The sequence below is a fragment of the Phragmites australis genome, chromosome 4, assembly GCF_958298935.1.
Source record: "Phragmites australis chromosome 4, lpPhrAust1.1, whole genome shotgun sequence".
Classification (NCBI taxonomy): domain Eukaryota; kingdom Viridiplantae; phylum Streptophyta; class Magnoliopsida; order Poales; family Poaceae; genus Phragmites; species Phragmites australis.
Window position 1 is genome coordinate 16158469 of NC_084924.1, and position 71635 is coordinate 16230103.

General features: G+C 42.8%; 4 protein-coding genes across 8 annotated transcripts; 1 reads left to right on the top strand and 3 right to left on the bottom strand.

Annotated features, from left to right (window-relative positions):
* Positions 1-7307: 7307 nt before the first annotated feature.
* Positions 7308-14657, bottom strand: LOC133915819 (histone-binding protein MSI1 homolog). The gene is made up of 6 exons (XM_062359150.1): positions 14164-14657; positions 9536-9862; positions 8924-9076; positions 8353-8477; positions 8055-8150; positions 7308-7745 (listed from the first exon to the last, which is right to left on the bottom strand). The coding sequence occupies exons 1-6, from the start codon at positions 14524-14526 to the stop codon at positions 7514-7516; spliced, it is 1296 nt and encodes a 431-aa protein (XP_062215134.1). The 5' UTR covers positions 14527-14657; the 3' UTR covers positions 7308-7513.
* A 7926-nt stretch (positions 14658-22583) lies between these two features.
* LOC133914241 (kxDL motif-containing protein LO9-177-like) lies at positions 22584-34816 on the bottom strand. Of its 2 annotated transcripts, XM_062357369.1 has the most exons (3): positions 34699-34816; positions 23241-23499; positions 22584-23158 (listed from the first exon to the last, which is right to left on the bottom strand). In XM_062357369.1, the coding sequence occupies exons 2-3, from the start codon at positions 23418-23420 to the stop codon at positions 22766-22768; spliced, it is 573 nt and encodes a 190-aa protein (XP_062213353.1). In that variant the 5' UTR covers positions 23421-23499; positions 34699-34816; the 3' UTR covers positions 22584-22765. The 2 variants fall into 2 exon arrangements, with proteins under 2 accessions (XP_062213353.1, XP_062213354.1); XM_062357370.1 differs by lacking the exons at positions 22584-23158; positions 23241-23499 and adding an exon at positions 23838-24067.
* Positions 34817-40143: 5327 nt separating this feature from the next.
* Positions 40144-46042, bottom strand: LOC133915820 (homeobox-leucine zipper protein HOX32-like). Of its 2 annotated transcripts, none has more exons than XM_062359151.1 (18): positions 45481-46042; positions 44408-44567; positions 44125-44243; positions 43925-44015; positions 43736-43831; positions 43542-43655; positions 43357-43440; positions 42847-43002; positions 42677-42751; positions 42461-42567; positions 42163-42355; positions 41866-42054; positions 41702-41782; positions 41456-41590; positions 41048-41373; positions 40794-40899; positions 40553-40702; positions 40144-40461 (listed from the first exon to the last, which is right to left on the bottom strand). In XM_062359151.1, the coding sequence occupies exons 1-18, from the start codon at positions 45720-45722 to the stop codon at positions 40315-40317; spliced, it is 2571 nt and encodes an 856-aa protein (XP_062215135.1). In that variant the 5' UTR covers positions 45723-46042; the 3' UTR covers positions 40144-40314. The 2 variants fall into 2 exon arrangements, with proteins under 2 accessions (XP_062215135.1, XP_062215136.1); XM_062359152.1 differs by lacking the exon at positions 45481-46042 and adding an exon at positions 45030-45451.
* A 7072-nt stretch (positions 46043-53114) lies between these two features.
* LOC133915821 (uncharacterized) lies at positions 53115-57651 on the top strand. 3 transcript variants are annotated; one of them, XM_062359154.1, is made up of 9 exons: positions 53115-53587; positions 54016-54034; positions 54192-54245; positions 54521-54834; positions 55101-55228; positions 55517-56868; positions 56953-57093; positions 57188-57262; positions 57390-57651. In XM_062359154.1, exons 4-6 carry the CDS (start codon positions 54791-54793, stop codon positions 56863-56865), a joined length of 1521 nt encoding a protein of 506 aa, XP_062215138.1. In that variant the 5' UTR covers positions 53115-53587; positions 54016-54034; positions 54192-54245; positions 54521-54790; the 3' UTR covers positions 56866-56868; positions 56953-57093; positions 57188-57262; positions 57390-57651. The 3 variants fall into 3 exon arrangements, with proteins under 3 accessions (XP_062215138.1, XP_062215137.1, XP_062215139.1); XM_062359153.1 differs by having other exon boundaries at positions 55101-56868; XM_062359155.1 differs by lacking the exon at positions 54521-54834.
* Positions 57652-71635: the final 13984 nt, after the last annotated feature.

The following is a 71635-nucleotide window of genomic DNA, read 5'->3' on the forward strand; positions in this document are numbered from 1 at the left end:
TGACACTCCGCCACACCCGCCGCCGCTTTCCGGTCCCGAATCGTCGACACCTCTGCTCATCATCGTCCTCTCCTTCCCCTCCGCCTCGCAGATCTAGAGGTGACATCGTGACTTCATCTTCTTTGATTGGCTTTCATTTCTGAAGATGAGGAGTGTAGCTGTTGTTTTCAATTGTGAACAAGAGCATCTTCATGGCTGAGCCCCTTGTTTGCGAGGGATCACGAAACGTCTTCGATATGCATGACTTCATCTTCTTGGTTTATCCCTTTTCAGTTGCCTATCTTCATGAGGGATCACCAGACATCTTCAACAAGCTTAGCTAGAAGCTCTTCGCCTCCTCCAGTCTCGAGCTCGCTCCTCCTCAGCCTACCCCGCCACCTCTGCTCCGCTGCAGGTGAGCCCCTTGTTCTTGTCATTGCAACATTACATCCATACACAGGTACCAAGATCTGGAGGACCTGGCTTGTTTGATTGGCTTGTTTTTACTGTCATGGGAACCCTGATCATAGGACACCCCAAAATTTTGGTTATTCAGTTTGGTGTGCTTACTGTGTTATTCAAATTTTGCCATGCTTGTTTGACCACCAAAATTTTGGATGTGCATTTTTTCTTTTTCTTTTGTTTTGTGATCCAAATTCTGAATGATAATAAATTTAGTTGCATACCGTGGATACTCTTTGTGTCATGTTTAGAATTTAGGTTGCGTCACCTAAGTCTCCCATTTGAGATCATTTGATTATAAATATGACTTGACAACATATCATACTTATAAGAAAATGCTTCTTGTCCACGACTTTTGGACAGTTCAAGGATAGATGGCTCTGCATGGTTTCTATGCATGCTCTTGTATGGTTCTAGAGAAAAAATTTGGTGGTATATCCTTGTTGTTCTCTAGATACATACCCTCTTAACTTATCGTTGAGATGTGTATTTGGAGAACAACGAGAAGATGCTGCCGAAATTTTTTCTAGATTGTACATGAGCATAAAAACCATCTAGAGCCACATATCCTCAAATAGGATTAGGACATATCTTTGTCTATCTAGAAATGAGGATTCTTCACCATAGATATCCATATCATCTTTGGTTGTCAATCGTCTAATGTTGGGTGATGAATAGGTTCGCAAGCATGTCAGAATCAAAGGGTTCAGGAACTAATGATTCCATGGATGATCATACATCTCAAGTACCACGTGGTAGAAGGTCAAAGGTATGGGAACACTTTGAACAGAATTTGGTAGATGTGGATGGTGATATAAAGGCAGTGTGCAACTACTATCAACTAAAATTACACACTAAATCTAGCACTAGCAGTCTTAGAGGTCATAGCGCCGAGTCTTGCCCATCAATTGAGAACACTATCAAAAAGAGGTTTATATTGACCATGAATAGACAACCTTTAGAAGGGTTGTTTGTATTTGACCCCCAAATTCGTCTCCATCAAGAATTCAAGTTTTCAATTCAGATGCAAATGGGATAGGTCTTCCTTCAAAGTCTGGCATTTCTCTTGATATACCAAACCTATAGAATTTGACCTTTAAAATGCTTGTACAATCATTGGCATACAAATCAGCCCTCAATAGTTATGCTAATCAATATGTTGAGGTTTCCCTAGCGAGCAAGAGTGGGAGAAGGCTGAAGAAATTTGCGCATTTTTTAAAGCTTTTGAAGAGCTTACAAATGTCGTGTCAGCTCAGCCAACTTCACATTTGTTTTTGTCTGTGTTGCATTGTATCCATCACGCTTTGAATAATCTAGATTGGCAAACTAGTGATGTGCTAAAGAATTGGCTGTCGCTATGCACGTGAAATTTGATAATTATTGGGATCCTGATGAGAAATATTGGGATCCTAATGATTATACTCCTCGCAGAAAGAACAAAGACATTGAGTTTAATCTTGCACTTGTCATTGCCACTGTATAGGATCCAAGAAGGAAAGGAGATTATTTGGAGTTCTTTTACCATAAGGTGTCTAACAATGTGGATCAGATTGATGCACATGTGGACTCTACACTGCAATGGATGAGAAAATACTTCACAGAATATGAGCGACTTGGAAGGACAAGCGGTGTGCCATGTTCTAGTGATGAAAGTTGTAGTGTCGGTTCACCAATTTTTGGGAAAAGAAAGCGGGAATAAGAGTTTGCTCAATATAGGTCGCAACGGTATAACAAAGTCTAAAATGATACATATTTGGAAGAAGATACTGAGGAGGACACAAAAAACTTTGATGTTTTGGCATGGTGGAAGAGAAATGCAAAAAAGTTCCAAATGCTATCAACTATGGCCCGGTACTTCCTCGCGATTCCCTCAGTACCGTGTCCTCAGAATATGCTTTTAGCTCTGGAGGTAAGATACTTAGAGACACAAGGAGCTTACTTACACCTAAGATACTAGAAGGTCTTATTTGCGGGAAAGATTAGCTATTCACGGTCAAAGGTGTAGACAATGAAGGTATAAACAGTTATTACTTTCATAAATCATATATGTGTGTGTGTGCGTGTGTGTGTGTGTGTGTGTGTGTGTGTGTGTGTGTGTGTGTGTGTGTGTGTGTGTGTGTGTGTGTGTGTGTGTGTGTGTGTGTGTGTGTGTGTGTGTGTGTGTGTGTGTGTGTGTGTGTGTGTGTGTGTGTGTGTGTGTGTGTGTGTGTGTGGGTGTGTGTGTGGGTGTGTGGTGTGGTGTGGTGTGAGAGGAGGAAGCAACTCACTAAGCTGCGTGTCAAAGCTGAGAAGGCTGCTGAGGAGAAGTTGGGATCTCAACTAGAGATTCTTGCCCCTATCAATAACTGAGAAGCTATGCTTTCGTGCATTATCAGTTTTGTGGAACATCTGCTCCCTATTTTAAGTAGTTTGATACCTTTTGTGATAGTATAATCTTGAGTGGTAAACCTTTATCAGCTTGATGTGATGTCAGATCTTTAATGTTGCACAAGGCTCGTCCATTCCAGATACGTGTCTGATGTTTGCTGTGAAATGACGTTTTCAGTTTACGCTATGATCATATTACTTTGGATTAAATTTTGTGATCATAGAAATGATGGCACAACTATATGATATGTGAACTTGGTAGCTAGAAAACTCGAGGATTTATTTTATTTTCTTTCATATTTTTATTTAATTCTTTGACCTCTTACATATTTGTCATGGATTGAAGCTTTTGAATATCTTATAGATTGGCATGACGAAGCTGGCATCTAGTGCAAAAAGTTTATTTTTCAAAAAATAAACAAATCCATGATCAGAAAGGTGTCATGGATTGAAGCAAAGCTGCCATTGGCATGACGAGGGCCTCTTTTGTTCCCAGGTTGAGCTGCACAACCAATAGTCTGGATATGGAGTGCTAACTGGGTTTGGTGCGGAACGAGCTGCAAACCACGGTTCCAAAACGGGTTGAAACCGTTTAGAGGAGATTGGGCTGGATTGGTTTGGGCTGAAGTTAATAGTGGGTTAGATTGTGTCACGTTCCAAAATGCTAATCTTGTGAGTAAGCATTCATAATAATCATGACATTATGTTTATGTGTATTCCTTTAATAACTTGAACTTAAATATGTTTTAAAAGTACTTGGAGGTAGTTTAGAACACTTTAGAAAAACCCTAAATACCTTGGCAATGAATAAGAATAGAAAAGGGGAATAGAATCAAGTTTTAAGCACAAGACCACAAGAGCGGTCTGATAGGGATTCTCCGCGGTCTGATCGCTAGGAGACAGCCGCGTAGGCTTACCACGTGGGCTTCCCGCGGTCTGACCGCCGCAGCGCAGAGACTCCACTTAAAGAAATTGACCAACTCCCTCACGCTCACTATCTCTCACATTCTCACTCCTTCACCCACACCAAGAGAGAGGGAGAGACCACCTTGACATCCACGATGACCGAAGATTGATGGAGGGAACTTCCTCAAGCTCCCCAAAGGCTTCCTCGAGCTCATCCCCTTCATCCTCTTTGTCGGGGGAGTTCTTATGCGCGTTCATCCACTTCAAGCCCCTACGCCACCCCAGAGCCCAATCTCCAAATTGAATCTTCTCCAGAGTGGGTTGATCTGCAAGAAAGCTTCCCTACACTAAGGTGAGATATCTCCTACCGTTTCTCCGTCATTTCTGAGCTCTAATCGATCCTCATTCCATTTAGACCTAAGTTGAACCCTAACCTAGAGCTTCTCCATGGGTATTTTGAGTTTAGCTCAGTGAATGTTGTCCAAATTATCTTAGAAACACTCCACTAGTCTCATAGAGCATTTTGGTACCCTTTGTGGTCGAAGGTTTCACCGGATCCTTCGCTAGCAGTCTCGCAAAGTGGCACCAGCAGGGTTTCATGGTCTGACTGCCGACATAGCGTCGGTCTAACTGTTAGAGGCCAAAACCTTCTGCACATCGGCGGTCTGACCGCCACTTTAACACCGGTCCGACTGCCAGCCACTTAGAGCTATATGCACTTAGGTTGTCTTATCCGGGGTTTCGAACTTCAAAACCCTAATCATTTGGTGGTCTTTTGCAAATATTTTTGAAACACGACATTCTATTAGCATTCAAGCATGCATCATATGTACACCTTTCCATCATTTGATTATTTATGCAATACATTCTTGATTCATTTAGAGAGCATTACGCCAATGATCCAAGCGAGTGAAGGCGATGCCATCTACCAGAGTTCTGTGAGTGTTGCACCGAGAGTATCAGGAAACCGCCAGAGCAACAAGGCAATCATCTAAGCATATTGCACCCTTTAGTTTGAATTGAATGGAGTCTAAACTGATGAGTTGTCGCTTATATATGCTTGCATATTTAGCGATGTCGATGTCAGGTTTATATGGGTAGAACCTATATTGTTTTGCATTGACTTTACCTTGAGTTGTTGATGATCTATATCCTTGTAGCCTTGATAATATTATTGATATCTAACTATTCGAAATGCTTAGAAATGCTTAGATCGTCGGTAGAAGATGAGCAATGGTTCAACCGTTATTCTCGAGCTTAGAGCTTACTTATTGGTTACAAACACAATGAAAATGATGTGGGTTGTATGAGATGTGAGAATGAGGTGAGATGTGGGCGGTGCTAGAGGTATCTTCTACACCAGAGGAGTTCCTCGGTGTAGCTTGGGAGAGGAACCCAAATGCCATAGACCGTTTGCATCATTTAAGCACCATCCGTCGGTGTCGTTGGTTTTAGCACTTTTCGTACAACCACATATTCAGATAATAAACGAATAAGCTGAGTATCATACGTCATGCTGACGCTTGCCTTGCGACCTTATGACATGTAAGAAAAATAAAGGAGTAGTAATATGGTGGGGAGCCGAAGGTGTCCAGGACACACTCGCGGTAACCCCGGTGCCATAGGGGTATGTGTAAGTGGGTAGTCCCGGGTATGAGAAAGGTTATCTCGAGGGCCAAGAGGATGGACCTGGGTCGTGTGGGTAAAGTTGTACCCCCTGCAGGGTGTAAGAACAATTTGAATAGCGCTCTCGGTCATGAGCATACTTCTGTTTATCCGCATCGGTCGTAGAGTTTCTGGAATTTGGGGACGGGTGATATGGAAGGGTATGTTGGAGTTGGTTGGTTATGATTATTGATTACATGAGATGGTTCCAGTTACATTATATTTAAGTTGTTGGTTACAGGGTAGGAATGTACTTTTGGTTAAGTATATATGCTCACACATAGATGTCTAGGTTGCTTACGCTTATGAATTTACTTAACATTATGGCCTACTCCTTGCTAATAACTTAAATGCATAATCCTTGGAGTCGGGTTATTATATGTACTTAATATGGATTAAGTCTTGCGAGTACCTTCGTACTCACACTGCTCTTTTAGTTTCTACTAGTTAAGAGGAGCTCGTGTTTGGCTACTTCGCATCCGCCGATGTAGATGGCGGGAATGAGCTACTCGTGTAGCGTGCTTTTAGGTGGAGCCTAAGGGCATATGGCTTCACATAGCTTTTGATGTTGATAGGTGTTAATCTTTCGCTGGGTAGTTTCTAGTTTGGTTAGTAGGTATTATGTTCTTTTTCCTCCTAACTCTTTTTTTATGTAAATTATTGTAAATAGTTAAATGCTTCAAAACTTGTAATATAATATAATTATTTATTCTTTCTTAAGCTTTGTTGTGATGCTATATGTTGGAAAGGTATGTGTTCCAATTTTAGACACAAAACATATGTCGGGACTATCGAGATGGTATAGTAGTCGTGATTAAGCAAATGATCATTCTAATGATTAATTGGAATACTATTTGATTGATTTCCCATATATTGGTATGGTTTTGGGGGCTAGGTGGTGGGGTGGGGTGGGTTGGGCTTCAGTTGAAAAGTTGAGCAATTTGTTGTGGGTCTAATCTGGATTTCAGCCCATTAGCAGGTTGACTTGTATGCATAGCTGCACATGTTTGCGCACCTAAAGTCTCTCGTTAACTACATGTGTGAGATGTGTTATTCATGGATGCTATAATGTGGTATTCAAGTCTCGGGATAACAAATACAATAAGTAACCAATCAAAAATAAGAGTAAAATGCACTAGCGGTCCATAAACTGATCTCACGGTGTCATCTACGCTTCTAAACTTTTAAAATACATATCTAGGTTTTTAAAATTGTTAAGTTTGCCGCTCGATATCCAAACCTCCCTAATTAACATATATATGCATATGTGGAAGGTCTGCATATGTGGAAGGTCGCTAGATACCAGGATGAATAACATGATGACCATCAAGTGGTTCCTCCCAAAATAATGATGTTCTTGAAATCATTACCAAACTACATCTAATTAGGAGTATCATTTGCTTAGAAAGTTAGAATTATAATCAGGTGGCACGGAAGTGCACGTATGTGTACGCCACCGTTCGTGTCAGTTAGACAGCAAACCGTTTGGACTTTCTTAGATAGGGAGGACAAGTGTCAGACGGATCAATGATCAGAAAGTCGTTAGTACATAATCCACACAACTGACATGTGTAACCTAAGGTTTGGTGGATGTCACAAACTCATAGCCACACTAGCAGGCGGCAGAAGGCATCACGGCCGTTTGAAACTGAAGTTGTCGCTTTGCTAGAGAAGACTACTGTACAAGAGAAGACTATTGTACTAGAGAAGATTAGCAGGTGGATATGTTTCGAGTTCTCATACAAGAGAAGACTACTGTACGACACCTCACCTCATCTCCACGCCATGCATTAAGATTTAAGACAACTCGCATTACCTTTGCAACCTACTAGACGTCTGGATCCCAGGACCCAGCAAATCAAACTTCAACAGGCGCGATAAAGATAGACCGAGACTACAATACCAGTTCCAACTGCGACAGACAGACCTACTCAATTGACATGTATAACGCCGCTTAATGTTTGACTAACATACAAACTGTCGAACGAACAGCCAACTAGGCCAACAGTTCCGATCAAGGAAGCACCTATAGTCGACACAGTTAAAGATTCTTCTTGGCCAACTCAGCCAGCGGTTCCAATCACGAGAGCACCTACAGTCGACAGAGTTATGATTCCTTTTCCATTGCCAGGCTTCAAGAAGCCTTTGCTGGCTCGTCGCTTATTGGCAGATCATCTTCGTCATGGTAGATGTTCTCTGCCATCTGCCATATCTGAAGGATGTTGTCTTCAGCGACGCTTGCAATCACCCAATCCTCGCATGGGTTCCAGGAGAAATCAGAGATCTTGCTTGTATGACCTCCATGAATGAACATGAGCTCCGGAGGGCCATCTTCCGCGTCCTCTGGTGTTTGTTCTTGATCAATTCTGTGAGATAACAAAGTCATTATTTGAGAGCAACCTATGGCACAGTCTGAACCATTCTGTATCGATTATACTTGCACAGTTTGTAACGGAGTGAGAAAATGGACAGCACAGAAAAACTACAAGATGTATATTATGGTACAAACAGCATCACTTTGGCCATCGAATGTAATCAATACTCATCAGTCACCAGTACAAAAAGAAATATCAGAACTCTGTAATCTCCAAAAGAAGAAACAGCACACCAATGGAAAGCAATAAAACAACAATAACAATATTGGAGGGTTTCTTGAATGCTGCACGACTGCTTACCTGCTTAGGTCCCAGACCATGAGTCTTCTGCCCAGGCAACAAGATGCAAGTATAGTCTCATTCTTTGGGCTCCATCCAACTTGAAATACCTCCTCTCTGATTACACAATATGTCGACGGCTTACGAACATTAATAATAAACTAACAACATAACAAGAAAATATGTTGAAGACTTAAGAACAATATGATGAAGGCTTAAGAAAATTTGGTACTAAAAGATGCATTCTATATTTCAGAAAGGTATTTTGTCAGCTAAATAGGAAGCAGCTTTAGACAGAACAGTGACAGTGGAAACATACTTGTGACAATCGAAGGTGTGCAGGGAAGTATCAATCTTTCTAAGGTCAAATAATTTGACAGTCTTGTCAGTAGAACCAGTTGCAACAACCCACTCGTTGAAGGGATTGAAAGCCAGGCAGTTCACCTATAAAATAAAGAATTAAGCATCAACAAACAAGAATCTCCACACTCCTCTTTCAGGACTCATGTGCTTAGAGCAAGGTTCAAGAAGCAGATGGTAACCAACAGGCTACCCCCACCCCCCACCGGTTTTCAGCTAAACTGGTGGGATCCGATTTCACTAGCCAAAACATAGAACATTTCTGTACAGAAATATTTCTATTTATCTCTAGTTTGTATGCCCACCCACCCCCAAACAAAAAAAGAAAACAGGAGCCCATCCGGTTTCCTAAACCCTGGCTTGTGCCATAAAGTATATTAAGCACCTCAATTTTTTTAGTGTTCAACAATCCAAAATGCACTAATATGACATAAGATACAGGAAACCCACAGTAAAGATGTTGAAGCACACATGCTTATTTATGAAAACAAACGAGAAAATGGCGATTCAAAAATCACAAGGATACTTACCTCACTCTGGTGTGCCAACACAGACTGTACAGGCTTAGTAGGTGCAGGAGACCGCAAATCCCAAATCAGAAGGTGTTGATCATCACCAACTGAGCCAAACAAGTATTCATGCCTCAAGTGCCAAGCGACATCTTCAACGACACCATCATGATGCTAGCCACAGAATATAATCTAAGTATTATTACAAAAACGTAGTATTGCTATGAAGCTTAACCGGCTGTGTATTAGGTAACCAAACAGATGAGAAATTGATGTCCCTAATTTACAAAATAAATCTTCCAGGCTTCAGTGAGAAATACAGACGATTTTCTACTCATATTTGTTAAAACAATGAACATTTAGCTTTCCTATCTATTACATAGCAACGATACATTCTGTCATAATTTTATTAACAATGTAAATCAAATCAACATACAGGGTAAACTGTATTAGTTCCATCAGATGTCTATGATTTTTCTTATTTAAGTAAAGTTACCAAGTATCTTCATACTGATGATTCGGAACTTTCGAGTAAACATTAAATATTACAGAATGAAGAACGTTTTGAGAACTGTTCCACACGAATCTCCAAATATTAAAACACTCAAATGGAATCAGGCACACGAACCACACCTTAAAAATCTGAAGAGCATCAAGACTTTTGTTTTTACTATTTGCTTTGATGTCCCACAAGCAAATTTGAGCATCATCAGATCCACTCAACAAATGTCCCTCTTTAAAAATACTCCAGGATAAGCCATATCCTTCAGAGTTGTGTCCCTTCAGCCGTAAATCAGGATTGCATGCACCATCTAATGGAGGCTTCGATGGGTGCTTGCTATAGTCGAAGACATATACTTCTGCACTAACTGTCTTGGTAGCAATTATAAATGAATTTTGGGGCATATAGCGAGCTCGATTGACTTCACCATCATGATTAATCTGCTGAACAATTTGCACCTACAAAAGGAAGGTTCATGCTTTAACCATTGAATTTGCGAACAGAAAACACAAGATAAATAGGACCAAGAGAATATATTGAATATTGCTATCTATATACATTGAAGACCTCACCGCAACACATGATCAAGATATGGAAGTAAATATGCCAATGGTGTATGTTGGTTCGAACAATAGAATTACAGGGAAAAGCCATGAATCTAGCATTTTCATAGACCAGCATAGAATTATGGATCTGTCCCCACAACCCATGTATCTTAAAAAATTCCTATGATGCACATACAATAATGATGACTGATTTATTGATTAAACAGCCAAAGAACTTTTTGTACCAACTTCCATCTATATTATGAGACATGCTACTCTGGTACAAGAGTGCAATAACGATAGCAGTACTACTTTTGATAAGGTACAGAGTGGTTGAATAATTTTTTTTTTTTTAAACACTTGGTTGAATAATAATTGGTTCTCATATTTTTGGTAATGGCATGCAGTTCCAATGCATTCATACTAGCAAGCGAAGTAAAATGGAATCACAATAACAGACGTGGAATGCAGAACAAAAGGAAAAAGACCAAAAGTTTGGCAATTTTTTATTGCACAAACTGGGCTAAGAGTTATTTTCATGGCAAAAAGTTAAAACCATGAAGTACAGCAACTAAGGATCAAACAAAATGGACATAAGTATTGAAAGAAAGGACCACAAAGTGAAATAGCTAGTAGGTTAAACAGTAGAATGGTCTGGCAAAAAATTCAAGAGATTCATGAGAAATAAGAAAAATCAACATGACTATACAATAGGATCATGAAACGTGTGCATACATAAATTGATTGCTATACAATAGGATGATGAAACGTGTGAATACATAAACTGATTGTTCCTTAATGTAGCAAGAGCTATAAAATCCCTGCAGTACCAATATATGGAAAATCATGTGCCAAGAACCAACCAAAAATGGCAACCAAGCAATAAAATACAACCAAATATTCCATAGAATGCTTTCACAAAATGCCACGCAACCAATGGAAAGAAGTCATCAAATATTTCCTTGTGCAAAAGGCAATCCCAACCAACGGGAAACACATATCAATCAAGTGTGTTTCCCATCAAGCAAGCCATCTGCAACAGCTAGAAACAGGATGACAATAAATTTTACAATATATGGAACTGAAAGTCTGAAACACTGCAATCGTGGTACTCTCCAAAACACAACTTATTCCATGGCACACATTCAACCAAATATTAATAAATAAGATATTGAATTGTTACTGTGTACAGAAAAAAAATACTCCCAATAATTGAGTAGAAACCAAAACAAAATCTAGCAGGTGGCACAACTCAACATGAAGAGAGCCTGCACTCATCCATTTCCTATGTCATACAAAATATACTTGTTTGGGATGAGACAGGAAGATTCAATTACAAAAACAGAATCAAATGATGATAATCATCTATGTAGCAACCTTTCATGTTACGCTTCAAATCGATACCAAATCCATGAGAGACCAAACTGCCAGTTACTTACATCAGATTCACCCAAATAATAATAAATACATCAAAATAATAGGATAATCCCATCACAGATACCTACGCTGACCATTGGCATGATGAATTCAATAAAAGTAGTACCTGCATCGCCAACTAACATAGAAACCATGTTTTTAGAAAACAAAAAAGGTAAAAATTCATCAAGACAGGCCATTTTCCTCTAAAACCAATACCCAAATAAACTAGCCAAAACCGTAATCGACATACCAAAAGAACCACATACACTCCTAAACCCCAAACACCAGTAATCGAACAATCCGACCCCTGATCAGTGAGAAAAAACCCTGATTAGAGGTCCAAATGTGCTCATATCTGTCCATCTCAAATAAATGAGCCATCTCAAAAGATTCGAATCCCAACGAGGAAATAATCCTGGAAAATCCAACCAGCCACACTAGAACAGATCTCCACTAACATCGCATAAGCACCCAAAGCACAGCAAACCCAAATCCCAAACTAAATCACCGCAAACTAAAAACTCCATTTGCCAATAGCCACATCATATTAGTAAGCACCAAGGGGATAAACCTTGTTGGATCCATAGCACAACTCAGCCAAGGCATCTTTGCAGCGAGTACGGACTTGGCCAATGAAAAGGTAATTGTCATTGTCTCTGTGTATAGTCCAGGGATTTTTTCCCAACTACCTTATAATCACCAAGTGCATGTACCCTGCAAAGATGCTTTGGCGAAGCAACACTACAGAGGATACAACGAGGTTGATATCCTCTTTGGTACTCTATTATGATGAGGTTGTGGACTAACGGAGTTTTTAGTTTGTGGTGGACTTACTTCGGGATCAGGGTTCTCTATGCTTTGGATGTTTATGCAACATGAGTGGAGATTTGTTCTAGTTCTGCTAATTGGATTTGTCAAGATTGTCCACTTGTTAGCATGAGTCTTTTGAGACGGCACATATTTATTTAAGATGGACATGTTTTGTTCAATTAGAGAAATGGGTACATCTGGATAAATCAGGGGTGATGTGACTAAGAAAAAATAGATTATTACATTATTGGTATTTCAAGGTTTACGAGGGCATGTAGTTCATTTGTTGTGTTGATTATTGTTTTAGGTAGTTTATTTGGGTTGTCTTGAGAAACTATTCCCTTTTTGTTCTTTCAAAATCGGGGTTCTATGTTAATTACAATGCAGTTACTAGTTTTCTTGAATTTTGCATTGTAGATTATCACATTTTTTGACGTATTTATGTTATTTGAATTAATCTGATAAAAAAACTAGCAAGGAACAAAAAAAGATGCACATGAGACATGTATGAGAAAAAGAAGAAGAAAACCCATAAAACAGCATTGCAATCTCCACATTGGATGTTGGGATTATAGAAAAAAATATCCAATCAGATCCAACAGGTACAATCCAACAGTAAAAAATGCAAAGAAAACAATGATAATCTGGGCAAGTCCCAGAGTCTCAAAAATCTTAAGAAAATTTTGATCTTGAATATGTCAGGGGAAAAAAACTTGCTTCAAAACAGGGAACAAAAACCAGAGCTTCTGCGCACACCTATTAAGCACGGCTATCTAGAAGTCTAAAACTGTAATAAGCACACACAATAGTTTTCTAAAACTGAGCTTTCCACAAGGTCGGAAGATGTGGATAGCACATTTCTGTTTCGCCTGCTGTTCTGAAGAAGAGGAACCACAGGATTTTTAACTGCCATTCTCATCACTGAAATGCGAAATTAAGGTGCTAAACCAATTAAAAGAACTTTTAAGGCCTCTTCTAGGACCATCGTCTTCACTATTGCACCCCCAGGAACCATATAGTTTCAAACATTAGACTTTTAAGCTCATTGAATTCCTCAGAACAAAATCAAATGCAATTACCTAATAAAGCTACCTTTCCCATAATGCTTCAAGCATACCAATTGCCATACAAATACACCATAGTGTCAGTTCCATAGCCACATTCAAAAGATCTTTAATCAATCACATGGATCAGACCATATCATCTCTCTCTGGTCACTAAGATACAAAAATCAACAAAAATAATCTACTCCATCTGCACTACCGCAGTAACCAATAACCCCCAAATTAACAGACGAAACAACAGAAAGTTCCTCAACACGCCACACTTCCCTTCTCCGAAAAACAAACTCTAGTAAATGACCAAGACCACAATTAAAGCAGTGCCTGAGCCTGAGCCCGAGCCCGCCAATCCCTTCGGAACCCTGGATCCCACCAAGTAGCATGCTCACAATACCCCTACAGCTCCACCACCCCTGGTATAAGATTCCACAATTCAACAATCAACCTACCTAGAATGACATAATGTAGCAAGCATCCCAACTCGAAACCTAATGTAGCCACCACGGACCAAATCAACACAAATCCCTCTTCTTTCCTCGTAGAATTGCCGCTATCAGCACATAGACAGCCAAAATACACCTGATTACCAAACTATCAGCGCAGAAACCCTAACCCTGCGAACACGCAGAGGAAACTAAATTCCACGATCACCCACGGCACTGCACATCACAGAATAGCATAACAACATCAACAATCACTTCAAAAAAAAATTCAGCGCCTCCCCACTGCACGGTCACTTTGGAGACTTTTTGGATGCGGAACGGGAGTCGAACTCCCGCCGGCTCCCTCCACCCATGGAGTTTTGCCACTGGGCTACAAGCCCGTCCGCACAACAATCACTTCACACGAAAGAGATAAAGAGAAATACGAAAGGGAGCGGGGAAGGGGCCGGACGCAAGCAATGCTAAGGGAAGGAACTGATACCTTGCCGGACGCGGCGCCAAACCCCCCGATGTCGGCGTGGTCGTCGTCGTAGTGGCGCGCGTCGGCCTCGGCGTCGTCGAGGGGCAGCTGGACCTGCGCGAGCATCAGGTAGTTGGGCTCGTTGTCGGAGGTGTGCGTCCCGAGAATCATCTTCTGGACGGAGTGGTCCTTGCCAGGCGGCTCGGCGCGGTCGGGGAGCCACTGCACGGTGAGGGAGGGCCATTCGAGCGCGTGCGTGATGACAAGGTCGTAGAGGAAGGGTGTGTTCTTCTTCCAGATCTTGTACTCCTCGTTGATGAGGCGCTCCTCCAACTCGGCACGGAACTCCTCCTCGTCCGCCGCCCCTCCGCCGGCCTTCGGCATCGCCGGTCCCCTGGGCGTCGGCTAGGGTTAGGGTTCGTAGGGAAGGGAGGTTTGGGTTGGGGAGCGGGGTGAAATGGCGGGAGGGGGTGTGAGGAGTAGCGAAAGGAGCCAAGGGAGAATGGAGTTGGTGGTGGGGGGAGGAGGGGGCCGGGCGAAGCGAAGAGGGGGTTATCGTTCGGATGGGCTAGCTCACGTAGTTGGGCCTAGCCGCTAGGAGGCCTATTTGAGGCCACGCCCAGGCCTTGATTTTTTTATTTTTTCTTTAATATTTTTTAAGAACACATGTCAGTTTGAGAAAATGGTATGTTTAGGCCATCCTCGCCCTTTCAACGAGCGAGATCTTATAGTCCCTGATGGTCAGTGCATATAGGAGAAAGTCACGTCTCGCTCATTCAGTGGGCAAGAGCTTCATATCACCCGCTCAGTGGGCAAGAGCTTCATCTTATCCGGTGAATAGATGACACGTTCGAATTAATTTACTTACAGCAGATTACGTATATGTAGAATTTTTTCTAATATAACTTTGTATACGACAATTTGGAAAATATTGTACATTATTTCGATGAAAAGTGTTAGTTGTGCACATAGTTGTCTAAACGGCTTTACGGAGTGTTTCATTTTATCCTTAATTTTGGTTCTATGTAATTTTATCGACATTTCTCTATTTAGTTGATGTAAAAGTGTGTGAGTTATTTTTTCTAATGAAGTAACGTTGAGAGGATACAAAATCTAATTTGTCGAACAATAGTAGTTGTGAAGCATAATTATCATATAACTCGGTACGGAGGTTACATGTGCTAATAAACATTGCATGGAAGATGGGGTTTATCATCGTTGCGCGCATAGACCCTAATCATAAAGAGACGAAAACAAACGTTGACATGTACGGTACGCATAAAGACTAAACTAATTGTGTGCCGCTGCTAAATCTAACATGTCTTAGGGAATGAAAATAGGTCGGATTACAATATATGCTCTTTACGGAGTGTATCTAGGATATTTACTCTTTCGAAGGCCATCTTCCGCTTCCTTTCCCTCTCTGCTTCGCGTGCTTTAGCTGAGGCGCGCTCCTTCACTGCCTTCCTCATGCACTCCTCCTCCTGATGCTTGAGCCGTAGTTCCTCCTATTGTTGCTCGTACTCCCGAAGTTCGTAAGCCTACCTTCTCTACCGCATGCTCATGTTAACCCACCGCTTTTGGTCCTCAGTTTGCTACATGTCCAACCATCTCATGAAATCATAGATAGGTGTAGGAGACTGAAGGAATGAAACAAGAGAGGAGATTAGTAAGACAGTGCATACTATCGTATGAAAAGTGCCACAGAAGTGATCTATGTCGCTATATCAGTGGGTACTCATACGGTCCATATCGAGGCGGGTCATACTGTTAATTGGCACACATGAAGAAGCATCTGACATAGGTGTAGGAGATGTCATGAGACTCGCGTAGCCTATAAGGGTCGCCGCAAAAGCACATTGGCGGTTCGACCCCCTAGGGATGAAAATCCCCTAATATTTTTTGAGTGGGTTTGGTGAAGCTAAGAAAGACATTGCAGTTGAGAAAGTTGAGGAAAGAGTGGTATATCCATGGTTGATGGTGAGGTTATTTATGGTGGCTGGGGGCAGGTGCATGGACTGAGTGCATATGCATGGCTAGGGCTAGAGAATGTCATTATTGTGCACAAGGACAAATGAGCAAGGATTCCCTATGAAAGCTGAAAAAGTTATGGCAATGATGGTTGGCAAAGATTTCTTTTGAAAGTTGTTGCTTGGTGTGGTCATTTCATTCTGCAAAAGTTCAACAAGGAGTTATTGTTGCCTCTGCATGGAAGGCAGGGAACCCTATGAATGTATTGAGCTTAGAAAAAATGTATTGGTAGAATGATAAATCCCGACCATTTTATTGATGAAAGTAAAGTACATCACATATAAAGGTCATCATAAGCATTCATTATATGTTTGTGGCTACAGTACATAAGGCAACATGCACCCATCTTGCCCTTACCCTTGTTGAACCTGGACCCGAATCCGCTTGGCATGAAAGGGATTGTGTTGGACTGCGTTGAAGATGAAGTAGTCATGGATGGGTTACCCTTACATACACAAGGGGGTAATACTGCCATAAACATCTTCTCTGACAACATGGAGTACGGTTTGTAAAATAATGACTGGTGATAATTCATTCGAGTATGGTTACATAACACAATTACACTGTCATACGACATATACATAGGAAATTTACAATTTTTGTGGCGTTAGGTATCATGGTCGATACAAAACGTAAGTATAATATGTAGACACACCTTAGGGAAAGTAAATAGCCGGCCCACAGTGGAGTCACACCAGAGTTAATCCTCGTCACTTGATGTTTCTTTCTTAAGCGCTTGTGCGTGGGCTTTTGTCTCAAGCCTCCAATTCAGTTCGTCATCTCACTTCTTTCCTTGACCCACCCATTCCTGGTCCTTGGGGATATGAAGTCATCAATCCACTGGTGAAATGCACACGCCTCGGTTGGTGGCTGGACGCAATTTGTTGCCTACAGACGAAAAGTGTTAGTACATGAAGTGAATGAAAAATTGTGTTTTCTCAAAGTGATTACCTGAAAAGATTAACTCTCTTTGGAAAGTGCATCTATGTTCAAACAAAAGAAGTACCTCCTCCTGAATGTATCCAAGTCATGGGAACACCGAACACTACATGTCTGTCCACGATGGCATTCGGACCTCGGCATATGTTTTGGGAGTAAGCGGTTATTGAACGTGTCCCTGCTTGGATCATTTGATGGATGACCTTCAAATAGTTGCATGGCCCTTCCACATCTTCCTTTTTCCGCCATGCTTAATGTTAGTTTTGTTCAGATGGTCTAGATGAAGCTGGCTTATATTAACGAAGAGTGTCAGATACTCTGGTAAGCTAATCATCATGCGTCACTACAGCTGCAGGGAAAAACCTGTGCATGAGTCAATGCTGCAGTACCTTATATTGATGAAGGTCATAGGATACTCTGGTAAGCTCATTAGCGTGTGTTACTGCAACGACAGGGAAAAACATGTGCATGATTCAATGCTGCAGTATGATGAGGTGATGGTTAGCTATAGTTTGATAATTGACCTACATCGATGTTGTGGTGGAGATGAAGTAGTCGGTTTGTATGTGAATATACTTTTTAATGCTACCCTTAATAGGTCGGTGCAGTCTATCGAATAGACTTTGTCCACTACCATTGGGACATCTTATATACTCAGACATCTCCTGACCTCGAATTTGATCGAGACAATAACGTATCCTCATCCTCTCAATGGCCCCATCGATCCACTACCTCCACACCCCCATTTAGACATCTATAATAGAAATTTCTACGGAAACCACAATGCTCTTCCTTGCTCGTTTTGGCCCTATGTCGACATAGAGATGATGTTGTAGTCCAAGTTTATGAGTATTTCAGTGATGCAAGCCGTCAATTCTTCTGTTGTCCACATTTTAGAGTACGAACAAATAATACTCATTTTCTTTCCTATCTTCCTAACACCATTTACTTATCTCATCTATCACTTTTTTCAAATGGATGATTGTGGGTTTCAGTACTAGCTTGACCCACGGATAGAACCACACATTCAAGAATACATCCATCACCTGCATGTTGTCATTGAGGAACTACAGGAACAATGGCGCCAAGAGAGAGCTAGCAACGTCGGTAGATGCTATATCCCGCCTCACATGGTGGGTTAGAGGAACAACTGGGTGTAATATCAATGTATTCTAGTGGTCGACCGAGGATTTGATTTTGTATTTGAATTGTACTGTTTTTCATTCACTAAGACATGTTAGGCGAAACTCCAGTTCATCACTAGGGGTATGTTCCGTTGACATGTTTATTATAATTGTTATGGAATAGTCGTTGTATGAGTCAATAATTTGAATACAATCACAAAACAAATACATTGTACATGAAAAATATTATGATAGTAACAATATCATAGTAGCATGAAGAAAAACAATTACTAACACCATGAAACTAACAATGACATAGGTTCCTATAGGTTACATCCCCTCTTAGGGATGAGGCCCTGTGTCGCATCCGGCCTCGGGACCCTTCGCCTCCTCACTCTCACCTGGTTAGCTGAGTATGTCAGGGGTCCGGTGGAATGATTAGCCGCTCAAGCCGTCTAGTGGGTGATGGAGTGGCGTATTGTCCTGGAAGGGATGTGTCCCCGGGAATGGCACGTCAAGTAGCTGAGACACACTGAGCTCGTTGCTCTGTCCGAAAATGAAGTCATACCCAGGGGACCTGAGTAACATCCCTACTAAACAAATCCATATAGCTACCCTGCACCCATACGTCCCGGAGATCGTCGATCTCTGCACATGGAACAACAAAGAAAACATGTTAGCATTGATAAATTGTGACATGCGTAACAATTTGGTATCCACGAAGTGAGTTTCATATCTAAGGTGAGGACGTGAGAACTTGAAGGACCTGGGTCCACGGAGGAAGGGTGTGTCACCCCACTAGCAGTGTAGAAGTGGTCACCGACACCAGTGAAAACTGGCCTAGACACTGTGACACGTAGTGGGACTGTAGGAAAGAGATTGATGACTAGAGGGGGGGTGAATAGATGGCTCAACAAATTTCTTACGAAATCGATGATCTTCTCATATTTTGATCACCCAACGCATCTCAAAATTCAAGCGGAAGCAAAAACAGAGAGAAAATTTAACAAGAGAAAATCGAGGCAACACGACTCTACGGATAGTATATGAACCATAGGTTCCATTTAAGATCAATCAATGTGTCTTAGCACTCGAAAAATCACAAGTTGCAAAGAAACAAGAAAAGATGAACACCAAGCAACGAAACTCTTCAATTTGATTGTCTAGAGACAAGGAAATTCAAGACCCCATCACATAAGCGTGTGTATGCGAATTTTATACCTCTAGCAATAAGAAGAATGACCTCACAAGGTGCTGAAATTTCAGCTCAAACACTAAAATGAATATCAAAATTAGAAACTGAAAAACTTACAAACTTGCAAGGGAACCAATAGAGGGAAACTAGAAGGAGAGGAATTCAAGCATATGTAAAAAAAATATAAACTTCATTATTCAAATAGGTCAGCCCTATTTTAGATGGATTACAAAGATTTATCTCTTAAAACTCTTACCTATTACATATGCTAAGCACTCATTCTTCTCTCCTCTAAAACCTTAGCTCTAAGTTCTCAAATGTGTGGCACAAAGGGGGTGAAGTGGCTGGTTCCTATTCTCTTATAGCTCTACTCCTCTATTTATAGGCTTAGGAAACTTGACCCCTAAATTTCCTAGTTTTTTTCCAAAATACCTCTCTCTTGTAGTACACTCCTACCTACCACTGAGAACATTTTGGTTAATTTTCTTCTCCATTCATCGGACGGCTGCGGTGCCTTCATAACTTAGCTTCGCCTCAACGCAAGCTTCGCGATGGTGCCATGTATTCCTCCAGTCCTCCCACGGTTTTGAGGCCAACCGCGAAACCGCCTGCACACTTCCAAAGTGTGACTCGCCACCTTGCTTACACCTTAAGCAAGCGCTTCGATGTTGACACGTGTACTCCGTCATGCGATCCTAACTGTTGGCAAATCTCTCCCGCTCCCGATTCCTCAAGCCGCCTTGTCACTTGCACCGGCATCCCTCTTCACTTGACTTTGTCAACACACCGTCTCCATCCGCCTTCCATGCTTTGTATGACCTCCACGTGTTCAGCTAGAATCACCCTTAACTCCGTCTGGCCTCCTTGATCATCCGACACTAAGCACTCCACTTGACCCCGATCATCCCGCCGTCGACCGCCAAGTTGCATCCATCACCTGCACACCATGAGACAAGCAAATACATATCTCCAACTCCAATTACAGTTAGTCCATAATCAATATGCTCGAATAAAATCCCGAATCAATTCAAATCACATCAAAGATCATGCAAAACTGAAGATCATCAAGCCAAATAAATACCAATATCAATCACTCATCATAAGTAAACTAAGATATATTTAAACTTGGTTTCTCAATCTCCCCCTTGATGAGTGCATTGATAACCATCAAAGCACAAAGATTTTGGTTTGAAGAAATTAAGATAAGCTCATCTAAGTGACAAAAAACTCAAGAAAAAGCAAAATATGTCACTTGACATAAGAAAAATTACAAAAGCTCTAAGAGAGGCAAAGACGAGCTAAAAATCTCAAACGAGCAAGAAAAACTCAAAAAGCCATGAACACATGCTCCTCCTTGATGATTGCACATATTTTATTTTTTTATTTCTAGATAAATGCAATTTTCTCCCCTTTTATTGAATATTTGTGCATAATATCTTTGGGCATATTTTATCCCATTTAGCAATGCAAACATCAAGGATACAAGACTATGCAAAAAATGTGCAAATAAAATACAAGCCTACAAAGCTTCACATATAGATCACAAAGTACTTGCAAGGACTAAAGATGTCAAAGCACTAGAGGAGTAAACAATATAACTGTGCACAAAGTCTTAAAGTGAGTTCATGTCACATGTACCGAGAGTGAAGCAAGTTTCGATCATGTTGTTTAATTATCCAAAAGATGTCACCATAAAAGCATCCATAGTTTCATGATCAGTGCAAAGATTAGATAAACTAGTGCTATATGAAGTTCAAACTAGGTAACCAAGTTCAACCTGATGGGCTATGCAAACACCCACATATCAATCCAAGACTTAGTTTGACAATATGAAAAACAACATTCTTAGTACATTAAAAAGCACAAGTTAACTTTCTCATTTGATCATTTAACTATCCTCAAGTGAGTTTAAGGCAACCATAGGTTCACTTCTTTGAAAACCACGTGAAGCCTTAAGTCACCATATTGGATTCAATTTTAGTTCAAAACTTGATCATTCATTTTACTGACTCAACATAGGATTCAAAATATGCAGTTTTTCACAAAGCCAAAATAAGTTGTGCCTTTGCAACACAAAAGAGCACATGCTCTCCCGAAGGTTAATCATGGGCTAAACATTTACATAGACAAATGTCAAAAACCCCTAATCCGCTGAACTGAACAAAACGGCCTAGCACAAGCTTTTCACATAACTAACCCTAATTTAAGTATTAATCAAGATAAAGCAAACACTCAAGGGTGATAAGAGATTATGTTCATATTTTAAGTTCATTCATAGAAAATATAAGCTTGCTCAACAGATTTTATGTCATGTTTTAATAAGAGCTCAAATTTGCATAAATTGTTATACATCCACTATACTTAGCACAAATTCAAAACTAGTACAAGAAAGTGCAAAGAATATATAAGTGAAGCTTGCTAACATGATTATCTTACAAAAATACTATGCAATGCAGATACAACAAAAGTAAGATAGAGTATGTACAAAGGCAACTCCCCCTCACACAATACCATAGGGATGACACACACCAAGCTCTCCCCTCAGAAAGGCAAACCTTGTTGCATCTAGAGGCTTGGTAAAGCCATCGGGTAGCTGGTGTTGGGTATTTATGTAGCTCAACTCAATATCTCCCTTCTCATTATGGACTCTCAGGAAGTAGAATCTCATATTTATGTGTTTAGTTCTGGAGTGTTGAACTGGGTTATTAGCTAAGCTTATGGTACTGGTGTTATCACACAGAAATGACACACTCTTGAAATCTAACCCAAAATCTCTCAAGGTAGCAACCATCTACAAAATCTGTGAGCAACAGCTAGCAGCAGCTACATATTCAGTTTCAGAAGTAGACTGCGCAACGCTATACTGCTTGCGAGAAGACTGATGCATGTACTCCATCATGCGATCCTGACTGCCAGCAAGTCTCTCCTGCTCCCGATCCCTCGGGTCGCCTTGTTACTTGCATCGGCATCCCTTTCACTTGACTTTGTCAACACGCCGTCTCCATCCGCCTTCCATGCTTTGCTTGACCTCCATATGTTCAGCTAGAATCATACTTAACTCCGTCTGGCCTCCTTGATCGTCCAGCACCAAGCACTCCGCTTGGCCCCGATAATCCCACCGTCGATCACTAAGTTGCATCTATCACCTGCACACCATGAGACAAGTAAACACATATCTCCGACTCCAATTACAGTTAGTCCATAATCAATATGCTCAAATGAAATCCCAAATCAATTTAAATCATATCAAAGCTCATGCAAAACCGAAGATCATCAAGCGAAATAAATACCAATATCAATCACTCATCACAAGTAAACCAAGATATATTTCAACTTAGTTTCTCAAGGGCTCATCGACGCCGGAGAGCGGAAGTCGAGGCCATGTGCCACCAGCCACAACGAAGGACTGGCTCACCATAGTAGGGGTCGAAGAGGAAGTCGAGGTTGAAGATATCCTTGACAGCTCAGCGGCGAAGGTCGGGTGTACCAGTGAGTGCGGCGGCTCGATAAATGTGGCGAACGGGCGTACGGGGATATGAGACGATGCTTGTGCTCCTGTCATAACGTCCGAGGATGAACTATAGCTCATCGATCGAAAGACTTTCACCACAGTCCATATAATCCAGACAAACACTACACTCATCTCGCCCCTGGAGACCTCGAGGCCACTGTTGAGCTGCAACTTCATTGCACGTGCCTCGACATCAATCCGGTGCAGTATGTCCCTCTGTAAAGAAAACTTTCATTTGTTTACACAATTTTTTTACCAACAATTGTAGTAAATGAGGACTGCGTAGTGTTATTCGTACCTCAAACGACCGCGCCAGGTCCCAGTGTGTCAGGTACGTGTGGTGCATATTCGCCACGTGCCATGGAAGCTCGGCCAGTGTGTACATGACCAGAATCCGTGTTCGAGGCATGAACCACGAGAGGTACTCCGCGTAAGCCTCTTCAGAGTGTGGCCGTTCCTCATCCACAACATGCTCCATAGCTTGGTCCTATTCGTCAACCCATCTCTGCACACGCGATGCAAATGTGCTCATGGAATGAGCCCCCCTTCGTGTCAACCTATAAAAAACATATGTATGTGAAAACATGTGTATACATGGGTCGTATGAAAAATGTAATTACAACGTTACGCACTTGTGTATGTTGATAGGTATCATCCTAGTTAGTTGTAGGGGGAATGCCTGGAACTTCTTGAAATGCCGCATCACGCGATGCAGTGAGTACTTCTCGACGTAGATGTCAAAGATGAGGTCACAAGTCGTGAGCCAGTACTCTCAATCGCGTAAGCAGAGCAACGAAAGTCCAAGCAGAGTGCGTTGAAATACCTCACCCTTTGTGTATGACCTCTAGCGGACACAATTCACTGTCAGCTCATCGAACCGGCGAACGAAGTCCGGGTATGCGCGACGTGTCTGCACGCTGGACCAACTCGGCTGTGCAACCAAACTAAGTTAGAGAAACTAAAAAGAAAATAGTGAACATATGCATACAAAAATATCATAACACTTACCCTACATCTGCACCACAACGACCCCATGGTAGGGCTGTCGATGTCGTCCACATGGAACTGGTATGCGTTATGGTCGACAACAGGTCTGTTGATGGTGATTTGCTCATATGACCACATCTGAAGCAGCAGGGGACACTTGGTGAGGATCATGTTGTTATCGGTCTTTGTGCAGGCGTTGCATAGGTCATGGTATGTCGCATACAGCACAAGTGAAGCCAAGCCGTACTACAAGACCACCCCTGGGTCAGAGTGGCAACCTCTCTGGCGTAGGGGATCATGCTCCTTGAAATCGTGTTGTCGTGGGTCTCTGTGAATGATAGCCTTTAGAAGTGACGATGAATAATAGATAGTCGCCATATCAGGGTATCCCAGGGTGTTCTGTAATCCCCGGAGCATATCATTATCTTTAGGAAGGGAATCCCTGGAAGAAAGGAAACTACTCATAGGTATCCAAGGTGTCTCGTATCTGGAAAGGTCTATCTTTCAAAAATAAGAAGGAAGAGTACATATGACGTACGACACCCCAATATATATATACGGAATGGAGGGTCCCTGCAGAGGACAAGCCATTGGAAGCTAGAACAAGCCATCTCAAGCCATACGAGTTTCGCAAGCCCATACAAGCCAACAGAAGCCAAGGAACAAATCATCAACTATGTTTAGATTCATCTAGACTAGCTACACCCCCTTGTAATAGACTTATATCAATACAAGACAAATATGATGTAGGGTTATTATCCTCAAGGAGACTCAAACCTGTCTAAAAAACTCTGTGTTATTCCCTTGTGATTTATCTACTCAAAGCATCCCCTATTCTTGAACAAGATCATTAGATCAACAATTTACGAATCGTCGACAACTGGTGCCGTCCGTGGGGATCATGATAAAAGGAGTTGAAGAGTCTACACACGACATGTCGTCGACATAGCCTAAAGCTTCGTTGAAAACTTTTTTTTTTGGATAAGGGGTTCTGCGACAACTTTACCTCTCTTCCCGACGAACCGGAGATCGATCGGGTAGATTTCAGCGATGAACTTTCTGACGATGATTCATGCGATGAGGTAAGTCGATTTATGGATCAATGCACCAAAGATTACGGTATCGAGTTCGAACCACTCAATTACCAAGACAATTATGGATGTCCAATTCACAGCAAGTCAGGATCAATTCTTGCAATTTTTGTCAACATGGATTGTTAAGATATCAATTCGGAGCAATCCGATGAAGCATCCATGATAGATCTGGACACCTCCTCCAGCAGAGGTTACCCTGGAGAAGTTTTCACCATTAGAAACGGGGGTGATGATCTGAGTCATCATGACAACGACCCTGTAAACACTAAGGGTCCTCTAGCCCTGACGGCAAGCAATGGTCAGCCTCATGCAGACACAACACCTCCGGCCCTTATTGGGGTCCCGATCATACAGTCTCCTGGTCATCAACATGGGTCTAACCATTTTAAATCCGCGACTGCAAAGAGTTTCCTCTTTCTACAAGAGACCATTATGCACCCTCCATCCACAGATCTAGCTATCCCGTCTGGTAAGGATTAGGTGAACTCGGCAGTCGACTTGACAAAGGAGATCATGCTCCAAGCCGAGAATCCCCTTCTAGCCCTAGCTGGTTACAGTACTAACCAAGGCAAGCCAGGCAATCCTCTATCATGAGATGCATCTGACTTGGAGAGGTGTAACTCTAAGAACAGGACTTCCCGGGATGACAATCAGGCAAACAATCACATTCGTACCTCACGAGTCAAATATCATCTAATCAATGACTTGTGTTAGTTCATCGACAAATGACAATGACGCTCGGGAGCTTTTGAAGAAGATTCTTCTAACCCCCCCCCCCCATCTATCTAATTAGGAAACATCCCGATATCGATCAAATCAAGACCAATCTCCAATTGCCCTGGAAAAGAATCGTATGGGTGTTGGAACCAAGGAAGGCACCGTCAACGGATGTCTAGCCTTCTCTCTAGATCTATAGAACGTAAACTAATCGGCAAGGTTTTGGCCTGGGATGATCGAGAAATACAATAGAAGCATAAATCACATTGAGTTTCTCCTAATCTATACCACGACCATCCAAGCAGCTGGTGGAAACAAGAAGGTAATTGTGAATTATCTCCCAACAGCCCTTGAAGGGGCAGCCAGGACCTGGTTGACCAATCTAAGTTCAGGAACAATCTACTAATGGGAGCAACTCTACGACTTATTTCGAGCTAACTTGCAGGGTACGTATGTTCGGCCCAGCACAAAAAAAGATCACTACCATTGTGAACAAATGACAAATGAGATCCTGCGCAAGTTCGTGCAATGCTTCAGTAATTTTCCTAGACTCAGAGACAAAAATGCCAACCCCATTTTCTCTGCAACTTTGGTTAGTTATGATCATAATTGCAGTACATAACCATGCCCATGCAATCTCAAAATCATCAAACCAAATCAACACTATTATCAACCACTTATCATATATGAACCAATGCACATTTCAACTTGGTTTCTTAGTCTAAATACGACCTCGGGGCACTAGCCACAAGAAGAAATGGCATTTGTCGGGAGCCTAGGGTAGAAAGAATGTGTTGTACACCAAGATCTATGAGAATTCCATCAATGCGCTCCTGTCCCAAATCCAAACTCAGCTGCATCCGGTGTGACGCTTGTGCCTTCCAGACATTCCAAGAGGCATGGATGTATCTAACCCACTACGGTTGAGGAGGCCTTGCGCTAGCTACAGTGTGATAGGCTGCAATACGCTTGGGGATCGAGAGTGGGAGATGTGGCACCGATATTCTTCAATTCGAAGGGTATTTTAATATATCAATAAACCCAAAATCCAAACTCGACTGCATCCGGTGTGACGCTTGTGCCTTCCAGACATTCCAAGAGGCATGGATGTCTCTAACCCATTGGCGGTTGAGGCCTTGCACTAGCTACAGTGTGGTGGGCTGCACTACGCTTGGGGATTGAGAGCGAGAGATGTGGCACTAGTATTTTTCAATTTGAAGGGTATTTTAATATATCAGTAAACCCTAAATAGGGTAATAAAAGAGGTTTTCTCCTCATCTTCTGGATTCATGCTAATTTGGTGATAACTAGAATGGGTATCAAGAAGGCTTATATAGTGGCACCATAGGTGAAATCAACTATTTGATCTATTCGTGGTAGATGAAAAATGTCCTTGGGGCAGACTTTGTTGAGGTCTGTGAAGTCGACACACATTCGCCACTTGTCGTTTGATTGTTTTGACCATAAGAGGGTTTGTGAGCTACTTAGGGTGATCCACTTTTCGAATAAAGACTGCCTTGGTGAGCCTTTCCATTTCCTCTTTAATAGCTTATTTTCAATCAGGTGCGAACTATCAGAGTTTCTGTTTAATCGGCTTTGCATCGGGTTGGATAGCTAATTTATACTCAATCACTTCCTTGGAGATCCCATGCATGTCTAATGGTTGCCAAGCGAACACGTTAGCATTTTACCAGATGAAAGTGATGAGAGCGAATTCGTATTTGGGATCAGTTTAGAATTGATCTGAATGGTCATGGATGGCTCTGTAGGATCCAAAGGAACTTATTTGACTTCACCGTGAGATTTCACAATGGCCTTTGGCCTTGAGTTCTTCATCTCCTTGTCTGGTTGATGATGTGTGACCATATCTAAACTTTGTTTGTCATAGTGTAAGTCGGTTTTCGTGCAGCCACAGATGGTGATGACTCCCTCGGATCTTGAGATCTTCATGCACTGGTAAGCGTAGTGCATAGCTGCCATGAATTTAGCAAGAGAGTAGGTCTTCCTAAGATGGCATAGTATGTCATCTCAAAATCGACCATGTCAAACAGAATTTTTATGTTCAGAAATTGTCTTGCTTCCTATAGGTGACGAGTAGCGATGCCTGACCAATGGGAGTGGCTAAAGATCTGAGTACTATACCATGGAAGGCTTGAGTAACCGGTTTGTTTACAGATTGTGAGATCTGCATCCCTCCGAGTGCATTAGCAAAGAGAGTGTTTAGGAAACTTTCACCATCGATACGGACTCGGGTAACCCTATAATTGTTTATCGTAGGCTCGTCCACTATTAGAATATGGCCCACTCGTACGAAGTTATCAGGGCAATCTTCTTAGCCAAAGGATATTTTTGTGTCGAACCACTTCACGACTTGATGACCCTTCAAAATAGTGTCTATAACTTCTCGGGCCACTGTCTTGTACTGTCGTTTGGACTCATAGGACACGGAACCACTGAACATGTGATCAATCATCCTCTCGCGTGGCTAGAAAGACATAGTGTCCATGTCATCCCTGCTACCATCTGAGTCAGAGTCCCTACTATGGGTTGTGACCTGGACCTTCTTTTCCTTGGCTACTTTTTCGTCTTCCGCCTTGACCAACTTTTTCCAGACGCAGCACTTGTAGATGATGTGGTTGTCGGTTTGGTGGAAGTCGCACCAAGGCTTCCCGTCACATTCGCCAGAGCCTGGTGTGAAGCTTTTGCCCCAAGAAGGATTTGAATGCTAGTTGGGACGAATGTCAGACAAATCTGCAAAAAAAACCTTATCGGATTTAGTTTTCTTGCCCTTACCTCCCTTGGTGCTCTTCTTGTGCTTGCTTTGGACCTTGTCACCGCTAAGCTCGGGTTGAGGGCGCTTGATGCCTTGAGTTTTTTTCATGATGTAAAGGAGTGCATCTTCAACCCTAGTTGACTTATCGACAATCTGCATGAGGCCCTTAACCATTTCGGGCTCCTTTCGGGCAATGTCTTCGATGCAACGCCAGCTCTTAACCCCTTGAGTGAATGCCTCAATAACGTCATGGTGACTAATCTTGGGGATAATGTTCCAGGTGTTGTACACACTAGATGATTCGGCATTGAAAAAAATAAACTCACCGGATGATCCGGTGTTCACATGCAGTACACCCCAAAGCATTTCAACAAAGAAGCAAAAATTGAAGTACATGTCGAATGGTCCGGCGTTGGGCATCAATGAACGCCAAAGCTTTTCTTGCATAGAGGTTGCAAACTGGATCTGACGAACTTGTATACGCCGGATGGTCCGGCGCTGGACAATTTGTACGCCAGATACTTTGCCGGAGTAGTTTTTCCAGAGAGGGTCCAAAACGGGTTCCAGCAAGAATGGATTCGCCAAATGGTCCAGTGATGGGCATGAATACACGCCAGACTATTTCTTGCAAAGAGGATTTCAGGCGGCCTGGTCTGATGAGTTGAACACGTAGGATGGTTCGGCACTCAAGAGGAGTGAACACTAGATCATCTAGCGTTCATGAATTTTCAAAGATGTGTCATTTCTGCATGGATTTTGATTTCAAATAACTTGTGATGGAGTTAAATGGTATTGGATGTACATATTTGCTTTTCTCATGATATGTATAGGTGGTGAAGGCAACTTAGTGATTGACGACAGGAAGATCGGGGCTAATCGGGGAGCTTGGTGCTGGACGATCGGGGGAGTCGGGTGGAGTCAAGGGTGATTCCAGCTATACACGTGGAGTTCAAGTAAAGCATCAGATATAGGATGAAGACGGCATGTTGACAAAGTCCAGTAAAAGGGATGTCGGTGCAAGTGACAAGGTGGCCAAAGAGATTAGGAGCGGGAGAGACTTGCCGGCGGTCAATATCACAAGACGGAGTGCACATGTCGTCATCGAGATGCTTGCATAAGGTGTATGCAAGTGGCTGTAAGTCATGCTTTGAGAAGCGTGTAAGGCAGTATCCCAGTTTAGCCGCAAAAATTGTGAGAGGATAGAGTGCACATATTATCATCGTAAAGCTTGCGTTGAGGTGAAGCTAAATCATGAAGGGGCCATAGCCATCCAATGGATGAAGAAAAATTCGAATAGAACTACCCACAGTGGTAGGTGGGAGTGCATTGTAAGGGAAGTGCAGTTTAGGGATAGGATTGCTTAAGGGTTAAGCAAGCCTCGTAGATCTATAAATAGAGGGGTATGACTAGTGAAAATATGAGAGATTTTAAGAGCCTTCCACTTGTGTTGTCTGGAGAGTGAGTGAGAGGTTGTTAGCCTATGTTTATGTGAGAGCTTCTGTGAGAAAAACACTTTGTAATATGTCAAAAGAGGGTGTTCCTATGAGCTTAATGAAGAGAGTGTTTTTGCATATGCTTGAGTTCATCTCCTTCTAGTCTCCTACTTTTGGATCTCTTATTTTTGTGCATGTTTTTGATGTTTCCTTGTTAATTTTCATTTTCCTTGAGAGTTGCTTGTTTTGGGTCGTGTAAGAGGTGTTCTTCTTGTTACTAGAGGGTGAATCATCTCATATGAGTTGGTCTCGAACCATCTCAGCCCACTAGATCCATCAACTTGAAGAATCCATTCTTCCGGTGGCTAATTTTGTTGTGTTTTAAGTATTTTTTTTATCAAGTTGCTTGATTCCTTGCGCTATGACTCTTAATATGGCATTAATCGGAACCTAGTGTTCACATTCATCTAAGAGGAGCATTGGTTTTGAAAGTTTTGTATTTATTCTTGTCTCTCTTGCTTTCGCATATAGTTTTGAGGTGCGTTGGATTCAATAATAGGAGAAGTCATCAATTTTTAAAGAAATTTATTAAAGCGTCTATTCACCTCCTTCTAATCGCTTATTTCGGTCCTACATAGATGGTGGACCTCTGTATGGCACAAAGCAGGAAAAATGTGCAACACTTGCTTTGGCATTGCTCCTTCTCCAACCTCCTACACCGGCATATCGCATATGCAATCATCGTCTTTGGCTATCTCAATTGCAGATGGATGGATCTCCTGCACGCCTTGATCCTCAAAGAGCATCATAGAGGTTTCTGACTCCTCCCTCTTCATCCTTATGTGCAAGCACATTTGGAAGGAACATAATGCTTCTCTACTGCTTAAAAAGTATGTAGTGCTTCCTGAAGCCTTCACACACCCGAATGTTCTGCCTCCACACTCTGCTCTCCTTCCAATGCCGACAGTGGGACCACCCCACGTTCCCATTACACCAGCCACACCGCCATCGCCACCCCTCCCTCTCCAAGCGCAAGGCATCCCCATTCCCCTCTCAGATCAGGCTGGTGTTAGGCAGCCCTGTTCCCATGACATTGTCACCACCCCCTCCCCCTCCCTCTTCCCTTCAACACCAGCCAACCATGTTCCCTCCTAGATCGGCTCAGCCACGACACCTCCACACTCTCCCACCTGCGATTCCAATGGAGTCCGCGAGCCGGGTCTCCCCTCATCCAATCGCAGTCTCCACCAACCCACCATGGTCAAGCGGCTCATTGCAGCAGCCACCCTCCATGCCACCACCGCGCATCCATCTATCAGCAGTGTTGCTTCCTTCTCGTTCCCCCCTAACCCTTTGGCTGGCAGCGATGTTGACCCAGTCAACATCAAACTGGTTGCCGCCACCACCGGAGGTGGATGGGCCATGCACGCGCCGCATGGAGAGTCTCGGTGCAGTGGAGAAACCATGGTAGCTTGCCTCGCCACAACATTGACCTTGCCGTCCACCGCCACCACGGCGGGAACCGCTGTCGACACTCGTACACTGAATCTCCACCCTCCAAATCGAAGCCACAGGCGGCACTAGGCCCAGGAATGCACAGGCCCCCATGGAGCACCCACAGGCGAGGGTGCCACACTCCACGCCGCTGATGTGCTACCGTCTGCCCTTCCTTGGTATCTACCCACTCCCTTTCTGGTGCCACCCATCCCCGTGCTTGCCTCCTTCAATAGATCCAGCCACCTCCCAGTCGCGTTTACACCGTGTTCTCCTCACGCTTGAGGCAATGCTGCTGCTCGCCATCAATATTTCAACGCCCATCACCCCCACGCTCTACCCACTTGATTCGTCGCCACCGATCCCTCCACGACATTCTCTTCTCCATCGACCTCTCTATTGCCGAATCAGGTGTAGCTGACTGCCCATCTACCAGATCACTAGTGGCCGTCACCCGTATCAATGGATACACCGTCAACAACCATGGCCACGCCATCGTCTCTGGCAGCATGCATCGACTTCTCACAATGCCTCGCCGTCGAGGCAGTCCGGGCCGCGCACGTCCTCTTGGTGTAGCAGCACCGTCCCCTCAAGATCGTGTTCCGGTCTCGCGCCATCGACATACTCACCGTCGACATCCACCCTGCTGCCATTGTCGGGAAGGAAATCCTCCTCTCAACCAAGCCACCGGTATCGTCATCTGAGAAACGGACGTCGTTGGAGACAACGTCTTGATCCTCCACCCGATTGGAGTCAGGGCTAAGATTGGGGTTGTATCGGTGGTTCTGATTGATGTGCCAGCGAGGAGCATGGTGGTGGGCAACTTTAACACCCTAAACTTTCAATTTTTACAATAGCTTAAAATTTTGCTAGAATTAAATATGAGTTGTAAATTTTGTTCTCTAGAAGAAATTAATTTCTAAATTTAAATTGCCATAGGTTATATTTATGTTTGATGCATTTATACTGTAGTAGTTGCAATAGACTTTTATGCGTGAAAAATGTTTGTAAAAAATCACTAGAAGTCGCCCGTTTAAATCTCTTTTGGAAAATGGTTCAAAAATAAAAAGAAAAGCAATTTCCTATATTGTGAAACCTTCCCGAGCCTAATCTTTTCTTTTCCGGCCCAAAATCCGCTCCTCCCCTCTCCTTTCGGCCTGGCCCGAGCCGCTCTCCACCTCCCTTTACCGCATCGGCCCTGGCCCAGCCACTTCCGCTCACCCCCTCCCTCTTTCGCGCGTTGGGCCGAGCCGTCCGGCCGAGCCGCCCTTTCCCGCGCGCGCCCCCACCTCTCACCGACGCGTGGGCCCGGCTCAAGCACAGTCGAGCCAGCTCCCCTTCTTCCTCCCACCGCCAGCTCTGATCCCCAAGCTTCATAATGCTTAATGGTAGAACACAATTGTGCACCCAAAATTCATTTGCAATCGATGATCAGCGAGTACATATAACAGTAGAAGATGCCGTTTCCAAAAGCAGCAAATGATTCTTCATTCCTAACAAACTGTCTTTTTTATCACAAGTGGAAAAGTGGTACATGGTTACTGCAATTAGTTATGTATGTATGATGATTGCCACAATTAATAACAAGGTTTAGAAACTATCAAATCCTATACCTGTTGGACTCCCAGATTGTTTGAGCTAATAGGCTACATCGGTGAGTACTGATTACTGAATAACAGTATACAGAAAGAAAATGTTTTGCACACCAAGAAATTGGAAACCTTCCAAGTTTTATTTAGCTACAACCATTTTAAACCATATCCAGTCTTCAAACAAAATTTGTATACCACTTCTCTTCAAGTATAATAGCATATACTTTTCAAATATTCAAAATTCTAAACAGTTATTATCCAAACTGTCTCTTAGGGTGATTATATCTCAAGCAAAACATTTCCAAGGTATCAAAATTCCACCTATGGCTAATGCAGATGCCAAGACCCAAGCACAAAACATGGCATAGGACATAAGTATGACAGCAAGCACTGCAAGAACTGGGACAGGACAAACTGATGCCTAACGTGCATGCATACTGGATAGCTGGCTCCTTGAGTCCTGCATGTCTACCTCGCTAATGTTGTTCCTGGGCCGCTTTAGGAGAGGCCGGGCAGTGTAGGAGCGGTACACACATGTTTAGGATGCAAAGAGAAATGCAATCCACCAGGTAGTAGACAGTGAACAGCTGAACAGTACTAATCACACGTGGCAGAGGGACGCAGATGGAGATAACTTTCACCAAGATCATTTATCTTTAACATGACAGTGGAGATCATGTTGAGTTCATATATCACAGTAATTAATAATTTTTATACAACCCCTACAACTGCCCAGATATTTAACAGCGCAACACTCACAGCAAGCATTTAGCTTTCTTTACCTAAGCTCATGCCACTCATATAGCAAGGTCATCACTATCAAATACCCAGTTTAAGCGATGATAGGATAATCTTCCTTGTGATGAGCATAGGTTACACAACTGAAGGGATACTAACAAGTTTGACGGCTTCCCAAACCTCTGTACATAGCATTTCATTAACCTCCAGACACCTTTGCAACTGCAAAAGTGTCAGCCAAAGCACATGCTTCTGTTGCACCAAACATTTTGCAACTTGGAACAATTTAGTTTGTCAAGTCAGCAGGTTTGCCTTTTTCACGACTACAGACATGTGTGGTCCAAAAGTATAATACCAACAGGTTGCCCCCAATGACTGAGACGAAAGTCTGAATTTGCCTTACATCAAAGGAGCACCACCTACCACAGCATGACAGCATAAACACCATAATGTATGTACACACGTTTAAACGCCAGGTGCATACATCAATGCATGTGAAACTTCGATTACCAACAAGAAAATTCTTGCCAGCATCTCGTCAAATTTGAACTTTTAAGCTTCCCGTCCAAGGAAAAAGGTCCATCCATGTTTGCTCACACATCAAATCGTCAATCCACACTTTGGAATTCCTTATAGGGGTAACTAGCAATTTGCCTAGGCTCTCTAACCCTAACCCTGAACCCTCATCAGTCATGCAAGTACATTGATGCTGCACACAAGCAACGAACCTAGACCCGAAACCGTCTAAGTCTCGCCAGAAAAAATACCAACAATATCGAAATTAGTACGCTAGGCACAGCGACCGGAGGCGGTAGTAGTAGTAGTACCGATGGATCGGGGAACAACTGAACTGAAACAGAGCAGTGCTCGACTGGATCGGGGGTAACTTGTAAGGAAAGAAACGGAGTGGGGGGGGGGGGGGACTCACATGAGGTGCTGCGTCTTCCTGATGGCAATGTCCTCGGCGTCCACGAGCGATCTAAACCGCACCGCCACCTCCTCCGCGGCCGCCGCGGGCGCGGCCTCCGGCGACTTCTCCATCGTTCACCGCCCTCCAGTTCGGCCTCTGTTCGTTGGTCAGGTGCCGTTGGGCTGGGAAATTGGCCCGTTGATTTACATTGGTTGGCCCGTTGATTTACATTGGTCGGCCCGTGGCCTCAGAGGATGTTCATTTAAACTTAGCGTTGTGAGCACATGTGCTCGGAGTTTTTTATTTTTATATTTTCTATTAAATATTTAAATAAATATATCTTAATGGTAATCTTTACAGAAATAGACGGCTATATTCCTTTCAGAATGTGATAAAAATGACACAGTAACACCACCACATCTTACCGCCCTCGATGTTCATTTACACTAGCATTGTGAGCACACGAGCTTGTGGTGTACCGGCTATACGGACCGGTCTAATATTCCCAACCAAAAAGACAAAAAAACAAACAGAAAGAACAACATAACCCAAGCTTAGCTATCATCAAGCACGAGTATGTGGTCAGTAATGGCACGGTGCCACGGTGAGCAATAATGCGACAAATTTGGATTTTTGCCACTTCAAAGAGTGGGCTTCTTGGATTTGACACTCTAAAAATTAGCTTTGTATAATTGTTACTCAAAACATTGCCTTTTGATTTCCTTGCTATTATATTAATTCATGTTATGTATGATTGGCATCAAAATATTAATTCGAAATTGCATAATGGCAACAGAATAAAAAAACAATATTTTAAATGGTAATTCTATGAAGTTAATGAGTGGTAAAACTGCTAAGCTTATTCTTTAGAGTGACAAAAATTCAAATTTCTCACAATAATGTACCGTTACTAGGATCCACGGTTCAATCTAAACACCAAGTTAGTTAGGAATAGCTCAGTTGATGGGAGATGTCACTGTCATTCAGCTTGAATTTGAGTTTATATTTTTCTTAATAAAAAATAATATATTTTTCTATATTGGTCTCGTTGTTCTTAGTCTTAATCTTATAGTTGTATTTGGTGTAGATGTTGAAAGTCTTGTTGGAAAGGTTTATCTTTTTTTATTTGTTTTTTTTTCTTGATTTATTTGCAGTGGAAAGACTTGGAACTTTCTCGACGACACTTAAAACATGTCATGATAAACTCCTTCATAAGCTTGTTCGCTATATTGTCACGGTTATCTTGATAAAATTGGATATGATTCTTACCATTTAGTCTTGTCAAGTCCTTCTTGAGCTTCTCCAATTCTTACTTGAACTCATCATTCTCTTGTGCAATGAGATCATTACTTGATTCTACAACAATATTCTCAATACATGTCTTATTGCAAAAGGATGAATTAGATAGATTAATCAAATCATCACAATAAGTGAAATAATCTACGTTAGGATTAAAAATCAAAGAGAGATGTAGATTACTAAAAAGGAGTCTTAGGTTGAAATTCAATGTCCTCAAGTTTTGCATAAGCTCTTGATGCTCCTTATTTAGTAATTTGAATTTGCTTAACAATTATTTATAATTAGAAATGAAAGAAGCATGAATATCACTAAAGACATTAAGTTCTTTAGCTTGTTTATTTAATACCCTTTGTTGCTCATTGATCAATTTAAGAAGTTTTTCTTAAGAGAGTGAATTCTCATCGGATTTATCATCACTTACATCGTTTTTCATACATTTGATCATAAGACACTTGTATGATGACGACTTCGCGTGATGACAACCTTGAGAAATAGCTTCTTTTGGAGGAGTGTATGGTGAAACTCTCATCACTTGAGCTTGAATCTTTATCTTCACTCATCCATCATCATATGCTTATAAATACTTTGTCTCTCTTTTTTTCTTGGTCTTCTTCTCGTTATTGATACGATCAATTGTGTTGATTAAATTTTTTATGGAAGTTAGATGATCAATCTTAATGTTGATCTCCTTAAAATCCTTCTCCAATCTTGAGATGAGCTTGGTGATCTTTGGATCTATTTCTTCATCACTTGTGGTGCTTTGTTCATCTTCTTCATCTTCATCATTATCATCTTCACTTGAGCTTGACTCTTGCTATTTCATTCTCATCTTCATGTTGGGCATGTATCTTGTTTGTGAGGGCAAAGTTCTTGACACTGGATGAGGAGGAGGCTTCAACCTTCATTTTAATGGTCATCTCATGAGCGGTGATCTTGCCGAGACCTTATTTTGAAGTCATCTTGTAAATGTCATTGTTATTGTAGATGATGGAGACTATCAACTTATACTTTACAAATAGATCTTAAAGTATTCTTCTAACCACTTGATCATCTCCAATTGACGTTAAACCTAGCACATTGATCTCATTGATAAAAATATTCAAACGTGAGTACATATTATTGGCACTTTCATAGGCAAGTTATTTGATGCTATTGAGCTTAGTAACTAGCACATGATATTTCTCATTGCGCATATTCTTTGTGCCTTCATTATTTTAATGAGGCTAGTCTAAATATCATGTGCATTGGTAAAATAATATGTTCGGTTAAATGCATCGATGCTTAGAGATGATAAAATAATACTATTCGCTAAAGTATTGAATTGTATCTCCTTGTTTGTGACACATTGCTTCATCCCTTATTCGGTCACTCTCCAAATATCTAAATATTTAGCTTGCAAATAACAAGTTATTAGAATTTTTCAACGGAGAAAGTGAGTATCGTCAAAATATAGAGCACTACCGGTATCCATTCTAATCTTAGATGTCACAACTTACTAGACGATGAAGTCTAACCGATCAAAATGAGGACACGGCTCAAATACCACTTGAATTGGCGTATCCTTATGAAAGATGTGAGCCCCAATTCTGATACCAATTGAAAGTATCGGTCACGTCCTAAAAAAGGAGTGAATTAGGACAACTAAAAACTAACTAGCTCCAAAATTTTTACAAAATAAATCTATATCATTTTCTATCTAAATGTATTCTAGGTTCATTTAGTGTGTCTACTCTACCATTCAAAAGATTTGCAACCTATAGTCAATTCTAACAAAGTACTCTACGAAGTTAAACGCAAGGATAGATTGTAAGAAGTAGATGCAGAAACGTAAATAATGTAGAGAGAATAAACTTAGCATAAGAGATTTTTATCCCGTAGTATCGATGATACAAACGTCACTTCTAATCTACGTTAGAGCAGCCATCTAGCTTACAGCTCCTGAACGGCATCCGATCACAACCCTTAAGCCATCAAGGCCTCAATTAGTTAGAGCTATCAAGCCACCAAGATAAGATCTCACTGTAAACCTCTCAAGTGTGTACCAATCAGGGCACCGAACCATTAAGTGAAGTCTTTACTTTTCTTCTATGAGTCAAACACTTCATTAAGCAACATCCAGTGAGGTCTTCAATTTTCTTCTTTGAGTCAAACATTTCACCGAGCGTTAGATCATCCGATGAGTGTATTTTTTCTGAACTCGTCCAATTCAACCATTTTTGAATTCGGATTTAGTGACTTCTTCATGTATTATATCCATAAGACTTACTAAAATATATACTTAATAAATATATTAATTTTATTAAATATATTATTATTGATCATTAAAATTATATACCTACTTTTAAAAATACTATATTCGTTACACAGTTCCAAAGTTCAATGTACATCTTTCAAGCTAGCACAGCAACCCTAAGTGTTGGTATAGTACTGTGCCACTGTATCACGTGCTGGCAATAGGCCAATTGCTGCAGCAGGATAACATTTATTCTTTATTAAAAAAATGCTGCAGCAGGAGGAGCACAGCCCGTAGCAGTCAGTAGTGCTCCTACGTGCATCATGGCCTGCGCCGTACTGCTATCGAGGTATCCTATCCATGGGCTTGGAGCCTTGACGCCTCACGCCTATGACGCTCGATCGTGGCCTCCCGCCTGCACATCGTCATATGCCCAGCCGTACGTAAGCTACGGCAGGGATCGGCGTGATGGTGGTTCGGTCCCTGTGCCGAAGACCATTCGACAGGGATCGTCATCCGCGTGGCGCGTGCACGCTAAGTCCGCGCACGCGGACCCCGGGAGGAGAGATAGGCACGGGCCGCGAACAGCGAGGCCATTCCCCCACCTGCCCTGTCGGCGCGGCGGCCGGGTATTCCCGACCGGACCGGCGGATCTCTCGTCACGTCACGCACGTCATGGTAAGAGATGAACGAGATGTCGAAGGGGGGCAGTAAAAATGAGAGAGAGAGACAGAGATGAGTGGGGCGTGCGGCAGTACGTACTTGAATGCGCCCCGGCCAGCGGTGAAAGCTGGCTGGCTGGCCGGCCGGCCGGCACGGCAAAACGGAGGGAGCGGTAAAAAACTGCGCATCTGAGGCTGACAAGACGCGGGCTGTCTGCTCCCCTCGTCTCTGCCGCGCCGAGGCCTGCCTGCGGTGTGGCTGCTGCCGCGTACAAACCGGACAGCTAGCTGCGCCTGCAGCAGGATCGTACGCGCGTGCTACTGCTCTGACCTCTGCTAGCTCCCACAACAAGATGCACTCCTACATGCATATGAACTGTCAATACTCCATCTCTGCCCAAATTTACTCCTCCCAACTACTCTGCTCGAGTATGGCGCGTAATGTCACGATGTATGACGAGGCCATCCATCAGAGCTCAAACATCCATTCTAATGCATGCTTTGCTTCGTGCGTCGAGGAAGTGCAAGCGTCACTTGTCACAAAACACTGCGAGCCACCTCTTAGTGTGATAGTGTAAACGTAAAGTTATGATTTTACCTATCAGGATTTAAATCTAATATTTAGAACTTACACAAACATAAAATATTTTCAGCACTTTTATAAACACACACTCACGGATGTGATGTGCGTGACCTTGTATTCGTAAAAAAACAAACACAAACGCTTCCATCCCAGTGGCGTCACTTTTGTGACACGGTCATCCACCGGCCACCGCTCACGCACGCACACCTCGACAGCGCTCGCGCGGATGCCCCGGCAAAACACGGCGAGTTCGGCGGCACGTCACCGTCCCCGGGTGCCTCAGGCGTAGCTTTCATGGGGAGTCCCCCTCCTCCTTTCCGAAAGAAATTATGTGAGACCGAAAGACTCTCATCTCTGCGTGACACGTGTCCTATACTTCTCTTACATATATTCAATCAGACCGTTAGATCCAGAACGAACGGTGTAGATCAGAATCTCACGGAAGTCTTTCTGCAGAGTCTCATATAATTTTCTTCCCCTCCTTTCAGCGAGTCTATCACCAACTTCCCATAGCGGCCTACCAGAGACCACATCTAACCAGATCAGCCGCCGCCGCGGTCGCCATCCTCACGTCCGCGCCTCGCTGCTGCGCCATAGTTGGTTGGCGTCCGAGGTCGGCAGGCGGCCACATCACAAAATTCACCCCCAATCAAGCAACTGAGCTGGGCATCCAAGATCCAATATAATTGAGACGCAAACCAGGATTCATCATAGATAGCAATCAAGCAACGAAGAACAAGGTCAAACAGAACTGTCATGATACAGGCAAAAGCAACAGAGTACCACCAGCACATAGGAGTTCTTTCAGAGACAAATGGCAGTTGCAAAATACTAGGCAACTGACACTACTAGGGGCCTCACACGAATGACCAGTTCACGAACATGAAGGCAAGGCAGTACGGGGTGTCGTCGTCGCTCAGGACCTTCCACGCCACCGCCTGCTCGTACGACACGGGCCGCCCCATGCTTGACACGCAGACACCGCCAGGAAGGTACGCGAAGCCCTTGAGAGGACGCAGATTCATGGCATTAGCGTTAGATATGTCGGCATGAGCTGACTTTGGAGGCTGTTGTATAAATGGCGGTTGCACATACCTGCTGCATAATCTTGGGGTAATCGGAGCACAGGGCCTTGCGGCCATCGTCATCAAGGATCTTCTCGAGTGAGATGTCCTGGAGAGCAATCAGCGTCGTCTCCAGCATGTCAAGGCCAGCTTGGTTGGCGAAGGTGAACACAGGAGCAGCCTAAATTCATAGTTGGACAAAATTTCATCGGGCCCAGGCAAACATGGTGTGAAGTCGCGTATTGATAACATAAGCAAGCACAAACACTGACCTTCAGGGAACAGCACATGATCGAATCTGAGTGTTGCCACAGTGCTTTCAAGGAAGAATCCGTGCATTGGGTTTCAGTGCGAAGGAGCTCAGCGCCAGTGTGAAACCTGAAAATTCCAATGCAACCAAATTACTATGTTACACAATTGAACAGAGCAGTACGATTTACAATGCATAGATAAATCAGCTGATGCTATCACCTCTCTAAATGTTCTGAAGAATTGCTAACCGGATTTGGGAAAAGGAGAGCTTTACCTGTAGCTCCTGCCAATCCACCTTGCAAGTGTTTGGGCCTCAGGAGATCCTGGAGTTTGCTTCACTTCAAGCTGCCCACCAAGACGGGAAGGAGCTATTGCCACAGCCACTCGCTGCACTGATGCCACCACAGTTCTGACATATTGCCTGGCCATTGCTGCTACACTTTCTCGAAGGTGGTTTTCATATGAGAACTGGAAAGCAATGGTCAGGACTGATCTTGTGTTGCTGGTGCTGGAGGCGTCACTGGAAGTACGTGTAGTCCCACCAGATCCAACCTCAAGAGTTGATGCTAGGTCAAGGGTACGTGTGCCCAATGGTGGATCCTACAGTTCATTGTTAACAACCCATTGTCAGTTTAGCCCATCACAAAGACTAACGCTACAAATACAAAATTGTTGTACTAACCGTCTTGGCATCCAATGGTATGACTCGGAAGCCCGAGGGTAGCAGTGGTGCATCATCAGCGAAAGATTCATCAATGGGTGCAAAGACAAGCTGTGCACATGCACCACCTGCATTTTCATCGACGCCACTGCACAACTGCCAAAGAACATACAATGCTATGAGGCCAATGAACATAAAATGCTATGAGGCAAGTGCATCAACATGAATAGAACGAATACAAAATCTTAATGGTGTCTGAATACATACCTGCAGAAGATACATATCACGTGATAGAACAACTTCATCATGGCAGAGACTGTGTCCCTCAAGCCTAATAACCTCCAAGAACTGCAATTTAAAAGGTCAGTTTGATGAAAAAGATCAGTCAACCAGTAGTACAAGGAACTTAAAAAAATGAAACTACAAATTACCTCTTCATGCTCTAAGGTGTGTGCAAGCGGCAGTATGACCTGGCTGCCCATAAACCCACTAGCTCGCAGGCCAGGAACTGCATATGGACTAGCCCTTAGAGCAGCAGCAGAATAAGCATCAACACCAGGATCAGTCCATTCAGAGCGATGCTCCCTCAGAAATCTCACTAGTAGAGCAGGTGGTACGTTCTACATTATAAGAACAATTTCATGACACCTTAATTATAATCAGGTCATATAATGTCAACAATGTCTTGTTATGCTTAGCAAAAAACTACATGGATAATGAGTAAGAACCTGTAGCAGCATTGATGCCTTTGCACATAAGATGCCACCTCCAATTGCAGAAAACAGCTGGGCGGTACTGACATGAGATCCAACAAGTTTGTTTGGAGAGGCGTTGATAGCAATGGTAACATCCTCGGCACCGTCACTGCTCATCAGTGACCAACCGTCATCTGGAAATCCATTGACAGCATCATTGAAGCCTCTGTAAATTACATTAAAGACGTTAGACATGGCACATGTATGGGTCCTTCTAATAAATTACAACAGCATGAATGGTAAATGAGAATACAGCAACATTTTTACAAACCTGCTCAGCCTCTGACTAAATGTTCTCAGAACCGCTGGCTGGCGGCCCCCTCCATAGGGCATTTCCCCACTTGATTCATGTGCAATTTGCCTAATGTGACGCAGTGCCTGTACAATATGAATCACCAATTGTCACTCAATCATTCATTAGTGGCAAAAGAAAAACCGAATGCTTAACACCAATGAAATCTTGAGGAAAATGCAATTGAAAACATACAGCAATCGTCATCTTCTGCGCAAGAATCTTTGGAGATTCATAAAGTGGTCTAAGGACCTCAGGCACACTCCAAGCCTACAAGATAATAAAACTGATAAGATGCACACACAAAGTATTCAAGTCTAGAATGAAGTCTCCAAATTGGACAGGAAAATATTGGTGCCACTTACATCCAAATCAACATGATCTACAATGTGAATCATGGAGCCACCTCCCTCACACGGTCGAATTAAATAACCACTAGGAAGCACCTCAGCTCTAACGAAATTTGGAGTGTTGGGTCCTGACGGGCCTCCAGTCGACTGAGTCAATGACCTCTCACAGATCTACAGAGCAAGGCAGTGAACAACAGTAACCAACTCTGGGCACAAACAATATTCAAAGAAGGTAATCAACAAGATCTAATAAAGAGAACTGCTATTTTTCAAGTGCTTGAAAACAACTTATTTTTCAATCACCATCCTAGACCCTTAAGATCAACATCCAACCAACTCAACTCAAGCGGTTGGAAGTTGATCAAGAGCCTAAGATGGTCCTTAACATAGGCATATAACATTGCAACACTGCAGTGTAAAGTCACAAGAAAGCTGTTTAATCCAAACCGAACGAGGCCATCAGTAATGGACAGAAAGACCAGCAAAAATGAGAACATCATAGCAAGCAAAGAAAAGAAGCATTACCACAAGACTGCCATCTTCAAGACCACTAGTGTAACGGAGTGTCCAAAAGTCGCGTGGTGCCGCCAAAGTTGTCGGTGCATAAGTCTAAAGAATGGGATGGAAGTAACAATCATGTTACAGGTAATACAGAAGACAGTGTTCAGGTAAACCTTAAATTGAATTAAAACTTGTACGATGATGCATACCTGCATGTAGATAAGCTCGATAATTCCACCATTACCCGTAGGGATAACATGGAGTACATCCACACACCGGCAATCGCGGTACCAAGAGGGCCGATCCTTGAGGATCTCTGCGACCTACGGAGTAGTCAATTAGGACATGTCTGCTAAATGGAAACATAAAGCTATATGATCATGTAGCATGAACAAAAACACACCTTTGTGGGCTCAAGGCTCACCAGGCCGCAAGCTCGTGCTGCTACACCACTACAATTGTGCGAAACAGCGATGATTCCAATGGAATCCGGACCAGGCTGTAATGGAATTCAGAGTTTAAGTCGTTAGCCAAAGCAGAATTCAAATAACCAACACATGACACATTCTTTTTGTCCCAACAAGTGCATTACCTTCATCCCAACCATCTGCACCCAATCGACAGCAGTTCCCGTTGCCTTGGACAGGAACTCCGCCAAGGTCTCCTCAGCGATAGCGAGTAGACTGTTACAAACAAAAGGATTCCATCAAATTTAAGTAAAAGATCATGCAAGTGTGCATGCGTCTGTACATGTTACAGAATGGTCTTAAAAATGGTAGGTGCTGAAATTACCCAGCTGGGTTATTCGCGTCCCTTTGGGGGCGCGGAGCTGCTGATTGGTTTTGCTGTTGGTGGTGCTGACCACTTGTCACCACAGACTCACAGCTCGTGTCTGTAGTCGCAACAGAAGGCTGCAAGAATCATAACGCACAGTATTAGAAGTGAAACCAGCAAGGTGAACAGCAGAAGTTACATAAACCAACACATTTGCTTCTACAAGATGTTCACATACAGCTAAATATCTAGAAAACTACGAGTAAGATGAGATGGAATCAGCAAAGGAGATGAATCTCACATTATGGAGCTGCTGCCGCATGTACCCATTCTCGTAAACGAGACGGGACACTTGCTTCTGCAGCCTGTCATTCTCCTCCATCAATAGCTTGTTCATCGCAGTCAGCTTCCGGTTCACAGTTTGCAGGCGAGAGGCCTCCTTGCGTTGCTTCTCGCGGCATCTACCAATCGCAAATGCCAGTCACATCACACAGGAGTTACAAATGTCACTTGCATATGAAGAAACGGCGACAACAATTGCTAATCCAAAATATTCCAATGTCATTGCTTATCCTACGTATCAAATTCCAGCTACACGCGTATGGCACGAAAGCAACCCATGCCTCACACTAACTCTGACAAGTCAATTATTGTCCAACTGAAAACGATGTATCCCTGCTACACTTAAATCTGCTTTAAACGTGGACATATATAGATGCTTCATTATTGTTTGGGAAGGAGATCCCTGATTAAATCTCTTTAAATAATACTAGTAAGATGCTAAGACATCGAGGCCAACAACTTATTCTTAGATGTCTGAAAAAAATAACTTGTTCATAAAAATGCTAACTAAAAGTTCATCATCATATATAAATGTAAAGAAAAATGCTAATCAAAAGTAAAAGACATTCACACAGCCTTACCGCAGCACAAACGACAAAAATCTCAATTGAATGACGTTAGGAGTTCCTACGAAGTTCCTTCTCAAAACATTGGCAAATTTAGACCACCAAACTGAATGCTAGAACCGGACTCCAACCGAAAACAGACTGAAGGAAGGCCAAAAGGTACCAGTCCAATGCAAGAGACAGAATGAACAGCCTAAAAGATCGGAGCTTGAGAGCTAAAACCATTATATCTCCCCTTCTTTTTGTACCCAAGAGGACTTCGAAAAACTATAGGAAACCAAACATCCAAGAACGAGGCGGCTAACAAGGAAACCCTTGCCTTAATGACTTAATCCAACCCAAAAACACAAAAAAGGAGCCAAATTTTAGTAGCAAGAACCCATAATTTCTCAAACGAAGAAAACGGAGAAAACCAGGAAAAATCAAAGCGACAGATGAGGGATCGAGGGAGGCGAGGGTTACGCACCTTCGGTTCTGAAACCAAACTTTGATTTGCTTGGGCTCGATGTTGTTGAGTATGGGGCACTCCCTGATGAGCTGCTGCCTGCGCAGCGAGCTGGGCTTGGGGCACTCGCTGTATACCCGCTCGAGCGCCTCCACCTGCTCGGGGGTGTAGCGCACGTACTTTCCCGTGTCCACCTGCGGCGCCCCACCGCCGCCAGGCGACGACCTATCCTTGCCGCCCCCCGCCACCACCATCGCCGCCATCTACCAGGACCACCGCCCAAGGAGGAATCGTCGCAAGAGGAAGACGAAGAGCCACGGCCACGGGCGACGCCAAGTCATGACCTCGGGGTGAGAGCGTAGCCACCCGACGCCATGCTGGTGAGAGGACTGGTGGTGGTGGGTTCTTGGGGTCGGGGGAGGAGTTGGTTGCCGAGACGCGGTGAGGAGGAGAGCAGGGGAAAGGGAAAGGTAGCGAGACGGAGATGGAGAGGGGAGAGGAGCAGAGGAGACAAATGGGGGTTGCTCAGCTGAGCCCAGCTCGTGTAGTTTTGCGTTGTGTTGTGCGGATTGGTCTTGCAGAGAAGGAATATATGGAGGGGTCTTTTTGAATAGTAGCTTGCCCTTTTTCTTTTCATTTCGTTAAATCTTACTTTGGTAAGACTATGAGTCACGCGCACGAATGCATACTTACCTCCACACACACACACACACACACACATATATATATATATATATATATATATATATATATATATATATAAAAGTGTGTTCTATCATATATCTAAATAAAACTAGAGTTATAATCTCACATAGTATATGCATCGAACACATTCACATGTGTGTATATACTATTCATCTCGGGATTTACCAGGTATGCATATTTAAAAAAACCTTAACTAACTAAGTTATGCATGCTTAATTCATAATAAACCTTATAACTGCAGTGTTTTACTAAACGGTGAACCTTCAATAAATATCTAGATTTAGTATTAGAGTTGGGTTAGAGTTCTCCAACGACTTCGGTTTAGAGGGAGACTGTGAAGGTATGTGTGATATGGGTAGTATTGACGTCACCATCATATGATAAAATAAAATAAATTGTTTATTTGAGGGCATGTGTAATGAGGTAGCATCGGCACCAGAGGGATGGTAGCGCGGTTATACAGCTAATTCGTCGCCGGCCACAAACGATGAAAGCCGCCGCCTATAATGATGCAACGGGTGGTTGTTGCCATGGTGGCGCTAACAGCCACATCTGGAGGACCATGGGGAGAGATAGTTGTGATGGCTATCAGAGGCTTAGTGGCAAACTAAGCTCGAGCATATTCGAGGAAGAAGGGAGCAAGAAGCATTGGGAGGAAAAAAAAGCTCAAGATGAGGAAATACCTAATGGTGAACGACGGGGTTGAATGGACAAATGATAAATGGTTCATATGCTAGCCACTAAGTGAATATTTACTCAGATAGGGCTTCTCGCCTTTCGAATTGCAAATATGTGTGAATTATGTTGCAACCAGGAGCTCTAGCCTCTCTACCGGCTGAACTCCATTAAAAATTAGAGGTGAAAAAGAAGAAAGAATGAAAAGAAAAAAGAAAAAGAAGAAGAGGAGGTGGAGACCAAAGAGGAAGAAGAGAGATCCTCTACTATGGTTGCAACCGGCAAACAACGACTAGATGAGGTGCGTTGGAGTGATACAAGGCTCTCTCATTTATGATAAAATATGATACAAAGAAATTTCTGACGATATCTGACTTGTATTCTCTATCCACAAAAGTTCCCGTACATTTATGAAAATAGGTTTTGAGCTACGTGTTGGAGACAAATGAACATAAAATCTATGAATATGTACCCAGTACAAATTCAAACATCGTGGGCCCATGTTCAGGCCTAGGTCGGACCCGTGTCCCTTTTGAAATTCGATGGACAAATATTCTCTCCTTTGGAGGAATCCATTTTATTTTTATTTATTTTTGGCTTGGGAGGTGTGTGCGTTGGTGGCGTTATCCTTTTGATGGGCAGGCACATGCCCATGGCAGAAGCATGCTCTCATGGGGAGTGGTAAAATGGTGGCCAGGACCCCACAGTGCCGGCCTTTTGGAGGTGAAGAGAAAGAAAACACACTTGATCAGGATCCAGCGCGAACGGCTCAATCGGTCACTACAAAACTTGATGCATCATTTGCTCATAAGCACGAGTTTTGCTCACTTGAGAGTTGTGACACTAACACTGTGAGTCAGAAGAAGAAACAACAGAGCATAACGAGCTCTTATCTGAATTCTCAAGGGCACGCAATGCGAATTCAGTGGTAAGAAACAAACAGGCAAAACGGTAATCGGTGCACGAGAAAGCAACGCTTTAGGCTGTTCATATAAACTGTGCACTGACCCGATTCCGCGGCACTCGTGAGTGCACTGCACTGCACTATTCCCGTGTAGCTGTATTCGGCATTGATACTGATACCCTCTGTTACCTGCACAACTGTCTGTGTGTGCATGCCGATAGCAATGTTCAGTTCAAAACTTTTTTTTTGTTTATGATAGAAGTTTAAACATCCGTAATGGAAGTAAAACGAGAATCATGAAAAAGAATTATACTATAGCTCGATATTGCTGAATTTGTTGGAAAAATTCGTTCTTTCTCCTCACAAAGGACGCCTCCTGATCAGGGTCTATTGGGAGCACAAATGTGACTGTACTCTGAACTGAAGAAAAATTGTCAAAAAGAATATTGACCAGCTCGATCCCACATATACTTCAATTTACCTGAAAAAAGTTCTGCGTTGCAACAGTAGAATCGCGTTCTTCAGAGAAAAAGAAACAGTAGAATATTTTTGCTGCCGGGAGGTTAAATTTTGCCGGCGAGAGATCAGGGGATGGCACGAGGGACCGGATCACTTTTTCGCGTCGTCTTCCATGCTTTCCCCCGTCGCTCTGGCCGCCTGCCATTCAATGGACGAGTAGAGCTGCAAAGAGTTTATTTCCATCTTGCAGCTAGCTCGTGAATTCAACGGCTACCAAGGACATCATAGATTTGTAGGCGGCTGTTCATTCCGGTGCTAGATGAACTGGTAGGGTACAATTATTCCTGCATAGGTTCGGTTGGCAGGTTATGAAGTTAAAATTAATCCATCAACACCTTTGTCCATGATTATTTTTCCTAAATTATTTCTTTTCTCATGTGAAATAATATCTAATAGTTATGAGACCACAAAAACTGGGGTTGGATGCAGAGTCCACCAGGTCGCCAATAAGCATTCAACTCCCCCGTGTCGCTCCCTAGAGTGGCACGGGCCGACCTCCATCCCCCACACCGTCACCGCTCTCCCTCCTCCCTCCCACCTTGCCACCACCTGAGCAGGCCACCAGAAGCCCAAGCGTCTGCAAGGACGATAGCGGCAGGGCTAAATCGCGGCATCGCGTGGGCTGCCTGAGCCCTTAGAAGAGATTGTAGCCGGTCAGAGCGTCGATCACTGCCTCCGCGGGAGGTGCGGTTGGCCGGATCCATGGCTGAATCTACACGGTTGGCCGAATCTGGCTCGATGGCGGCCGATTGCACGACTGGTCCGCTCTCTGTGGGATCTCGCTTGTGGCTTGTGTTTTCGTGGCGTGGTCTTCTCCTACGCGCAGGTGACCGGATCCGAGTCTATGGTGGCTGAATCTGCGTGGCCGGTCGGCTTCCACTCATGACGATGTGGATCCATGTGTTCCCATGCTTTGGTCTCCCGTGGTGTGTCTAGTGTGGCGTGTGCGGCTCTGCTGTGTGTTGCTTGCATCATTGTTGAAGGTGAGGTATGCGCCGGTGGGGCGCTTTAGTCTCAGTGTTGAAGGAGAAGTGCGCTCCGGTGGAGCGGCTCGAGTTGAAGATGCTTGCTCGATGGCTGCTGGGCACCTAGTATGACGGGAACACCTTCTTTCACACTCTGCTCTGGTGCCTGCTGTGTGGGCACGGTGCTGCTATGGTGCCCGATGTGGTGACCATCGTTAGTCCTCATGGCTAGATCCTGCGTGGTAGCGGGTGTTGTGTCCGTAGCCTGCCTGGTGGCTCACCGCAGGATGGGGCGGTGGTAGTGGCTTGGATTTGCGCACTGAGGACCAGGGCATCCCGGAGTGAGCAGTCGGTGACGCCGATCTGGCGTGCATACAACACGTGCGGTGGGGAGGTGTGGGGGCTCCGGGCGAAAGCCTTCTGGAAATGATAGCGCCCTTGGGTATCGTTCTCCTCGTTTGAGGCGTTGCCGAGGTGCCCCTCCTCGGCCCACCCTTGTGGTGGGTTCTCAGATGAAAGCTCATATCTGGCTTGCTGATCAAGCGACGGTGACGTCTTTGACATCGTATCTTTCTTGGAGGCATTGTTTTGGGGTTCTTTCCAATGTTGTATGTCTACTAGTGTTGGAGTAGATTGACAGCAACGATGACACCTTTTGGTGAAGTCAGAGTTTCTGTCTGGATGTGGTGCTAGTTCAGTGCCTTGGGCTCTGCGGGCCTCACAGCGGGCGGTGTTCCGTTTGGATCACATGACGAGATTTTGTCTCCTTGGAGCTGCGCTTCACGATGGGTCACGACAGGCGGCCATGCTTAGGGGAAGTCAAAGCTGCTGTGTCGTGGGTGCGCGATGAGCTTGACAATGATGACGCGAGGCAGGTTTGTTCTTTGGGGATCATGTGCGTGAGGTTAAGCGATATCGAGGCAAAAGCTGAGGCCTGCTGTGGTGAAGTCAGAGCTATTTTGTTGCATAGCGACGAGCTTGATAACGATGACACATGATAAACTCTGTCATTAGTAGGGCAGTGTTATGTTACTTAGTTTAGTTTAGACGGTCCTGACGAGCCTCCTCGTCTGTGGTGTTGCACTTTGTTTCGCTTCATGCTGACTCTTTTCGGCTCTTTGTTCTTTATTTCTTCTAATGGTAATGAATGAACAGCTTCATGCTCTTTCGTCAAAAAAAAAAAATAGTCAGGTTGAGTGGTAACCCAACCATCCCAAAGGGCCGGCAGGCCATGGTTTGCCCAGAGTGGCATGGTGGTCGAGCAGAAGGAACGAGGAAAAAAGACCATACATTTTAGAAAAAAAAATTGGTAGACATGAACCATGTACCTAATAAAACACCAGCATGCAATCTGCTTAAAGATCTAAGGGCATTTGTCTAAGCAGCCATGCCATAAGTAATAGTAATCTGGGCTTGTGAAGGTGTGGAAACAAATTTACACTTTGGCAAGGGAAAACATAGAACTAATACTACCATATAATTATTAAAAACAGACGGTATGTTACTGATGGATTTTTAGGGCCCATCACAGATAAAATATCCTCAGACGATTACTAAGACAGGTGTGTCTGTAACAAGCTAGGTGTCTAGATGTGAATGAACTTACATGCGTTTTTTTTTCATAAATACATATGTTTTTATCATACAGACACGGACAACTTTTAGAAAAGTCTATCTGTGATATTATCATATATGGTTTCTTATAAGATCTGCATGTGTCTATTCAGTAGACACAAATAGATTTATAAACACCCATTTTTATTTAAAGACCCGCAAATATTTTCAAATTTGATCATCCGTCTCCCCTAACCCTTTTGGCTTCCAACACACACAAACCGATCGTCTCCCTAGGCTCTTTTGGCTTCCTGCACATACAATCCCTCAATATAAAGCGATGATGAGTATTCTTATTCCTCACTCACCATATCTAAGTGTGTAACTACACTGAGAAGCGAGGAGTGTTCTGTGTCCTCACTCGCCATCAGCATTGGAGAAGCAAGATCTTAGCGGGGCCAAATCCCTTTTACTGCACCAAGATGAGTATCATATGGTTTGCTTCGCAGTTTAATTAGAGTTTGTTAGGTTTTTATTGCTTCGATCTGTGCAACTGATGCCATAACCTTGTTTTTATTGTAGATCTGCATAGCGCAATTCATGACAATCAGAAGGTGGAAGAATAGAGTTGTTCCTATGGCGACTTTGATGGCGCGAATGCTTGGTGTCAACTTTGGCCCGATGGAATTCATATTCTTCGTTGCTATAAAGGCCCCCTTCATCGACCATATGTTGGTCGTCAACCGCGTTCTCCATTCTATTCTACCAGTTGAAATTTTTTTCATTGTTGTTCGTCGGGATGGAGATATTTTTGTTAACTGCAAGACATGCTTGAATGCTCATTTCTCGTTGAACCATAGATGACGGTTTAGCAGTAACCTAGTGCGGTTCTGGCTGATGCGTGAAATAGTCAAAGTGCAGCCATATTCGGATGACTGTGAGATGCTAATTAAAGATGATGATTGGGTTGACATTGTGCTAAAACGCAGGAGGCTAAGATGATATCTATCATCTCATCCTTTTGAAAGACAATGCCGATTGACCCAAGTTTATCGATTTATCTTTTTGGAAGACGGTGTCGTCATGATGTTAATCATTTCATCGTTTTGGAATACGACATCGTAATGATGTATAGCTAGCTAGGTTTATATGTTCTGAACAATATGTGATTTGCATCTGTATGATGTTCTTAACATTTGTGATATATATGTAAATGTATGGGTTTTGTGTTCTGAACAATATGTGATCGATGTTATGAATAATGTGTGATCGATGCTCTGAACAATGTGTCAATATGTTTAATTTAGGAATCATAAAGTGTGTATCTATGTGATCATTTCCCCTATAAGCAAATTTTATATAGCCAGGAAGCAAATTTGTTTATAGGGGGAAATAAAGATACATACGATTTTAAAAAAATAAAATTTATCTGTGACAATTTAAATACATAGGGTTTAAACAAAAACCCATCTGTTACTTTTAGTAATCATAGATGGATTTAAATTAACACCATATGTGACTCTTACTATACACAAACAGGTTTAAACAAATATCATCTGTGACTCTTACTATGCATAAACGGTTATCTAAAAAATCCGTCTGTGTATGTGTGTTACAACGGTTCTAAAACCGTCTGTAACAAGCTCGATATAATAAATATTTTTACATAGACAGAACCTATAAATATATATGATATGATTTAAAATATATTTATAAATACCTGTTCTGTATACTGTAATAATATACCACTGGGATCCTATCCCAATAAGCACGAAATCAATCTTGTGGTGGTGGAGTACATTATTGAACTGTTGTTCTCCATTGCCGCTATCCCTCCCTCCCTTTATTGTGGGCCTTGTGAACCTGAGTGTTACAACCAATTCAAAAGTCTTCAGAGTAATCTGATCCCTAAGGGTGAATCCTTCCTCTTGTCCCCTTTGCCTCTAGTTATTTTCATCGGTCAGGATTGTATTGGCACATTGAAGCATTGTTTTTTTAATAGTGTGATCTATTTACATAATTTTTATTGGAGGTAGGGTCGTACGCAGGGGCGAAGCCCAGTAGACTGTACAGGGTGCGGATGCACCCAGACCAAATCCAAAAATTAGTTATTACCATCAATTTTTTACCATACACGCACCCCCCTTGGCCCAAATTGATGCACCCCCTTCGGCCCAGCTGCTCGGCGAGACCCCAGGCCCCAACTCCAAGCCCCTCGCGGAGTCGCGGCTCGCTCCCGACGCCCAACTGGCTGACTCCGTCGCGGCGTCGCCCACTCGCCCTAGGCCCCAGCCGCCGCGGTGCCTCCACGACCACGAACCCATTACCCACCGGCGAGCCGTGCTCCTGCTCGGCTGCTCCGCGCCTCCGTCGGCCGTCGACTCGCCGCGTGAGGCGTGACTGCGTGAGCGCCGAGTGCTGCTCCGCCGGCCGTCGACCCGTGCTCCTGCAGGCTGCAGTCCTACTCCGCTGTTCGGGCAGCTCGGCTGCTCGCCTAGTCGCCTGCTCCGCACAACCGCGCCTCCGCCGGCCGTCGTGTCTGCTCCCAGCTCCCGTGTCTACTTCGGCCGTCGTGTCTTCCCGAGACGCTCTGAGTTTGCCCGAACAGCAGAGTGCAGAGTGGCAATATTTGAGAGGTTTGACCGTGAATCCGTGATCGTAGTGGTAAGATTGATGCATCAGAACTGCGCGATGCTCTTCTCAGTCTGGGATATTCTGTTTCTCCAACCGTGCTAGACCTGCTTGTGTCTAAATTTGACAAGACTGGGGGCAAGAGCAGAGCGATTGAATATGATAACTTCATTGAGTAAGAACCTTCCTTCAATTTAAGTAGGCTCATTATTGCTCAATGAATTTACATGTGTTGCACCGTGTTCAACCTTAAGAATCTTATTCAGATCAAATGGCTATTGTTTCTTAGAATTTCTACACAAGATTTGGCGAAGCGTTTGTCCTCATTTTTAACAATTCGTAACTCGCTAATATCTGCCTATGCCATTGACCGTAATTGGTGAAACAAGTTGTTCTATATTTTGAAACAAAAACTTTTCTTAACTTGTGATAGATCGAACTAGAAACTGGTTTGTTCATCAACTGGCCTCCTAAGTTTCAGCCATGTTTTCTGATGCAAGACTATTGTGACGGTTAATACTGATAAAAACTGAATATGTTCTATTTGCTTTCAGTTTGTCCAGTACCATAATTCTAACTGTGTTTTCTTTTTTACCTCGGCAGATGTTGCCTCACTGTTAAGGTAATGCCTCCACCATACCGAGCGAGCGCTGCTTTGCTGTTCGGGCAGCTCGGCTGCTCACCTAGTTTGCTCTAACAGCTCTGTGATGGTTTCTGAATTCTGATGGAGTGATGGATAATCGTGATTGCTATTTGCTAATCGATTTTTTTTATGCCAGGCCAAATATGTTGGTCATTTAGGAGGTGCTTTGAGTAAAAATTTACTTTTGAAGGTATGTGTGTTTCAACTGATTACTGATATACAATCTGGTTATCTGGATCTTTGCTTTCGTTTTTCCTTCACTTGCTTTCAGTTCTCCAATGATACAACTCAGAGAGCTCTTTGACATTAGAAAACTGAACAGATTATATGTTACTTTACAAATTGAATTATCTCTTTACTTAACAAATACTGGTAGGGTTAAAATTGGGGATTTCTTGATATTTATGACAGTGTGCAAGTGTAATTGTGTAAGTAACTAATATTCAAATAATTTACAAATGATAGGTAATTTGATGGAACGGTTTTATAAAAGGAAAGCACCAGAGCCCGATAATGCCAACAATAAAAGGAATTCATGTCCAGATGATATCAATTGGGAAGAGGAGATTAAATATGATCCAGGCTTGAGGAAATTAATTGATGATTACCATCCTAATCAAAGAGAGAGGGTGAGAAGAAAGTATTTAGAGAATGGGCCATCCCAACCTCGTACATGCAATTTTCCATTCTCACATATAGGAGAAAGCCCAAGAAGATTTATTCCGGAATGGTTCGATGAGTTTGGAAGTTGGCTTGAATACAGTGAATCCAAAGATAAGGTATATTGTTTTTGTTGCTTCTTGTTTAGAGATAAGAAGGATGCTGGATATGAAGCATTTGTTGTTAATGGTTGGAATGGCTATCATAGGAAAGAAAGGCTAAAATTGCATGTATGTGGTGTTGGTAGTTTACACAATAAAGCAATGATGAAATGCGATGATCTGTTACAACAAAAACAGCACATTGATGTTGCATTCCAAATTCAAAGTGAAGCTGGTAAGAAGGCCTATTTAATTCGGCTAAATGGGTCTATTGATGTTGCTAGGATATTGTTAAAGCAAGGATTGCCTTTTCGGGGCCATGATGAATCGGATGAGTCCCACAACAAAGGGAACTTCAGGGAATTTCGTGATTACACATCGGAGCAAAATCTTGCTTTACGCAAGGTAACAGGTAAAAATGCATCAGCTAACAGTCTTTTGGTAGCTCCTGAAATCCAAAGGGATATTGTTAAATGTTTTGCAAAGGAAGTGCTACATTCTATTCTAGAAGAAATCGGGCATGATGTTTTTTGCTTGCTAGTTGATGAGTCTAGAGATATTTCTTGCAAAGAACAAATGGCTGTGGTTTTGAGATATGTTGATAAATGTGGAATTGTTAAAGAGAGATTTGTTGGTCTTGTTCATGTGAGAGAAACAACTTCTGCCTACCTCAAGTCTTCCATTGATGCTTTATTTGCAGAGCTTAAGCTAAGCTTAAAGCAAGTTAGGGGCCAAGGCTATGATGGTGCTAGCAATATGAGAGGCGAGTTTAATGGATTGCAATCATTGATTATGAGAGAAAGTCCTACAGCTTATTATGTTCATTGTTTTGCTCACCAGCTCCAATTAGTCCTTGTGGCCGTTGTGAGAAAGCATAAAGGCATTAGTGATTTCTTTACTAGGATTTCTGACTTGTTGACTGTTGTGGGTGGATCATCCAAGAGAAGGGACTTGATCAGAGATATCAATCATGACCATGTGAGTAAGGCCTTAGGATGTGGGCAACTTGAAACTGGGATAGGATTAAATCAAGAACAATGTCTTCAAAGACCCGGAGATACTCGTTGGAGTTCTCATTATAAAACTCTCAAAAGTTTAGTTGACATGTTTCCTACAATAGTCAAAGTGCTGGAAATTGTGGAAAAAGATGATAAGGATTGGAAACATAGAGATCAAGCATCGAATCTTCTAGAGTACTTCCAATCTTTTGACTTTGTCTTTTATTTGCATCTCATGTTGACTATATTAACAATCACAAACACCTTGTCACTAGCATTGCAACGGAAGGACCAAGACATTGTGAATGCCATTAAATGTGTGAGATCAACTAGATGCCATTTGGATGAACTTAGAAGAAATGGGTGGGAAAAAGTATTAGATGATGCATTTGACTTCTGTGACAAGCATGATATTATCAAGTTGGAAATGGAAGATGCATATATTGATCCCAAGAAGCGTAGGAAAAAATCTGGCATTACAAATAAGCATCACTATGAAGTGGATTGCTTTAATGATGTTCTTGACTGGATACTGCAAGAGCTTGACAGCCGCTTCAATGAGACTAGCTCTCAAATGCTTGTTTGCTCGGCCGCTTTCAATCCAAGAGACTCATTTTATGATTTCAATGTAGAGAATTTGATTAGCCTAGCAAAACTGTATCCTAATGATTTTAATTTTGGGGATTTGAGGGATCTTAGCCATCAACTTTGCCTCTACATCGTTGATGTACGAGAAGATGAAAGATTCTCCAACATACAAACTATTGTTGAACTTTCTCAAAAAATGGTAGAGACAAGGAAGTATCTTTGTTATCACTTGGTTTATCGACTTTTGAAGCTTGTACTAGTATTGCCTGTCGCTACTGCTACAGTTGAGAGGTGTTTTTCAGCTATGAAGATTGTGAAAACTTATTTGCGCAATCGCATCAGCGATGAATACTTGAGTCATAGCCTTATTTGTTATGTGGAGAAAGAAGAGATGACGAAAGTTACCAACGAGGTCGTGGTTCGTCGTTTCATGAAAATGAGTGGACGTAGATACAACGATTAAAAGGTATTGTAATAGTGTATTATATTTATTTTCATCGAGTCATTCTTTTTTTAATTAAAAAACTGAATCATTTGTTCTCTTTTTTAGGCTGTCGAGGATCTTGAGGTCGGATGATATATTTTGCCGATGCCGACCATCTTTTGTTCATTACTATACTAACTCAGTAACCAATATCAGTTCTATCAGCATCACTAATGTATGGGAACCAATAGAAGAAGGCCTTGTCCCGTAAAGTTTCTACTCATTCTACCATTTTCTTTTCGTATATGCTATTCGGTTGCATTGGAAATTCTAACTTATTTTGTTGCTCACCCATTTTCAGATTAGAGATGACTAGGCATGTTTTGATGATTTCAATTACTTTGTCTCCCAAAGAGCTGGACAAGAACACTCCTGGGTGAGTCACATGTGTGTCTCTGTTAATTGTTTAGGATTATTGTTGTCAGACATAAGTTACATTTGTAAGATAAAGAGATGTCCTTGTGCATGATTCAGGTTTAAAATATTAATTCATTTTTATATAGGTACCAAGCTCCAGACTATATTGAACAGCTCAGGCAACAGCAGCACCTCCAGCAGGCGCCACCAGCCCACCACTGCAGCTCCAACCTCGCCGACCACCAGGCTAATACCAGCAGCTTGATTATGAAGGTACAACAGTAAAAGTTCTCAATGATGTTGGTATTTTTGTTGTTCTAGCATCCGATAATTTTTGCTTGAAATTATACATATCAATGTAGTTGTGCTAAAATCTTGCATCCCCCTCCGTTTTGCTCTAGCTTCGCCCCTGGTCGTACGAGACTATAGGCTTGAACTCCCGACTGACTCAATCCCTCTGTGGGACTTTGCCATCGGGTTGTGACTTGTGAGCCTGTTCGCTGAAGCATTGTTTATCTCGCCAGCCATTGAAGATCATGAATTGCCGCCGATCCTGCCTTCTCCCTCGTCATTGTTTTTTTTAACCACCGCCTTCAAGTAAATTCAAATTTGGAAAATCCAACCGATTTTCGCAAAAGACGATCACTTCACAGAGCAATTGTTCCAATTTTCTTTATTGGCACAGCGGCTTTTACTTACACACTATACGTGCTATAAGTTTGTACTACGCTTGCACAGCAGCAAACTCCGACTCTTGCTCTCCAAGTAGTCAAGTAACCGAACTCGACATTTTACACGTACGATCATTGGCTTCCATCACAAACATGGAAGTTGGAAGCAGCTTGGTGCAGAGACGCTCACAATCCGCAGGGAAAAAAAAAAACAGATTCTCATACAAATTCTAAAGGTTGGGACTTGGAACATGGAAGTTGGAAGCAGCTTGCCGCCGAGACGCTCGCATGTCTAGGTGCGTGCATTTCACAAGGATAGATAGGGACTGATCGTCAGCCAAAGCCGGCGATGCCGCTGTTGTTATGTTTGATAGATATATAGCCTGTGACTGCGATGCGCGCGTTGTTTGTGTGCTGGATTATTCTTCGGACACATGCATGCGTTCCCGCGCGCATCGGCACCGTAGCGTGCATACGCGCCGGCGCCGCATGGGCACGGGCAGGGATGTACGCGTGGTCCAAAGCCGCCCGCGGCCGACACCGCGGTGTCCCGGCGCAGCGCAGCGCACGCCGAGCCCCCCGCCCCGCTGCCGGCCCCACGCCGCACCATTTTTACCGGTACGATCGGGTAGGGGTAGCTTTTTACTACCACTGCACTTGTAGCGGCATGCACTAGCGACAGTGTGAGCTGTGACTGGCGATCTCGTATGAATATGCATATATACCAGCTGGTGATGGAGCATTTGTTCAGTGGTACGCAGCAGGAGCTTAATTCTTTTTACCCGTCCATATACAGTGAATCCACCTATGCATGAAAATGTGCAGCTCGTGTGCAGCAAGAAGCTAGCTAGGTCCCCCACTGAGATGGCCGGGGAATATTCAGAGATTTGACACATCACGGTGCCTTTTTCTGCGGAGTGAATTCTTCTATGTATTTTTTTAAACGCAATAGGTGGGAGAGCTATCTGTTGTAGTAAATAGTAGAGGAGCCCAATAAATTAGAGTGCATAATTGAAAATAAGCAGTAATATAAGAGTAGAGGCCAATCCACAAGAAAATGTTCTGGCCCTTAAAAAAAGGGAGCAACTATTCACATGTCAAAAGGCACCTAAATGGTGTGCCCCCGCAAAGGTGCAGATCTCAGCCCCGGCATAGATATGTTTTACAATGGTGGCCACCGACTTCTCTTTGTGCTTGAAAATGCGTCTAATTTGTTCCTTTTAAATTTCTCAAGTGACTAGCATGATGAGCGATTTAAGAGCTTTTCTGGATGAAGAGACACAATAGGGTAAGGTAGTCCACCAGTTGAGCACCGAGGAGCTACGTGGCTATGCTTCAGGGAGGATGGGTGCCTATTTTAGATGTGTAACTAGGGTTCACCAAACCTTTCTGGTGAAGGAACATTCCGCAATGAGATGTCAACAATTCAAGTGCTTCAAGAGGGGGCAAAGAGGGTTGGTTGCAGGGTCTGCCCCTGCAGGTGAGGTGATTCACAGTCCAAAGCTTGTTTTGTATAGCCAGTCAGGCAAAGAATTTGCAATTGGGCGGCACCCATGCATTCCAAAATAGCTGGGTGAAGTACATACATGCAGAGCCCTTAAACATCAGGGGCGTAAGCCAAATGTGCAGAATAAGTCCCCTAATCGGAGTATTTCCATGTTATAGAATCTAGAAGGTTTGGTTGTAAGCGTACCGCGGTTGTCATACTCCAGAGCCAAATGGATTGGGTGATGTGGTCTTGTGAAGTATGTTGTAGGGTGGCCATATCAACAATACATAATATGTGAAGAGTCGCCTCCTTAAGGGAGCATTGCTTAGCCCTTAAGAGAGCAAAAAGAAGTGGTGCTTGGTCTTTGAGCCTGAAGCCCTAAGCTGAGCCGAGTGCCAGAAAGAAATTTTATCTCTGCACCCAATGGAGATTGAGGTAGCAGTTGCAAAGAGTAGCATGTCAATGTTATCACACGGAATCTCCACACCAACCCAAGCCTTCTAGGTTGCCGTCCACTCTATCCATAACCAACGTTGTCTGAGCGCATGGCAAAAAATTTCGAGATGAAGGACACACATGCTCTTTGGCTTGTATACTCTCTTCCAGATGACTTTGCATTTGCCACCCAAAATTGGTTTGCAACCCGTCCAAAGGAACTGCCTTCTAGCTTTGTCAATTTGCAGCAAGATTGACCGAGGAATTTTGATAGCCAACAAGAAGTGAATAGGCTAGGAGGTCATGGCAACTTTGACCAGAGCTAACCGGCCAGATGGTGCCAAGTGCTTCCCCTTCCAGGAAGACATCTTCCTGATCACTTGGCACCATGTCGTGGACAATGGATATAGGTAATCGAAGTCTTGGCAAAGTTCATTGTCACACCCGGTTTTAACAGATAAAACCAAATGTGGCTTATGTGTGTGCAGAATATTTAACACATATAAGGACATCACAGGTGAAATAATAAAAGCAACGTTTTTATAGAAATAAATGTTAACTCTTACAACAATTGACATAAATTATCTTCTATGTAGATAACTGCAGCAGAACAGAAGTACTGGTGCCTAACAATGCCACATGCAACCGATTAGGAGACACGTGCCTAGAACATCACAACCTCTTCTAGATCATCTTCAACATCTTCACTCACTAAACATCACCACACATATCATATAACATAGGAAAAATAGCAAGTGTGAGCACATGATATGCTCAACAAGTGTACATGAGAATAATGAAATGCAGGCTGATAACAAGGACAAGCTGGCATATGGTATATTTGCATAAATGAAATTAAAAAATATATTCAGACTCAAAAGTATTAAGCAATTATTAAGTGAATATAAACCAAATGACCCAATGACTACCAATCAAGGCTACCCATCTTGCAAACTATACCATCTCATATCACCAGACTGTATCCATAATCGTTCCATAACCATAACCCAAACCAACTAATCATGTGAGGATCCAAATCTCTCTTGACCATAAGCACGACTGATATATCAGATCTCACACACTATAGAGGTTATACAATTTTGTCATGGAACGTGATTTCATCACCTGCAAGCAGGTGACTAAAGTCTCTATGTTGCAGTGCCGGCCAAGCACTATATATAATCCCTAAGGTGTGTTGCTAGGAATCACAATGAAGCCTTTACAAAGAATCCCCACAGTATGTGTCACCATCACTCCAAGTTTCACCGCTAGGGTTTACAGAATTCCCTTTTAACCTAGAAGCCCCCTTGTGCCTTGCTGTTCCTAAGGTACGCAGCCTTCAGTATACAACGCCTCTAATTGGCCTGCACAATAATGCAAAAACTCTAATTAATCAGCTAATCCTACCTATATCGGTCTTGTGTTTGTGTGTTTGTACAGAACTTCTTGGGTTGTCACTCCACGAAGCGGTCTTTAGCTTACTTGAGCAAACACTAAACCAACAACATAACCATGACCATCATCACCAATCTGCTCAAGGCCTAAGGTTCCATGTTGCTATATCAAATTCATCATCATATTTGTCATTATTGTTACATGTGATCATTAGTCAAGTATAAGACACTTTCCAAATCTTGATAGCATGGCTAAGTGCTTCTTCCCATGATAGACACCTAACAATAAACCATTTAGGCTTCAAGGAATGACAAGGGAATATCTAGGTAAACTCTAACATAGGTAACTATCCATCAAGTTAATATTGCATGCGATTTTGTAAAATAAAATAGTTTAAAATATAGATTCAAGATAATCAAGTAGTACACTTGCCTTTTACCCAATGCTGCTCAGTGTTGTCGAAACCTTGATCTTGAAGTCCTTGAACAGATCCAAAGCGTTATCAACTAGTCACGGATTCTATCGACAAACAAAAGAAATATTGAATAAACACCAAATAAACTCCAAATTGAAACATAAAAGAAAGAGAACAATAGACTAGGATATTGGATTGGTCTAGGCAAGGAGAACATAATTGACTGGAGTTCTTACGAGGAAGGATAAGGTTATAGGGATCTAAATGTTAACAAGGTAAAACTATTATAAAGATGTGGAGATTAACACCTACAACTGACATGGTTGGATAGATCATGTCTTTAGAAAAATTTGAGCGCAATAATCACTCAAATCGGAGCTAAAACAAAGAGATATGAGGTTCTAAAGTTCTAGGGACTTTTCTGCAAATTTTCCTAATTTTCTAGAATTTTAAGAATTATTTTTCTACTGGAAATCAGGGTTTATTGACTGAGCTACTGACTGGTTGAATTGATGGTGTGGCAAGGTGACAAGGTTGACACATCAGTGAAGAGGCTGATGCGGAAGGATGAGGTGGCAGCTAACATGGCACATGTGCTGACTAGATTTATGTGGACACATGGCAAATTCCTATTGGTCAGTGAAGGGGTAAGTCTTGGATCTAATCTGAGCCTTGGTTTTGAATCGGATGGTGAGGAAGGTATGGTGGCCGGAGGAGACAACAGCACAACGAAGGGAGCTTCAGGCACGATGGCGATATTGCCGAAGCTCGGCGGAAACCACGTTGTCGCCATTGGTCCTCGATGGCGAGCATTGGATTGGCATCAAGGGAGGGTGGTGATCTCACCTCGGGCTTTGATGACATCGGAGAGGTAGTGAGGCGGTCAAGTGATGAGAGAAGGCGGTGACAGCTTCATTTTGTCGTCGAGGTGTGGTCTTCGGTGGCCAAAGGGAGAAATTGAAGGAGGTGGCCTGTTCCCCGGGTGCGAGCGGAGCTCCTAGGGGTCTTATCAAAAGTGATTGCGGCTCGAGGTGGCAGATTGATGAGTTTCGACGGGTTCATCAATGGCAGTGGGCAGCACGAGGCTAGGGATTCGACGATTTAGTGAAATAGGGCACGAGAGGCAGCAGCTTGTGGGGGGAAACCGTGCGGTGTGACCGAGGCTCCCTTTATAGAAGGGAAGGCTTGAGGAAGGGGCTAGGGTTCGGTGGCATCTCGTGCTTGATCCGATCTTGGACGACGGTGGAGATGGAGTCCAGCTTGGGAACAACCAGAGCACGAGGATGACAGGGGGGCCCAGCGTGTGGGCCTGTGGGCGTGGTTGGGTTAGCACAGAAAGCTGGGCTTGGCCCAAGGAGAGAGAGGGAGACAGTGATCAGCTGGGCCGGTTGGCCAACAAGGCTAGGGGAAAACAGGCTGGGAAGAAAAGTAAAAAGGAGAGCGGGATGGGAAAAAGAGTATGGCCGGACTGGGCTAGGTTTGAACTGGGTTGGGTTAGAGAGATTGGTCCATTTAGATTCTAGGGCTTTGGAGAATTCCATAAAATAAAGAATTGCAAATGAGGCCAAATAAAACCTAAAAGTATAGAATAAAACCAGCAAGCTTTTGAAAACATTTAGAAGCTAATAAAAAAAATATTTTGAACTCACAAAATCATTTTGGTATTTTGAAAATTAAATTTAACTCCAAATGAGCGAAATAATATCCAAGAAAAACCAGCGAAATTCAACAACTCAAAATAAGATCTAGATGCCTATTTTCCAGCATGAATGCATTCAAACAATTATAACCTTATTAAAATTTGAACATGAATTTAGAAAATAGGATTTTTCCTATTTTCCTATTTTAATCTATAATCTAATCTTGGAAAATTTTAGAAATTTGAGACATATGAAAACCAGGGTGTGACATTCATCTCAATATCTACAAGAGGATCAAAGGCAGTTTGATCTCAGCACAATGGATCTGGTGTACCTCTAGTATCACATAACTTCTGGCGGATCGAGCCAGGAACCTCATCACATGGACATCTAGTCCACACACTCACTCATCAAGACACACGCACCTGGAGTCTATTCAAGTGTGACCATGCCTTTGCATGTCCATGACCGTGGATACGGCTATTCGAATAGGTTTATACTCTGCAGAGGTTGTACATCTTTACCCACGTGATATGCTAAGCCTCCAACCGTTGCAAGCGGAGGAGCGAATCATATCAAGACTCTCCAAAACACCTTTCCTGCCGGGCTTTTCCACGAGACCCGCCAAGTACTAGAGCTGCATGTTCCGAAGGTCAGACTCCATTTTTTAAGCCTAAGCCGGTTCTGGAATCCTTCAAACAACGGGACAGATGGTAACTTAATTGCTCGCTGCTCTCAACCTCCTGGTATGATGTCCAACCCGATCCAGTGTAAGAAAAATCAAGTCCTGCCCATACAGGACGCATGGTTGCACGAGGTAGCTAAGCAAGATGGCGTAAGATTCGATGCTTATATGGTTGGGGTAGGCATCTTCAGCGTTGGCAATGAGTATCACCTCAAGCCCTCAACGTATGAGATAGCCTCCAACTCTGAGGACTATTCCGCTTGCCCCCGCCAAAACAGTTTTTACCCATTTTTACACATCTCCCGTCATATCCCATACGACATCAAGGATTTCACAACCATCACAGGATTCACAATCATCAATGATTCATGGTATATGAGTTAATATTGATCATGGTAAATCGTCATCTCCGAGGAGATGCATTTTAAAAGCGACATCTCCGAGAAGACATATTCAATCCTAAGCATGCTACATATCAATGTGTCGTCCATTGTTATTATAGTTAACAACAGTTAATCCTAGGGTGATATGTATACTGGGTGATAACAATTATGGTATGGCAAGTGTTTAATAGAATTAACTATTGCAAGTGGTCTATAAAAGTGCAATACATAGCACATGCGACAATAGGTCAAGTTTTAGTTGTTCATGTAGATTATTTGAAAACATAGGTTCAATATGATCAAGGAGATAGGGCTTACCTTCTTCGGAGTTTTCCTTGAATTCTTGAACAAAATCAGGATACTCTCGCTTTTGGTGCTTCCTGCGTAGAACTCGCAGAAGCCTTGCTTTTCTACAATTATGACTACGATCAATAACGAACTATACTAGAGAAGAATCAAATAACACCAAATGGAAAACCAAATAAGCCCTAATGGATATTACAATGTGACAGATGATTAATCGATTTTAGATTAATTTTGGTGAAAGAATCGCCAAAATTGAAGCCAGAACGGAGAAGTTATGGCTCCTGGAAGATTTAATCAGAAATTAAATCAGAAAATTACGAAATGACACTATTTATATGTGGGGCCCATGGGTGGGACCCACTGAAGAGTAACCTGACCCCACATGAACAGTGAATTGGTGGGACACACATGAACAATATTGGTTTGGGTCGGATCTGAGCCTAGATGGGCCTAGGCCGGGCTTGGATGCACAGTACTGGGCCGCATAGTACTGGCCCACTCGGGTCTTGGGATGGTGGCTAACGGGCTAAGGAAGCTGGGCTGGCCCACTGGAGGAGAGGAAGTGATTGCTCAGTTCTACGCAACACTCTTGTATGATTGTGAGGAGAATCAATCCATGTTTTGGACAATCGAGGGAGAGAAGTATGAGGTTTCATATCAAGTTTTTGCTCATGTGTTTGGGTTTGATATCCACGACACTCAAAAGACAAAGATTCATATCAAAAATCAACTCTCTGCAGAAGATATGGATTTTATGTATTCGGATCATGGAAGAGTAATTCATGGCATGGTCACCGGCATGAGGCCCTTCTACAAGTGCTTGAACTCATTATTTCGGCTCACCTTGACTCCTAAAAGTGGAGATGCCACCATCGTTCAAGGAATTTCAAGAAATCACCTTATTAGGATGTCAAATGAGGGAGACCCCTTTAGTGTGATTGACTTCATTTTGGAAGAAATTCATACCGCATCACACACTCCTAGCCGAAGCTGTCCCTATGCACCTTATATCATGTACACGATTGAAAGAATCACAAAGAAAAGTTTCTTCAAGAAAATGAAGTACGAGCCATATAGAATGAGGTTGGTGAGCAATAAATCATCTACACCTCCACCTCCACCTTCACCTCCTCCTTCAGCTCCTAGAGCTCAAAGGCCAGCTCCATAATGCATGTCTTCCTCCCATAGCTCTCTGTCTTTCATAAAAAGGGCTCTCAAAGCAATATTTAAGGTGTGCACTCACAGTGCCATTAAGATCAAAGGGCACAAAGATAAGACAAATTTGAGGTTGAGGAAGATAGAAGAGAGGTAAAAGGCTATCTATGCTAATTTGAGGATTGGGCCTCCTTGCTTTCCACTTGCCACCGAAGAAGAAGTGAGCGAGCTAGAAGTGTTTGAAAATCCATGTGCATGGTATGATGAAGCCCAAACAGCTGTATCCGAAACTTCCCATGCCCAAGATGATGATGAGGAGACTGAAGAAGAAAATTTGGAGGAGCCGAGGAAAGTTCTTCGGAAAACAATGATGGCTCCGATGATGACGACGATCAGGACTTCGAAGGAGACAGTGACCAGATCATCTTCGATGCTTCTCTTTCTTTTTGGTGCTTGATGCCAAAGGAGGAGAGAATGCACATCTTCTTATGCTGTCCATCCTTTCTTGTTTATCTCTTCGAATATTTATCATTTTCGTTGGACATGTAAGACATATGTATTTATTTGTGATGAACAATGTGTGGTGTGGTAGTCGTTGGATTTATATTTGTAAGATAATTATACTTGTACTAGTGTGATGCTATGAGATGTTTTGATGTTTATTTCTCTCTTTCTTATGTTTGTGATATATCTTAGCATATGCATCACGTGCTATCATGTTAACTCGCACTTGCACCCCACGGATTCTAAGATATAGGGGGAGCTCTCACAAAATTTCTTTGAATATGTGCATTTGATCTCAAATTCACATTTCAATCAATGCACACATTTAGGGGGGAGCTCACCATAGATCTTAAAATTCAAAACTCTTAAATTCGATTATTTCTTGTAAGCTTTAATCGTGTTGTTATCAATCACCAAAAAAGGGGAGATTGAAAGTGCATCTAGGCCCCCTATGTGGGTTTTGGCTTATTGATGACAAACGATTAGGGGACTAATGGGTTTGCTGAACTTATGAACAGGTTTTAAGTCCCATTGGATAAGTTAAGAGATGTTGGCGTCCCTCAAAAAGAAAAGAGAAGCGGCGTGTAGTTACTTAATAGGCTTTAATTTATTTTATTTTGAATTTGAGTTAAGGATAACTGTACTATCAAGAGGGATGCATGTTGATAGTCTTGAAGGTGTCTCAGTGCTCAAATATCTTTTTAGAATCAAAAGTTGAGAGACACAATCACCCACGAACACCGGAAAAAGGTTTAGTTGTCTGAGCCTGGAGTCTCCGGGTGAACCCGGATACTCCGGACTCTGTTCAATTGGTCGGAGTCTCCGAGTGAGACTCCAGCAGAGAGTCTCGATTTGAGTTTGAGAAGCTAAAACCGGAGTCTCCGGGTTAGCCTGGATACTCCGGTGTCTGGTATGTGGTCGGAGCCTCCGAGTGAGACTCCAGCAGAGTCTCAGTGTGAGCATAAGAGCTCAACTCAGAGTCTCTGGATTAGCTCGAATACTCTAGAGTTCTATTTGTGGTCGGAGTCTCCGAGTGAGACTCCGCGAGAGAGTCTCGAGAAGTCCTTAAGTGCTTAACCCGGAGTCTCCGGGTTGGCCCGGATACTCCGGGTTCTGGTGTCTCCGAACCCTCCGGAGAGGCTCTAGATAGTGTTTTTACCTGCGTTCCCCTGTGTTACCTAGAGTCTACGGGTGGGCCTGGATACTCCAGGTCAGTTCAAAATACACTGTAACGGCTAGTTTTTTTTAAGTGAGCTATAAATACCTCCACACCCCTCCTCTTGAGTTGCTGCTGAACCAACTCATGGTCAAACACATTTCAAAGTCATTCAATAGTCCTCCTAACTCCTCTAGAGCTTTCATTCTTACAATATTTAGAGATTAGGTTTTGGGAAGTGAGATTGAGTGCTAGAAAGCAAAAATCCACTCTTGAGCACTTGAGTTCATCGCCAAGCTTTCGATTTGTATTCTTTTCTCTTGGAGCTTTGAGCTCCTAGACGATAAGGTGTCACCCGGAGAGCACCCAAACTTGTGGAGTGCCCTGAGAAGTTTGTATTACCCCCTTTAGTTTGAGTAAGAACCCTAGTTTGATCTTTGTGGTCGCTTGGGAGAGGAAAGGGTTGAAAAATACCCAACTCTTTGTGAGCTCCTCAACGGAGATGTAGGCACCTCTTTGTGAAATGGCTAAACTTCGGGAATGAATCCTTGTCTCCTTTACTTTGTTTCACATTTACTTGTTTTAGTTAATCTTTGGGGATTTTCTCGATCTACTTGTTTGTGTGCGTGTGACTGTAGGTTATTGGTGATAAGGTATTTAGACTTCTTTTAGAACCTGCAGTAACTCATAGAATCATTTAGATTTACTCGAAAGTTCATAAGTTTCAATTTCCTGTATAATCTGAATTATCTGAATAAGGCTGGAGTATCTGGGTTTGGTATAACCCGGAGTCTTCGGATTAACCCGGAGTATCCGGATTCAGTAATCCACTGCAAAGTTTTAAATTTCAGGAAACACCTATTCACCCCCTTTAGGCGACATCTCGTACATTTCATTTCCTAACTATCTCTAAACTTTTTCCACTCATAACACATGTATGGTGGGAACACATATTGACCGACTACGTAACAATTTCGGAACAAGTTTAAATACTTTAATCAAATTCAACAACATGAAGCATGATGTCATGATGCGTATGTATGCTTAATGACTGGATTAGGGTTTTGGGGTGTGACAATCCTCCCTCTCTTAAAAAGAATCTCGTCCTGAGATTTAGCAACTCCAAGGATTTGTTAGATTTCTCAAACATTATGAACAAAAAGTCATCGGACCTTTCTGTGCTTTGGCGGTCGGACCGTGGCAAAGCGCAGTCAGATCGTGGCACAATGGCGGTTGGACCACAATCATGGTGGTGGGACTGTCAATCGGATAGAGTTTTTGTCTCTAGAGGTTCTCTATCGATCAGACCGCGAGTCTGGGCAGTCAAACCGCTCGGGGATATAGACCAAAATCTATTATGCATGCCTCTAGCGGTTAGACCGGCAGGGGCTCGGTTGGACCAAAAGGAGGGTACTTTCCTAGTTGAAATAGTTTCTAAGTGTGTTCCTTTGGAACAAAGTTGTCGACTTGCAAGATGATGAACTACAAATATGCGAGATGTCCAAAATATGCAAAAATGGAAGGATACTCAAAATTTGCATAAAGATCGGGGAATTTAGATTGGATTTGATCCGCATGCTCCCAAGTAGCTTGATCATCCGTGTGGTTACTCCATTGCACCTTGACGAATTTGATGGAGTGGCTCTAGGTTTTGCATTCCGCTTCTTCTAATATCCGAATTAGTCGCTCGTAATAAGACAGGCCAGGTTGCAAGTCTTGGTGGGCAATTTCAATGACTTCAGTAGGGACTCGAAGGCATTTCTTTGATTACGAGATATGGAACACATTATGAATGACGGAGACGGATGGAGGTAATTCCAACTGATAGGTCACCTCTCCTTGCCGAGCCATGATTCGGAAAAGGGCCTCTGTAGCAAGGCTCCAACTTTCCTTTGATCTGAAAGCGTTATGTCCCCTTGAGAGGAGACACCTTGAGATAGATAAAATCTCTAATGGCAAATACTAGCTCTCGTCGACGACGATATGCATAGCTCTTTCGACGAGATTAAGCCGTGAGTAGACACTTGTGAATGGTCTTGACATGTTCTTTTGCCTCTTTGACCAAGTCCAAACCTAAGAATGATCTCTCATTGAACTCGGACCAATTCAATAGTGTATGACATCTTCTTCCATAGAGCGTCTCGAAAGAAAACATATTGATGCTTGATTGATAACTATTGTTATACGAAAACTCTACAAATGGTAAGCAAACTTCCCATCTTTCCCCATCTGAGTGCACAAACTCTCAACATATCTTCAAGGATTTGGTCGTCGTGAAGGATCAGAGTCTACGTCGGTTATGCTTGTGGAGTCATCATGAAGGATTAGAATCTATGTAGCTACGTTGTGATTTTATTTGGATCTTGGCCCTCGAAGGTCACTTTTGTAAGACGTTTAATAACGGTTAAGTATGATATTATAATGATATTCATATAGGAAGTCATTATATGTTGGGATTGATTTATGGGCTCAACACGTAGATGAGATTGATTTTTTCCTTAGACCGGTCTCGACAAACCATGACCCCGCGAAAATGGTCTTGGATTGTGGAGGTTTTGCCTTTCGCAATCTCATGATTTGATTCTGCCTTCTTCGTGCATTAATCATATTATGGAAGAATTTGGTATTGAAATTGCCCTCATTAAGGAAGGCAATACTCGAGGCTTGCCTCTTTCTATATCGTTCAATAGCAACGAGGGACAACACCCTCTTTTTCAGTTGGACTCTGAGCACGCATTCTTGTGTGGAGAGGTCACGACATTCTTGGGCAGTATCAAGGCAAAGGAGGACCTCGAGTGCCATAATTAGCTGAAGCTTGGTGCCTAAAAGTAGGGATTTGCTCCCACTGGATAGACGAGCTGCCATGTTCCAGAGTTTCTGGTTCAAGACATGGTGGGTCTTTGTGACCTGTGTTGGCTACCCATGTCGAAGCTACAGTATCCATGAAGCCCACTCTTATCCGTATTTGTGATTTTACTTCATGCTCATTCTAGCTACTCTCTGTGCTACACATATACACATTGTTAATTTATAGCTATGTGCATAACTTTATGCAGAGAACGGAATAAGAATCACTATGTAAGAAACCAGTAAAGAAGACACCACATTAGTGACAGCTGCTCAACATGCGTCACTAATGTTCTATTAGTGACGGATCTAATAAGGACGTGTCACTAATGCCCCTTCTGATCGGGACCTGATATAGACCCATCACTAATGAGTGTTTATTAGTAATAGGTCATGGCATGACCTATCACTGATGATAATAGTGACAGGTCGTCATAGGCTGATCATTAGTGATTGGTGAAGTTATGACCCGTCACTAATGATAAGGTCATCAGTGACGGTCATTCTAGGCCGGTCATTAGTGACGTGTAACAACTTGACCCATCACTAATGATCCACTGATTAGTAACGGGTCGCCCTATACTAGCCATTAGTGACGGGTCAACTTATAATCCATCACAAACGACCAACTCCAGTCACTGATGACGGTATTCACAAATATTTTTTATTTTTATTTTGTTTTTCTCTTATTTTTTCTCACCTCAGCAGTACTAGAATAAAACCATTGTATATTTCTGCTCAAGTTTGATGTAAGGTGTGTCGGCTATGGATACAAACGCGCGTTCTAAAAACGGTGCAAAAACTTTTGGGAGAAAGAACCCAATCTTTCAAGCCGTTTGTGGCCTCGAAAAATTCTCCGAACCCGAAAAAGTGGGAGAGAAATAGATGTAACTTCTTTTGTAGATGTCCGTAAAGTCAAAAAACGTTGAAATCAGAGTTTGTATGCAAAAGTTATACCCGTTTTACCGAATGCACTCCGGGTCACATATCAAATTATAACCCTCGATAAAATTTGGCAAAATTAGTCATTAGTGACGGGTCATGGTGGTTATGACACGTCACTAATGACCTTCGGCAAAGAAGGTTAAAAAGATAAAATATCTGGTTTCGATCATAACTATGTGATAGCAGGGGTGGTAAGATGGCCACACACGTGGGGAGGTCACGAGTTTGATTTTCATGGAACACAAACTTGAAAATAATGTGAAAAAATATGGCTTCTGAGGCATATAGGATGAGCTTGCGCTGGGATAACTCGGGTGAAAAAAAATATTTTTTAACTTTTTTTGTCAAAAAATACGAAAAATGTAC

Bases quoted from the DNA above. Each gene is read 5' to 3' on its own strand.
- LOC133915819 (XM_062359150.1), bottom strand. From the start codon at position 14,526: ATGCCGAAGGCCGGCGGAGGGGCGGCGGACGAGGAGGAGTTCCGTGCC. The intron at 9,077-9,535 runs GTGTGGTTCGTG...TTCTGTGGCTAG, and splicing joins ATGCTCTTCAGATTTTTAAG to CATCATGATGGTGTCGTTGA. The intron at 7,746-8,054 runs GTAAGCAGTCGT...GTTATCTCACAG, and splicing joins ATGGTCTGGGACCTAAGCAG to AATTGATCAAGAACAAACAC.
- LOC133914241 (XM_062357369.1), bottom strand. From the start codon at position 23,420: ATGGAGCATGTTGTGGATGAGGAACGGCCACACTCTGAAGAGGCTTAC. The intron at 23,159-23,240 runs GTACGAATAACA...TTTTCTTTACAG, and splicing joins ACCTGGCGCGGTCGTTTGAG to AGGGACATACTGCACCGGAT.
- LOC133915820 (XM_062359151.1), bottom strand. From the start codon at position 45,722: ATGGCGGCGATGGTGGTGGCGGGGGGCGGCAAGGATAGGTCGTCGCCT. The intron at 42,752-42,846 runs GTAAGTGGCACC...ATTATCTTGTAG, and splicing joins TAGATCATGTTGATTTGGAT to GCTTGGAGTGTGCCTGAGGT. The intron at 41,591-41,701 runs GTATGTATTCAG...GTTCTTTGGCAG, and splicing joins GTGATATGTATCTTCTGCAG to TTGTGCAGTGGCGTCGATGA.
- LOC133915821 (XM_062359153.1), top strand. From the start codon at position 54,791: ATGAGTTTGGAAGTTGGCTTGAATACAGTGAATCCAAAGATAAG. The intron at 54,835-55,100 runs GTATATTGTTTT...TGATGTTGCTAG, and splicing joins ACAGTGAATCCAAAGATAAG to GATATTGTTAAAGCAAGGAT.